Source organism: Cyclopterus lumpus, chromosome 4, assembly GCF_009769545.1.
Source record: "Cyclopterus lumpus isolate fCycLum1 chromosome 4, fCycLum1.pri, whole genome shotgun sequence".
NCBI lineage: Eukaryota > Metazoa > Chordata > Actinopteri > Perciformes > Cyclopteridae > Cyclopterus > Cyclopterus lumpus.
In genome coordinates this window covers 860,137-929,520 of record NC_046969.1, presented here as the reverse complement: position 1 = coordinate 929,520, position 69,384 = coordinate 860,137, and the positions used below count along the sequence as shown (strand labels likewise).

General features: G+C 43.6%; 7 protein-coding genes across 12 annotated transcripts in view; 2 read left to right on the top strand and 5 right to left on the bottom strand.

Moving 5' to 3' along the window:
* Positions 1 to 2,631: 2,631 nt before the first annotated feature.
* c4h19orf25 (chromosome 4 C19orf25 homolog) lies at positions 2,632 to 5,666 on the bottom strand. Of its 2 annotated transcripts, none has more exons than XM_034531709.1 (3): positions 5,546 to 5,666; positions 4,965 to 5,110; positions 2,632 to 3,560 (listed from the first exon to the last, which is right to left on the bottom strand). In XM_034531709.1, the coding sequence occupies exons 2-3, from the start codon at positions 5,104 to 5,106 to the stop codon at positions 3,379 to 3,381; spliced, it is 324 nt and encodes a 107-aa protein (XP_034387600.1). In that variant the 5' UTR covers positions 5,107 to 5,110; positions 5,546 to 5,666; the 3' UTR covers positions 2,632 to 3,378. The 2 variants fall into 2 exon arrangements, with proteins under 2 accessions (XP_034387600.1, XP_034387601.1); XM_034531710.1 differs by having other exon boundaries at positions 4,965 to 5,107.
* Positions 5,667 to 11,565: 5,899 nt separating this feature from the next.
* Positions 11,566 to 17,102, bottom strand: reep6 (receptor accessory protein 6). Its single transcript, XM_034530298.1, has 6 exons — positions 16,970 to 17,102; positions 14,202 to 14,295; positions 12,310 to 12,448; positions 11,949 to 12,117; positions 11,730 to 11,860; positions 11,566 to 11,574 (listed from the first exon to the last, which is right to left on the bottom strand). Exons 1-6 carry the CDS (start codon positions 17,100 to 17,102, stop codon positions 11,566 to 11,568), a joined length of 675 nt encoding a protein of 224 aa, XP_034386189.1.
* An 844-nt stretch (positions 17,103 to 17,946) lies between these two features.
* Positions 17,947 to 24,993, top strand: zgc:113223 (uncharacterized protein LOC541424 homolog). Its single transcript, XM_034531121.1, has 8 exons — positions 17,947 to 18,098; positions 20,374 to 20,431; positions 20,989 to 21,113; positions 21,223 to 21,297; positions 21,833 to 21,928; positions 22,023 to 22,151; positions 22,454 to 22,615; positions 24,383 to 24,993. The coding sequence occupies exons 1-8, from the start codon at positions 18,042 to 18,044 to the stop codon at positions 24,527 to 24,529; spliced, it is 849 nt and encodes a 282-aa protein (XP_034387012.1). The 5' UTR covers positions 17,947 to 18,041; the 3' UTR covers positions 24,530 to 24,993.
* A 5,479-nt stretch (positions 24,994 to 30,472) lies between these two features.
* LOC117729323 (excitatory amino acid transporter 5-like) lies at positions 30,473 to 47,061 on the bottom strand. Its single transcript, XM_034530297.1, has 12 exons — positions 47,030 to 47,061; positions 46,329 to 46,626; positions 41,535 to 41,614; positions 40,634 to 40,849; positions 39,663 to 39,705; positions 39,368 to 39,575; positions 38,728 to 38,827; positions 33,438 to 33,671; positions 33,151 to 33,345; positions 32,637 to 32,771; positions 31,888 to 31,990; positions 30,473 to 31,407 (listed from the first exon to the last, which is right to left on the bottom strand). Exons 1-12 carry the CDS (start codon positions 47,059 to 47,061, stop codon positions 31,237 to 31,239), a joined length of 1,815 nt encoding a protein of 604 aa, XP_034386188.1. The 3' UTR covers positions 30,473 to 31,236.
* A 3,602-nt stretch (positions 47,062 to 50,663) lies between these two features.
* Positions 50,664 to 55,735, bottom strand: LOC117730035 (zinc transporter ZIP3-like). Of its 2 annotated transcripts, none has more exons than XM_034531494.1 (3): positions 54,850 to 55,735; positions 53,153 to 53,453; positions 50,664 to 52,637 (listed from the first exon to the last, which is right to left on the bottom strand). In XM_034531494.1, the coding sequence occupies exons 2-3, from the start codon at positions 53,360 to 53,362 to the stop codon at positions 51,879 to 51,881; spliced, it is 969 nt and encodes a 322-aa protein (XP_034387385.1). In that variant the 5' UTR covers positions 53,363 to 53,453; positions 54,850 to 55,735; the 3' UTR covers positions 50,664 to 51,878. The 2 variants fall into 2 exon arrangements, with proteins under 2 accessions (XP_034387385.1, XP_034387386.1); XM_034531495.1 differs by lacking the exon at positions 54,850 to 55,735 and adding an exon at positions 54,138 to 54,840.
* Positions 55,736 to 55,851: 116 nt separating this feature from the next.
* On the bottom strand, positions 55,852 to 68,278 carry sgta (small glutamine-rich tetratricopeptide repeat (TPR)-containing, alpha). 4 transcript variants are annotated; one of them, XM_034531489.1, is made up of 12 exons: positions 68,110 to 68,278; positions 66,662 to 66,803; positions 66,352 to 66,455; positions 66,015 to 66,117; positions 65,803 to 65,902; positions 64,104 to 64,208; positions 63,614 to 63,749; positions 63,463 to 63,525; positions 57,388 to 57,425; positions 56,922 to 57,305; positions 56,681 to 56,804; positions 55,852 to 56,158 (listed from the first exon to the last, which is right to left on the bottom strand). In XM_034531489.1, the coding sequence occupies exons 2-11, from the start codon at positions 66,759 to 66,761 to the stop codon at positions 56,693 to 56,695; spliced, it is 1,245 nt and encodes a 414-aa protein (XP_034387380.1). In that variant the 5' UTR covers positions 66,762 to 66,803; positions 68,110 to 68,278; the 3' UTR covers positions 55,852 to 56,158; positions 56,681 to 56,692. The 4 variants fall into 4 exon arrangements, with proteins under 4 accessions (XP_034387380.1, XP_034387382.1, XP_034387381.1 ...); XM_034531491.1 differs by having other exon boundaries at positions 55,888 to 56,158; positions 66,662 to 66,787; positions 68,110 to 68,258; XM_034531490.1 differs by lacking the exon at positions 68,110 to 68,278 and adding an exon at positions 67,168 to 67,291 and having other exon boundaries at positions 55,890 to 56,158.
* thop1 (thimet oligopeptidase 1) overlaps positions 68,217 to 69,384 on the top strand; it is a 14,874-nt gene continuing 13,706 nt past the window's right edge. Inside the window, exons 1-2 of the mRNA XM_034531488.1 lie at positions 68,217 to 68,339; positions 68,902 to 68,991. Coding sequence (XP_034387379.1) covers positions 68,979 to 68,991 — 13 coding nt within the window. The 5' untranslated portion in view covers positions 68,217 to 68,339; positions 68,902 to 68,978. The remainder of the gene's footprint in view (positions 68,340 to 68,901; positions 68,992 to 69,384) is intronic.

The window sequence follows — 69,384 nt, the reverse complement described above, 5'->3', positions numbered from 1 at the left end:
GGTAAAACACGTTCTAAAGCCCGACAAGCGCATTACTAGCCATCTGTGTTCAAGTGCCACAAAGACCTATAATGCTATAAACTGTCCGTGTAGATGAACGAAGGGACTACATACCTCTGTTCATCTAATGTGATGACATATTTGTTTGCTCCTAGATTCAGGCGCTGTTTGCTGTTGAGTATTTCCTGTCAAGAAGCAGAACGATATCAGTCAGTGGTGGTTGGGCTTTGAATCAATGGACTTCTTAACGTGTTAATATCTGCTTAACTGTGTTGCTGTAAAAGTAGTAATAGGTCGAGATGAAATCAAGTATAAAGTCGCTGAATATTCTCTGTAGTAGTACATCACTCCTCCATGTGTGCTGGGAGAGTGAAGGCAGCAGTGTGCTGTGCAGAGCAAACATGAAGGCTCTTTATTCATAAAAACAAGGTTTTGTATTTACTGCCCTACTGTATTTTCAAAGCATGTTTTGAGAATATTTAAAGCCCAATTCAATTTTGAATGCTAACTTTTCAATTCCCACTGGCCATTTTAGGATAAGTGCAACACTAATGAAATCAACTGTATCTTCTCAGTGTCAACCCCTCACCTGGTGTATGTGGGTGGGAATAAGGTTTTGAGCTTGATAAAAGATGTTCAGAAACCATTATCTTTATCACCCTTAGTAAAAACTCTGCATTGAAATTCTAGTTTATAATTACATTTTGGCCATCATGTTTTCACAATTTATTTCAGACATGCTCAGCCTCGTTTGTAGCTAAACAAAAAGGTTGAGAAATGCATCAAAGTTCATTCGATTCATAACGTTGTTTGACTAAATGTGCAGGTGAAAATGTTAACCTGCACAAGTGCTTTCTTTAGGTCAAAAGCTCACGTAGATGAAAGCTTATTACATTAGCGGTCCCGAGTCACCATAGTTTGTGCACGTGTATGAATAATGATGTGAATAGTTTAAATATATATCTGGCTCTTTCCATGTCATAGTGAATCAATGATTGAATCTAGGAGAGGAATAGAAGCCATGGGAGTCAACGGAAATAGTGGAGGACTTCTTCGGTTCTGTTCTCTACTAGTTTACAAATGGGAATATAAAACCACAGAGTTTAAAAATACTTCTGAACATAATTTCACAAAGTCAAAATCTTCTTGTCCCTTATTTGAGCCTGTGGCCGCTGGCTTGAAATGGGGATTTGTAAACGTCCTGCGTTTGATATTTAAAAAGGTGGAGAACTTTAGCAGACCCTAACAGGAAAATCAGGATGAAAGGATGAGAATTGTGTGAAAGAGACGGACGGGAGGCTTGTCTCCATGTTTAAAAGCCAAGTGTGTCCATCATTACTGTCGGAGGCCTTGTTCATGTCTGGCTCGAGATGAGAATTTAGACAAGTTTACTCCCAAATGAATGCAGACTTTGAAATTCACAAACTAAATACCGGTATTTAAATTTTCTGGATGGCTTAAATGACCTAATCAACAAAAATGGGACTGCATTTGTATCCCTTATCACTCTGGAGCCTTTAGTTTTATGGACACGACATCGAGGTGATGTCTTGTGTCCTGATCGTGATGGTGGCAAGGACCCAGCCTGTCATGCATGAACAAGGCCAGAGGAGCTATGGAGCCATGTGAAATAGGCAAAGCAACTGAAGTGTGTCATATAAATGTCTTCATCCAATAAAAAGTAATGTGCTTCATTAAACCCGCTGTGATGACTTTCCTTCATACGGGTGCAGGTGAGGTGCTATTAACCACAACAGAAGAGAGATGTGACAGCAAACATGACATCAACGTTTCCGATCTCAGGGTCCACTCAGGCTCTCCGTGAGGGTTTAGTCCTGCCCCCGTCACATCGTGTTTGAGGGCATTTAAAGCACTTTATGAACCCTTTGCGTAAGTAGATGGATGCAGACTTTGCCCAAGGGAATTACCCACAATACATTGTAATGCGACATTAAACACAGGGTAACCATGGAGACATAACAAAGAAAAGGTAAACAAAAAGGACGTTGCGTGTGTTCAGCCTGGTACATTACATGTACTCAGAAACATGAAGGATTGAAGACGGAACATAAAAACACGTGAAATCAGAGGTTATTTATTTATTCATCAAATATTTCATTTTGTTATTGAAGCGGTTTAAAATAAATACTCAAAAATGTACATCATATTGTTTGACATTGTCATGGTAACATGATATGTTGTAGAAAAGGGCTGTCCCATTAGTATTTACACCATTTCAAGCCCCACAGCCTCTCACACTTACCAGTAAGTCCCTGAGGGTTCAGGCTTTGAGGCCTTAGGGGGACCCTGGGACCAGGCTAGTTAATAAAGACAGTTGTAGGAGGTGAAATATATATATATATTTTTAAACTCAATATGATTGACTAGCGATGTTACGCTCAAAGCAGGCAAGTCGATGCTTCAACATCATTGAAATGGTGTGCTGGTTTTTAATACTGGATGTTCTAGTTCATCGGTTTAAAAACAAAGCTTTACGAACAAATGCTCCTTATGAGGTATTAATTTTGAAGTCTATTAAAACAAACAAGCCCATACGAACACTGAAATAAGTTTTTATGACTGCAAGGATTTATTCCTAACAAAGCCAGGAAAAGAAGGCAGGAAAGAATATTTAGAGAAGAAGTATTTATTCAGATTTCAATTCCAGTTTAAGGAAAACCTGTTTCAATATTAGAATTGCAAAAGGGGCGGAAAGTTTCCACGGGAATTTTGAAAAACAAAAATTGTGCCTACGTTGTTTTGCAAAAGCATTTAACAGCATTTAAGCATTGAATCCGTGAGCCAGAACACTAATGTTAACAGATAAATCTGACAATGTACAAAAGAATCTGACAATGTACATAAGCAATGTAGTGATATCCCCACAGTTGTGATCATGAAATTGCTATCCAGAGTGCTCCTTCTCTGAGACCGATAACATTCAGTCGATTCCGAGACAAGAGCTTCTGAAAATGGTCTTGACCCCGTACGAGATGCAGAGGAGTACAAGAACAGCTTCAACTTCAGGAACTAACCAAAATAAGAAGGAAACTTCCCGTTCCGCCTGAACACATCAACACTTTACAGAGCAAGTGCTGAAAGGACTGCGATCCATGACCAACTGTGACATCCTTTGATCCTTAAACATGAGGATTAGTTTGCTTTCCTTCATTTCAAAACAAAAGAACTTGTATTTACTGACTATCCCGGAAAAATATGCAAATGTTACATCGCTTAACACTGGTAATTTGTCATTAGGTGTGAGGTGAGAGGTCAGGAGCAACACTGCGGAGGCCCCACCACTGTCAGAGTCAGCTGAATCACATTCCGACGATGGTCCGATAAAAAAAAAGAGGAAAGCCTCTAACAGGAGTGGAGTCAGAGTGTTTGACCTTTGACCTCTGCCATGTCCTTTTGCAGCTGCTCGCCTGCCAATCGCAGCTCTTCCCTCCATCGCAACAGTCGACCGCGCGCCTCCTGCAGCCGCTCGCTCAGCTCCAGATACTGTTGACACTGCTGGAACCGCAAGTCCACATCGCTGTCTGAGGACCGGTACGAATCTGATGAGGGGGCGGGAGAACCAGTCAGTTAAATACAGGAGAACCACACAGTAAACTACAGGAGAACCAGTCAGTTAAATACAGGAGAACCAGACAGTAAACTACAGGAGAACCAGTCAGTTAAATACAGGAGAACCACACAGTAAACTACAGGAGAACCAGTCAGTTAAATACAGGAGAACCAGACAGTAAACTACAGGAGAACCACACAGTAAACTACAGGAGAACCAGACAGTAAACTACAGGAGAACCACACAGTAAACTACAGGAGAACCACACAGTAAACTACAGGAGAACCAGTCAGTTAAATAAAGGAGAACCGGACAGTAAACTACAGGAGAACCAGTCAGTTAAATACAGGAGAACCACACAGTAAACTACAGGAGAACCAGTCAGTTAAATACAGGAGAACCGGACAGTAAACTACAGGAGAACCAGTCAGTTAAATAAAGGAGAACCAGTCAGTTAAATACAGGAGAACCACACAGTAAACTACAGGAGAACCACACAGTAAACTACAGGAGAACCAGTCAGTTAAATACAGGAGAACCACACAGTAAACTACAGGAGAACCACACAGTAAACTACAGGAGAACCAGTCAGTTAAATAAAGGAGAACCGGACAGTAAACTACAGGAGAAACGGACAGTAAACTACAGGAGAACCACACAGTAAACTACAGGAGAACCAGTCAGTTAAATACAGGAGAACCGGACAGTAAACTACAGGAGAACCACACAGTAAACTACAGGAGAACCAGTCAGTTAAATACAGGAGAACCACACAGTAAACTACAGGAGAACCAGTCAGTAAACTACAGGAGAACCACACAGTAAACTACAGGAGAACCAGTCAGTTAAATAAAGGAGAACTGGACAGTAAACTACAGGAGAACCACACAGTAAACTACAGGAGAACCAGTCAGTTAAATACAGGAGAACCGGACAGTAAACTACAGGAGAACCAGTCAGTTAAATACAGGAGAACCGGACAGTAAACTACAGGAGAACCACACAGTAAACTACAGGAGAACCAGTCAGTTAAATACAGGAGAACCGGACAGTAAACTACAGGAGAACCAGACAGTAAACTACAGGAGAACCACACAGTAAACTACAGGAGAACCAGACATAAATTAGAGAAGGATTATATCTAATACTTTATTTGTTTACGTGTTCTGAAAATACTTCTGCAAAGGATACACCTGTGTTTCCGTGCTCGTAGCTCCTCCAGCAAGCCTCCTCGCTCCTCGATATAATCCTACTCAGATATAATCCTACTCAGATATAATTCAGATATAATCCTACTCAGATATAATCCAGTAAACAATGTATGCTTCAGAGTGTTGCCCACAGAGTGTAAATAAGAGGTGTTGTCTGACTCTGCAGGTCTCAGTGGACTCACCTTGTCCGGTCTTCTCCAGGATGCTGAAGACCGGGTCGTTGGGAGCGGTTCTGTTGATGTCCTCCAGGATCTGGTCCACAGTCGGGGGCTCGGGACGACTGGGCAGAACCACCCTCTTCTTATTTTTAGAACCGATATTCATTCTGCTGCAGACAAACGTGTTTGGGTCAAGACTTGTCTTAATGACAAAAGAACATGCTAGCTGATGTTGGTGTATACCAATGCACGGTAACGTGAGGTGCACTTATAACATGTTAACAAACGGAGTCGGCAGACCAGCCACGTCGTTCAGCTCACGGCTTCACTCGTTATCTATTTGTTCCCCCCAAGTCCAGTTACTTTTCCTCTCTACGGCAACCCGGAAGGGACATATCACGACGCCGTTTGTTACAGCACTAAGCCCATTACCAATGCAGCCCACAGACCTACACGTCCCCATGTCAATGTATTCAATAGGACTACATTGTGAGTCAGGCTACGTACAGTTATGTGCCGTAGCGTTACTTTATGTACGTAGCTAACGCCAGATAGCTAACGTTAGAGAGACCTGAGAGAGCTTCCGCGGCGGTGTCGGTGCTTACCGGTGTTTCGTCGTCTTCTTGGGAGACAGCGCGAGGCCCAGGACCGATCGACTGCGATCCTGCAACCTACAGACAGAGATTGTTGTGAGGACACGTGCCAAGCCCGACCCCCGGATGGACGTACTGCACGTCAACGTCACACGTCAGCACGTCGACACCGCTACATAGGCCACGCCCTCGCAACGCGTCACTAGACGGTGGATTCGTGTTTGGTTGAAAGCTATTACTGATAATTTACTATAATTTAAGTATTTGATGCGTTTCTCTAATGCCCAGAACATATACGACACATTTGAAAATATATCTTTTTTATGGCCATGAATCTAATTTAAATAAAAGTATAGTAACGCTGTATAAAGGCATTCCCAGCAGCCTCAGGGGCTCCTGCTCATGTGTAACAGTAAGCATTTAGCTCAAAGAACCAAGAGGTCGTGTGTTGCACTACTTCATGCGACAGAGTGGGCAAACATTTAGTTTTATTCCATTTATTTCTTATCATAATGTCATTGTCACATCAAAGTCAGAATCTCATGTATGTGTATAAATAATACAAACACTAATGAAAAAAGGACACACAGTGTGACTGATGCAAAGCACCCAAAGAGCACCCTTCAGATGTTGAAGTGCACCATCTCTCCATGAAAAGGAAACTAGAGTTTCAAATGGGGTTGAAAATAAATCCTAAAAAACACACAAATAAACCCTATGGCAAGGGAAAAACCCACTTCCCGTCTGCAGGTGTTCAAATCTCAGCAGCAGTGTCCACACCTGCAGGTCTAAAGTGCTGTTACTGCAGGTTGGAAGGTGAAGAACTGCTCCCCCTGGTGGAGAATCTGCAGCCTGCTAAACGAGAGCTCATGTGTTTGTGAGTTATGAGCCAGTTTCAGGTTCTTTGCATTATTCATCAATAAATTAAAAAAGATCTGAGTCGATCTGAGTTTTTGACGTTTCAAACTCGTATATAAATATAACATATTTGATGTAAAAAGAAGAGAATCAGTCCCTCAGACATGTGCTATTCTTCTCAGTGGGATCTGTGAGGATGCAGCTCCTCTTCTTCACTGAGGGTCCTCTTCCACTGCTGATATCTGAAGGGCTGAAAAAAAGAACGGTAAAGCTGCTGCTGGAGTAAGTACAAAAACACTGCATTATTTATTGGGTTCATGATTTGATAATTATTTCCTGATATTTCTTATAATTTCCAAGGAAGTCTCCTAAAGAACACTAATTATCAGTAAAATGGAGACACTTAATGCACCTCTAAAGCATTATCTCCTATTCATTATTAGTGTAACCAAGCAGGTCGAAGTGTGAAATTGATCAAATTTACTGCTGTTTAATTTATAAAAACAAGCTTGTTTCCCCGTGATTCAAAAGAACGTATTCTGTGATCTTAACATACATTATGTTGTGAAAAACACACACTTGTTAGCTTAACAAATCAAACTGATTATAAACAACAAATTACAGCCAAATATTTCAACAATCTCTTTTTTTTATTTTTTGTATGTGATCATGAAAAAACAAGCATAAGTGTTTTTTGTTTGTCTCCATCAAAGACTTACCATCAGTCTACACTGAGCTCCTGTCGCGCAGACATAGAACAACACGCAGCCAACAATTAAAAACAATTAATACTTCACATTAAAGAAAACACCTCCGCTACGACTTGAGACATTTCTATTCTGTTAAAACTACACGACCCAATAACACTCAAGATGAGAATACATCAATGACCTACTACTACCTGATAACACATGCACTACTGGAATACCTACAATAATCACTACATTAAAACTGGCATTTTATTAACACACTGCATCTAAAATTATCCTCTGAACTCCAAGTCTTCAAATTAGCCGCTCAGCTAACTTTAGAACGTTAGAACTGTGAAAACACACAACTACACAATAATATTACAACTAAATGACACTAAATGACACTTTACATTTTACATATAGACTTGTGTAATTTGATCAATAAAATGAATGAGACATTTTAGAAAGTAAAAAAATGATACAGCTAAAATGTAGGAAAGTCACCTCTCACCCTATTTATAAAAAAAATTAAATAATCAGCTATAAAAGGCTTTTGTATTTAGGTAAATAACAGATTATTTTCCAGGTTACAATCTCTCAAGCTCTTTTTGTCCGTCTCATGTTATTTTTTTATATTTCATGAACCAATAAACACATTTGTAAGAATATCAATCAGGGAAGTTGATGACCCTCCGTGCTGCTAGTCTACTTAAGAGCAGCAGCTTGGGAGAGGGTCTGTTCAGGTTCAGGTCTGTTCAGGTCTGTCTGTTCAGGTCTGTTCAGGTTCAGGTCTGTTCAGGTTCAGGTCTGTTCAGGTCTGTTCAGGTTCAGGTCTGTTCAGGTCTGTTCTGGTCTGTTCATGTCTGTTCAGGTCTGTTCAGGTCTGTTCATGTCTGTTCAGGTTCAGGTCTGTTCAGGTCTGTTCAGGTTCAGGTCTGTTCAGGTCTGTTCAGGTCTGTTCAGGTTCAGGTCTGTTCAGGTCTGTCTGTTCAGGTCTGTTCAGGTTCAGGTCTGTTCAGGTTCAGGTCTGTTCAGGTCTGTTCAGGTTCAGGTCTGTTCAGGTCTGTCTGTTCATGTCTGTTCAGGTTCAGGTCTGTTCATGTCTGTTCAGGTCTGTTCAGGTTCAGGTCTGTTCAGGTCTGTTCAGGTCTGTTCAGGTCTGTTCAGGTTCAGGTCTGTTCAGGTCTGTCTGTTCATGTCTGTTCAGGTTCAGGTCTGTTCATGTCTGTTCAGGTCTGTTCAGGTTCAGGTCTGTTCATGTCTGTTCAGGTCTGTTCAGGTCTGTTCAGGTCTGTTCAGGTCTGTTCAGGTTCAGGTCTGTTCAGGTCTGTTCAGGTCTGTTCATGTCTGTTCAGGTTCAGGTCTGTTCAGGTCTGTTCAGGTCTGTTCAGGTTCAGGTCTGTTCAGGTCTGTTCAGGTCTGTTCATGTCTGTTCAGGTTCAGGTCTGTTCAGGTCTGTTCAGGTTCAGGTCTGTTCAGGTCTGTTCTGGTCTGTTCAGGTTCAGGTCTGTTCAGGTCTGTTCAGGTTCAGGTCTGTTCAGGTCTGTTCAGGTTCAGGTCTGTTCAGGTCTGTTCAGGTTCAGGTCTGTTCAGGTCTGTTCAGGTCTGTTCAGGTCTGTTCATGTCTGTTCAGGTTCAGGTCTGTTCTGGTCTGTTCAGGTTCAGGTCTGTTCAGGTCTGTTCAGGTTCAGGTCTGTTCAGGTCTGTTCTGGTCTGTTCATGTCTGTTCAGGTCTGTTCAGGTCTGTTCATGTCTGTTCAGGTTCAGGTCTGTTCAGGTCTGTTCAGGTTCAGGTCTGTTCAGGTCTGTTCAGGTCTGTTCAGGTCTGTTCATGTCTGTTCAGGTTCAGGTCTGTTCATGTCTGTTCAGGTCTGTTCATGTCTGTTCAGGTCTGTCTGTTCATGTCTGTTCAGGTTCAGGTCTGTTCAGGTCTGTTCAGGTCTGTTCATGTCTGTTCAGGTTCAGGTCTGTTCAGGTCTGTTCAGGTCTGTTCAGGTCTGTTCATGTCTGTTCAGGTCTGTTCAGGTCTGTTCAGGTCTGTTCAGGTCTGTTCAGGTTCAGGTCTGTTCATGTCTGTTCAGGTCTGTTCATGTCTGTTCAGGTCTGTCTGTTCATGTCTGTTCAGGTTCAGGTCTGTTCAGGTCTGTTCAGGTCTGTTCATGTCTGTTCAGGTTCAGGTCTGTTCAGGTCTGTTCAGGTCTGTTCAGGTCTGTTCATGTCTGTTCAGGTCTGTTCATGTCTGTTCAGGTCTGTTCATGTCTGTTCAGGTTCAGGTCTGTTCAGGTCTGTTCAGGTCTGTTCATGTCTGTTCAGGTCTGTTCAGGTCTGTTCAGGTTCAGGTCTGTTCAGGTCTGTTCAGGTCTGTTCAGGTCTGTTCAGGTTCAGGTCTGTTCAGGTCTGTTCAGGTCTGTTCATGTCTGTTCAGGTTCAGGTCTGTTCAGGTCTGTTCAGGTTCAGGTCTGTTCAGGTCTGTTCAGGTCTGTTCATGTCTGTTCAGGTCTGTTCAGGTCTGTTCAGGTCTGTTCAGGTCTGTTCATGTCTGTTCAGGTCTGTTCATGTCTGTTCAGGTCTGTTCATGTCTGTTCAGGTCTGTTCAGGTCTGTTCAGGTCTGTTCAGGTTCAGGTCTGTTCAGGTCTGTTCAGGTCTGTTCAGGTCTGTTCAGGTTCAGGTCTGTTCAGGTCTGTTCAGGTCTGTTCATGTCTGTTCAGGTTCAGGTCTGTTCAGGTCTGTTCAGGTCTGTTCAGGTTCAGGTCTGTTCAGGTCTGTTCAGGTTCAGGTCTGTTCAGGTCTGTTCAGGTCTGTTCAGGTTCAGGTCTGTTCAGGTCTGTTCAGGTCTGTTCAGGTCTGTTCAGGTCTGTTCAGGTTCAGGTCTGTTCAGGTCTGTTCTGGTCTGTTCATGTCTGTTCAGGTCTGTTCAGGTCTGTTCAGGTTCAGGTCTGTTCAGGTCTGTTCAGGTTCAGGTCTGTTCAGGTCTGTTCAGGTTCAGGTCTGTTCAGGTTCAGGTCTGTTCAGGTCTGTTCAGGTCTGTTCAGGTTCAGGTCTGTTCAGGTCTGTTCAGGTTCAGGTCTGTTCAGGTCTGTTCAGGTTCAGGTCTGTTCAGGTCTGTTCAGGTCTGTTCAGGTTCAGGTCTGTTCAGGTCTGTTCATGTCTGTTCATGTCTGTTCAGGTTCAGGTCTGTTCAGGTCTGTTCAGGTCTGTTCATGTCTGTTCAGGTCTGTCTGTTCATGTCTGTTCAGGTTCAGGTCTGTTCAGGTCTGTTCAGGTCTGTTCATGTCTGTTCAGGTTCAGGTCTGTTCAGGTCTGTTCAGGTCTGTTCAGGTCTGTTCATGTCTGTTCAGGTCTGTTCAGGTCTGTTCAGGTCTGTTCAGGTCTGTTCATGTCTGTTCAGGTCTGTTCAGGTCTGTTCAGGTCTGTTCAGGTCTGTTCAGGTCTGTTCATGTCTGTTCAGGTCTGTTCAGGTTCAGGTCTGTTCAGGTCTGTTCATGTCTGTTCAGGTCTGTTCAGGTCTGTTCAGGTTCAGGTCTGTTCAGGTCTGTTCAGGTCTGTTCAGGTCTGTTCAGGTTCAGGTCTGTTCAGGTCTGTTCAGGTCTGTTCATGTCTGTTCAGGTTCAGGTCTGTTCAGGTCTGTTCAGGTCTGTTCAGGTTCAGGTCTGTTCAGGTCTGTTCAGGTTCAGGTCTGTTCAGGTCTGTTCAGGTCTGTTCAGGTTCAGGTCTGTTCAGGTCTGTTCAGGTCTGTTCAGGTCTGTTCAGGTTCAGGTCTGTTCAGGTCTGTTCAGGTCTGTTCAGGTTCAGGTCTGTTCAGGTCTGTTCAGGTTCAGGTCTGTTCAGGGCTGCTAGTTCTCTTCCACCACACACCACAGTCACTCCTAACAGCAAACCAGTTGACTCACCATACTGGTTAACCCAGGAAAGGCTGGAACAACAACAGGACAGCTGGGTTAGAACGTGTAGTCCTCAGCTCTCAATACAAACAGTTCCTACGGTCTAAACCAGCATGTTCTCCCTTCAGGACTCTGAAGGTACATAGAGATGGAACTATGAACTGCATTTATACTAACAGTGTCCAGACTTGCTTTAAGGTCCCCAGATGTAGCCACAATATGAACGTGTTGGACACAACAGCTGGCCTGTTTCTATAATCTATAATATTAATAATAATAATATATTTGATATATACAGCGCTTCTCATAATACTCCAAGACACTTTACAAAGGTTTTAAAAACATCATATAAGAGCGATACAATAAGCCGGCTTGTTATCTGACAGTTAGCAAGAGAGCTAGCTTTGGGGTCACCAGGTCATTACACGTTCACCCTGGGGATCAGGATCTTGATCATTTCATCACAATCTGGTTTGAAGTTCTTGACATGTTGTGTTGGATGGAAAAAGCATTCGACATCTCATGAAAATAGCTTTTTTGTTTCAAACAACAGGAAACGGCAGCTTAGAATCTGAGAACACTCAGAATGACGCTGTATATCTACAGGCTCTGGCGGCACAACGGGCAAAATTAAACTGACACACTGGTGATACTGCGCTGGAGCCAGAGGGCAAGGTTAGCTTAGCATAAAAGCTGGAAGCAAGTGAGGCCTTTAAGGTGGACTAACTGTCGGGAGGCGGGGCAACCAGCTATGGTTTACGTACTGGTTGTTCTTCGCTCGACTCGGATGGAGCAACATTTGCTGCGGATGGAGCTGGTAAACTTTTGGTTTCGGGCTGAGCGGCCGACGGCCCCGGAGTCACCACATTTTTATTCCTCATCAGCGTGGTGAGTACTGAAAAGAAGGAAAGAAGGACCATTCAATCTAATATCCTTTTGCAATGCTTGATACTGGTGTGAAACCACAACGCACTGGTCCGTACCTTCCCTGGTGAGGTTCTCCGCGGCGCTCATGGCCCTGCTGCCGAGGTCGCTCACCAAGCTGTCCACCGCGGCCTCGTGGCGGAGGAAGGCGGGCCGCACCACTCTGTTGTAGATGAACTGGGAGCCGTTCCACGACATCGGAGCCATGCACCACAACAGGAAGAGACACTGGAACCACAGAGGACCATTTGGATTTGCTTGGTTTACTAGTCAAATACCTTGATCCACATTAACCATAGCCTGGTTCCAGACGTCACATATAAGGATGGTTTGGAGATAAACTTGAGTCTTCAGCCTGTTTGGAAGATAACAGGTGGAAACACTTTGCCCATGACCATTGGTTCTTCAGTGTTTCCCCACCTTAAAAGCGTAGTAGAAAGGGAACCAGTAGAGGAAAATATCGGAGAAGAACTCGCCCAGGCTGAAGACACCATACACCACCCAGTAAGTCAGCCATTTTGTGTCGTCTTCTTTGCTCAGACTTTCGATGGCTTTGACTCTGCAGAGATGAGTGGAAACAGAAGGTTGAAAGAAGAGCTGAAAAATACGTTTAGAACCTTTAGAATTCTTGAAGTGTTGAAGTTTAGAAGAGAAATGTCTCTTTAGTGCAACTGCTATCATAGTCGCACACCAAACAAGTTGAAAAACATTGGTTTAATTTTTAACAATTGATTATAATAAGCTTATACATCTCTTTTATGTAAAAAACCCCAACAACTCTAAATCCTATCCTTCAGATATGAATCAGTAATAGGTCTTAATAGCTATCTGGTATCCTTTGATAAGTAAACAAAACAAAGGAAAATTGTAAATAAACTAAAATATATTATCATTCCAGAGAAAAGGAATAAAGGAAGTTTCCCCCTCGCCTAGTATAAAAGATCACCATTATAACCATTATAACCATTATAACCATTATAACCAAGATCCCACAGATAATGATGCAGCTGAATGTTCTCCTACCAATTACAACTGTAAGTATGATGAAAATACACTAAAATACAATATGTTGCATACAATTTATAAAGATATACTCAGTCTCAATGTTTTGGCCATGCATACTGTTCATATGTACTATTTGTATGTACTATTTATTTCCATATAGCCATGTAGCAAATAACATATATCTCCCAAAAACATTGAAATAGTGATAAACACAATGAATATTGAATAATATTCATATTAATATGATTATATGAACTTCCTTTTCCCCAACAGAGTCTGCAGCTCTCTGATTGGATGAGGTGCTCTCTGATTGTTTGTGTCTTACTGAGGTTCTCTCTGATTGGATGAGGTGCTCTCTGATTGTTTGTGTCTTACTGAGGTGCTCTCTGATTGTTTGTGTCTTACTGAGGTTCTCTCTGATTGTTTGTGTCTTACTGAGGTGCTCTCTGATTGGATGTGTCTTACTGAGGTGCTCTCTGATTGGATGAGGTGCTCTCTGATTGTTTGTGTCTTACTGAGGTGCTCTCTGATTGTTTGTGTCTTACTGAGGTGCTCTCTGATTGGGTGAGGTGCTCTCTGATTGGATGTGTCTTACTGAGGTGCTCTCTGATTGGATGTGTCTTACTGAGGTGCTCTCTGATTGGATGTGTCTTACTGAGGTGCTCTTTGATTGGATGTGTCTTACTGAGGTTCTCTCTGATTGGATGTGTCTTACTGAGGTGCTCTCTGATTGGATGTGTCTTACTGAGGTGCTCTCTGATTGGATGTGTCTTACTGAGGTTCTCTCTGATTGGATGTGTCTTACTGAGGTTCTCTCTGATTGGATGTGTCTTACTGAGGTGCTCTCTGATTGGATGTGTCTTACTGAGGTGCTCTCTGATTGGATGTGTCTTACTGAGGTTCTCTCTGATTGGATGTGTCTTACTGAGGTGCTCTTTGATTGGATGTGTCTTACTGAGGTGCTCTCTGATTGGATGTGTCTTACTGAGGTGCTCTTTGATTGGATGTGTCTTACTGAGGTTCTCTCTGATTGGATGTGTCTTACTGAGGTGCTCTCTGATTGGATGTGTCTTACTGAGGTGCTCTCTGATTGGATGTGTCTTACTGAGGTTCTCTCTGATTGGATGTGTCTTACTGAGGTGCTCTCTGATTGGATGAGGTGCTCTCTGGGACTCCTCATTGGTTCCTCTGTTCAAGTGTTTTTTCAGGTTAAACTAGGAGAGTTTCAGGATTGGTCCGTGTCGGTGGGAGTGAAAGAAACACAACAAGCAGATATGTAACTTAATAGAAAGAAAATAAATACTCACGAATAATATGCTGGATAGGCAAAACCAATCAGGTTGCAGAGGAGGGCGGCACCATATCCATAAACCAGGTAGAGTCCGGTCAGTGAGACGGCACCTGGACGAGACACGCAGGAGACACGTGGATGAAGATGCATTTAAAAAACACTTTACTGAAAGGTGAATGTTTGGTGACTGTGTTTCTTTATATACTTTTGCATTTCTAAATATATGACTTCACCATCCAGTGCCTGTTGTTTACACTCATAATATTAATTTGAGTGGAGTGGCTTTGGAGGGCTGTCAGTGGACTGCAAGCTGCTTTCATGAGGCTGGGTTTTCAGTTGAGTCATTTCTTTAAATCTAGCGTGCTCTTGGTTGTTTCTTAAGATTACCTACCCTATCTTTAACATATAATAATATACCAAATACACACAGACATATCAACACCGAAAATATATGGACATTGAATATACACATACATTTGTGCACACGTATGCATTACCCTACATATCTCCATACATACACTTAGTTACATAGTTATTTGTTTGAATATACAGACAAAAGAATAATGTATTTACATCCATTTAATTGATCGTTATCAACTTCCAAGGTCTGACTCTCCTGTCTCCCCCTTTTCCTGTCTACCTCTTCACTGTCAAACTGTCCAACAAAGGCGAAACAACATTTCAATCTACAACAAGTGGCCAATTTAAGGGCTAAAATCTGTCAGAAGCGGCTGCCCGGCTTTAGAGGGTTATCAGAGCACCAAGCGTGGATGTTAAAATGTCTAGGAATCATAAATGCATTGAATCTGTTCATCCGTCAACTCACTGATGGCTCTGAGGTCTACAGTCACAAACAGACCGCTATGTTTCCCTTAATAAGGAAGGAAGTGACTGACTACCTCTGCAGATACTCAAGCTGACCGCCTCACTGAGCGCAGCCGGCAGACAGGAAGTTGTTTGAGCAGTGTCCTACCTCTGATCAGCTTATGTGGCGGTTCGCACATGGAGGCCGGTCTGCTCTGCTCTCCGTCTCCCTGGATAATCTCTTTTAAGGACCCAGCAGGCGGACGCAGAGAGCGTGGGGGCCACTGTGCACCAGGCACTACGCTGACGTCATGCCAGTGTTACTGATCCACTGTATGAGCATCACGGTGGTATGAATGCACTGCTGTTCCCCGCTCACTGAGTGTGCTCTGCTTCGAACTTTACGGAACAAGAGCTACAGCACCTAACTGTCCCCATTAAATCATGAGCGGGGTTAATACTTTTAGATCCTAGTTATTAACAGTTGAATGTGCCACACATCTTAAACAAACTCTCGGCTCTATTAAATCAGAGCTTAAAGCTTTAAACAATTTGCCACTGCATTTTATTAAATTAAAAATGGGACTTTTTATTTAAATCTCACACTATTCTATTTTATTTAGTTGAATTATTACAATCCTATATATGTGTTTCTTTGAGGCAACATAGTTTTTAATGCATTTGTCTTTTCTGAATCACTTGGAATTGCCTTGTTACTATACAAACGCACTTATCTTGCCTTAGCGTTAGCAACTAACTAACTAACTAACCAACTAACTACGAGCTGAAAGTATTAGTTTGCTGTGGAGAGAGCGACTACCCTGTACCTCTAAGTGTGTCATTATCCCTTCAATTGGTCATTTACTAGAGATCCTGGCCCTTTAGGATATGAGTCTATAGTTGTTAAGATTGATCTTGTCACCTCCCTTAGGCCACAACCCTCAGGGTACAACATAACACACACTATGGGAGCTACCCCAGAGGAAATAGAAAGATTAGAAAGTTATTTTTAGATATTTTGGGGCCAGACCCTAAGATTAAGGGGATCCAAATTGTCCTCTCCAGGGCACCTCCTGGGTTCAAAGGAAAGGAAAGCATCTTAAGGTACACTAGAAGAGGCAGGATACAGGTTTAACAGAGCGCTGCGTGAAACACGGGATGTTTCTGAAGAACAGCTGAATTTCAAGGATGGTAGTCTTCCACTGAAGGACTGCTCCAACGTCAAGGACCCTTTGAATTTGACCACGGACTGAGTTCTTCCTTCAGAGGATTTTCAAGGATGCATAGATGTATCCTCTGCGCTCCAAAAAACACCCACAATTTGGAAGAAGAGCCGTTTTTAGCTGTTTTATATTCCAAACTGTGTAAATCAAGTTCATTTTGAAGAAGACACTTTTATGAAGTCTAGGCCTGAAACAAAACAAAATATCTTAATCATGGTTTATTAAATCTGAATGCTATCACCCCCCCATGTTTGGATTATCAAAAGCTTAATCCTATATTTGTTTTATACTAATGAATCTCCTATTGAAGTGACCAAAAGCATTTTCTACGTCACAAAGGTTATTTTATAAAACAGTTACCTCAAAATCAGCTGCTTTGTCAAACAGAAGCAAATAAAGATGTGCATTTACAGATGGTCGCCCAAACTGGATATGGACATGCTATTTATTTCATTATGTCTTCTCACATTTGACCCTACAACGTGTTGCATACTCTAAATCATCGGAGCCATCAATAAAATATTGATAAGAGCAAAATTGTTCCAGAAAAGTTCCATAACATTGACCGGTTAATGTTTACAGAGAGCAGCTGTTAGCCTCGTGGTCACTGGAGGATTAACTGAATCCTCTTCAGTTATCCAGAAGCAACAGGAAGGCATAAATGTACTAAATATAAACTGAACAGTGGAATCGTCAGTAAAGGACTTATGATGAACCGATGAGCGTGAACAAAACCAGACAACCTGACATCACTTACCCACTGCAAGGATCTTCTTCCTTATCCCAGTTTTCTCCTCCAACTTCCCCAGAAAATCAGTCACCACGTTCTTCTCATTCAGGAACTTGTCAGCTCGGTCTTTGATGGACGATAAGATGGTGAGCAGGCCCATGGTCCTCAATCAGGTCCTCAAGTAACAGAGCAGTCGGAGGAAGAGGACCTGCAATGGCGAGGAAAACACAGCCTATGTAATCCTCCACCAGCAACCATCTGCTTTAGAGAGGTGAGCAGGGGGGAGGGGGAGGGGGGAGGAAACAAAGTTAGATATAAAGATGTAAAGGAATGGTTCACATTCATACGTAGGTGATATCCCAGTTTATTTTTATTTTTTCATAACCAAGTGAAATTAAAAACCGGTTCAAAGCATTTATCATTTTTAAATGGTTTAAGTAGAAGCTTTCTGATCATAAGATAAGAAAGGTAATGAGAATATAAGTCCTGCTCCCGAGAGGATGAACCCTATAGAACCCCCTTAGCTTTCCTCAACCGCCACCCTCAGGATACACTGTCCATATGACTTATAGGCAATAGAGTAGGGGGTGACAAGAGGGCGTTACTTTGATTTCTAATTAGATTATTCCCAATCGGTCAACTCAATCTCAGCTTTGGCCTCGCATCAGATTGGGTCTGATTTTAAACTAAATTTGAACCATGAAATGCTGATAAATTTGGTACGAAATGCCAATATTAACACCAGCATTGATGTGTTACCTCAAAGTCATTATTTAGTTTAAGGCCTAAACATATTTAAGTGTACAGTTACTCTTTAATACGAATACACATGCAGAGGATACAGTCTCTAGGGGACGCTGTCAGGACTGAGGACTGTTAATCTGCACACTGTATGAGTGGAGTGTTGTTGACAGTGACTCCACCTCCTCCGCCCTCACACCTACCCCCCCTCAGTGGGATGACAGGACGACATCCAGCAGCAGAGGGGTGAGCCTGACAGCAGGAATGCATCCTGCAGGCCAACACACGTCTGCAGCCGGCAGAAAGCAGAACCTCCACAGACTTCCACTGCAGTCTGACAGTGATCTGCTGAGAGGAGATGAGAGGGTACCGAGGCATCAAGTACACTTTATTCATCTGCTGCTACGTCTTCTGGGTGAGTGGCTCTGTTTGGGATACAAACTTTACAGATCATCAGCGTGATCGCTTTCTTATGAACGTGTTGCACAATATGGTTTTACAGCACGTGATTTCAACACCCTAACCCACCAATTCATAGGAAAGAGGACGGTCGGGATTCTTTTTATTACTGTGACAAATGACAATTAAGTGAACAAAAATATATATTCTTTTTGTTTGAAAAAATTGATCCAAACATTTACCGTGCATTAATCTAAGGCCAGAAATATAATTACCTGGACATTAAGTGACCAAAAGTATGTGGACGCTACTTAGTTACATTAGTATAGAAGACCATGTTTGCAAGCTAAAGAAAAACTAAAGCAGAAGTTATGAATCAGTCAAGACTATAAATTGATAAGTCAAAACTATGTGATATAATGTCAAGTTTCCATTCCAATGTCGTACAAATTCTAACAACATTTCGAGAAAATTGTCGAAGGAAATGCGATTTAATGTTTTTTGTTTTCATGGACATTTTTCAAGAGAAAGTAGACCTAAAAAAGGTCAGAGGCTATTTGTCATTTAAGTCACATGTTTTGGGTACGTCATCATATATTCATGAAGTCTATTTTCATTGAACATTGTCACATTTTGTTTTTATTGAAGCACCAACTTTCCACTGCGGCTATGCATATTTCCAGTGTTTTAAAGAGTTTTATGTGCACATTTAAAATTTAAATTAAATTAAAATATTTGACAGTGTGGGTGCGTCAGGGATGCGTCCTAGCACCCACACTGTTCAACGCGTGCATGGACTGGATACTTGGGAGGATGTCGGTGGCAAGTGGCTGCGGGGTTTCGTTTGGTAATGACAGATTTTCAGATCAGGACTTTGCCGACGATGCAGTCATCTTCGCGGAGTCATTGGATGTTCTCACTGGGGCCCTCGTGTCGCTGGGTGAGGAGTCGGAACCGCTGGGACTGCGTATCTCCTGGATCAAGACCAAGGTTCAGGCATTCAATGTCTTGGATGCGGCTGTCGAATCTGTTCCTGTGTGTGGCGAGAATGTTGAGGTCACGGAGACATTCACTTACCTAGGCAGTGTTGTCCATGTCTCTGCCGGATGCGGTCAGGAAGTCAATCAACGGCTGGGGAGTGATGGACTCACTGGATGAGGGTGTGTGGCGTTCAAAGGTCAAAGTCTTAGGTCGCTGGTCTTACTCTATGGGTGTGAGACTTGGACACTAATCAGTGACCTGAGGCGAAGACTGAACTCCTTTGGTACCATGTCTCTCTGAAGGATCCACGGGTATCGCTGGTTGGATTTTGTACCTAATGAGCGATTACTCCGGGAGACTCGGATGAGGTATGTTACCTGCATTATACGAGAGCGCCAGCTGCGGCACTACAGGCATGTGGCACGATTCCCTGAGGCTGACCCGGCCCACAGGATTCTCTCTTTGAGAGACCCTGTTGGGTGGAGGAGACCTAGGGGTCGCCCATGTGCCTCGTGGCTTCGTCAGGTTGATCGTTACTTCGGTGGGACGGGGCTGGGACGAGTGTCCGCCTGGGGGACGGCCATACGGAGACCCCCGGAGTACCGTCGGAAGGTGGACGCAGCAACGCGCTGCCTTGGCGCATGCCCCCATACCTGACCTGACCTGACACAACTCTGTTTTTCCAACTGCATGGAAACAGTTATCTCCTGTTTTTATTTCCAAGAAAGAAGATCTTATATGACTATTCATTCTTATAGGTTTTCCTTGGAAAGGACTCTGTGATTGATTGTTCTGCCAAAATGCAGTTTCATAAGAATGAACTCCCAGACTCCGTATTTCATCTCCTCACTTGTCCTCACTTGTCTCCGCCAAAGCAAATACTTGGTTTTGATGAACACTGCGTTGTCGTCAGCAGAAATAGCCCCAAGATGTGTTTAGCCTAGCTTAGCACAACGACTGGAAGCAGGGGGAAACTGCTAGCCTAGCTCCATCATAAGGCGGAAAATAAATCCTCTTTCCAATAACTCCAAAGTAGTCTGATGGTGAGGACACAAATCTGTAATAAAATATAAGAATCAGCTTAGAATATTTTGTAAGAAAAATTAGTTATTAGCTAACATAGTGGTTAGCTGTCTATCCTGTAGTAAACTGGGTTTAGTTGACAGTGGAGTCAATACAGAATGCAATCCCAGAATGGTCTGTAATATATTAATTTGTATTAATAGGTTATTGTGCTTTGATATTAACATATCTGTGTGTCATGTGGGTCCGATTCTGATAAAACAATCTGTTTCTCTTTGACTCTGCAGGTTGTGAGCGCCGTCCTCGCAGCAGTCGGGATCTATGCCAAGATTGCAAAAGAGAAAGGTTGGTCATGAAAAAAGGCTGAATTATGGATGTGTCACTGCCCCTTAGTGCAAGAGTTCTTCTGTACGTTTTCACTGTAGTTTAAGAAAACTTTGTTTTTCCAAACGTTTGTCGCGTGGGAATTGCTGTTTTTATTGGTGTAATCTGTCAATATGAGCAAGATGGAAGAAGTGGAGGTTCCTTTCAGAAGGTGCACAACGTCTTATACTACAAAATCTGCAAAGTTTCAGGAAAAGGGAATCAATTGATATATATTTTTTATATCATTCAAGTGTCATACATAGGAATCTAACTACATTTCATACAAAAGCAATAGGGCTTTAATGGTGTGTGTGTGTGTGTGTGTGTGTGTGTGTGTGTGTGTGTGTGTGTGTGTGTGTGTGTGTGTGTGTGTCAGGTTATAAAAGCCATGCTGCTGATAACATTCCTGAGGATGAACCAGACAAAGTGAATCAGACATGTTTCAACTTTGACTTGCTCTTACGTGTGATGTGTGCAATTGAACCGTGTGTGTGTGTGTGCGTGTGTGTTTTTTGTATGTGTGCATGCATGCGTAGATGTGGTTGACACCCTGATGTTAGATCCAGCTCTGCTCCTGATCGTCGTTGGCTCCACAATGTTTCTAATCACGTTCCTCGGATGTTTCGGGGCGCTGCGTAACGCCACCTGCCTGCTGAAGACGGTACGACCGATCACGTCGCAGTTTGATTGGTGCGATGTTTGTGTTGCATGTCGCCGATGGCGATGGCGACATGGTGATGGCGAGTTCTTACTGTTGTTTGCTCCTACAGTTTCTGGGGATCCTGACCGCCGTCCTCCTCCTGCAGATCGCGGCTGGGATCGTTGGATACCTCTTCACTGACATGGTAATGTCCCGCTGCTCTCAAGAGACAGGAAATATAAAAACGTCACCATTTTCTCAATAACATTCTGACAACAATCAAAGACTCGAATGCTCCAACAAAAAAAAAGTAAGAAATGTAGTATCGGTGGCTGTTGCAGGACTGTGATACGCCCGTCCTATCGTTCCATCCGGCCCAAACGGCCACCTCCCTTGTCATCCTTGTATCTTTTGCTCGCCAATGGTGTCTTCCAAAAGCTGTTAGCGTGACAGCTGTAAAGACTAACAATAGCGGTATTGGTCGATTACGTTCATAATGATACATTTGGGGGAGTGTCTTTTGGAGGGAGGCCTGAAGGCTGTCAAGTGTTGCGGACTTGGCGATCAACTTGCTAGATGTAGCAACTTCAGGAGCTAATGCTGCTAGCTACCGTTATTGTAAAAACGTTCCACAGACATATAAACACCTCGCAAAGTGTCGCCATGATGACTCGCGTAAACAACCACAAGGTGAAAACAATACCAGCCTTTGATCAACAAAACTTAATGTTGTTGATCAGGTGATGGAGAGGACAGAGAGGCTGATGATGAAGGCCATCGTCCGCTACAGGGAGGACCGGGACCTGGAGAACGCCATTGACTTCATCCAGAAGAAGGTAAAGAACGATTTGTGTCCTTGGCGCTTCACGAGCCAATGTCCGGCCTTTCATAATCCACTTTGCTGCGAGTGAGAGCTTGTCGTGTTTGCAGTTTCAGTGCTGCGGAGTCGAGAGCTTTAAGGACTGGTCCCAAAACGTCTACTTTGAGTGTTTGGACACCAACCCCAGTCTGGAGGCCTGTGGAGTTCCCTTCTCCTGCTGCATTCGCCCACAGAACCAGGTCAGGCTGCCTGTGTGTCGCCAACAGGTTTATGAAGGGACGTTTGCATGGAGCGTTTGGCTCATTTCAGTCAGTTCCTGGATCTAAAGAATCATCATGAAATTAAAACATTTCCACTGGTTGTTGAGATATCCACATTCTTGTACTGAAGAGGGTCTTTTAACTTAAAGAAATGGTATTTTGCTTGATATTTTTTGAGGTTTCCCTCAGACTCAGTTCAGGAGATGGACAGAACGTAAAACAAAAGGACAACGACCTGAAATACCTCTCACATCCAAGGTGTGTGTATTCTTCCTCTGCAGACGGTGCTGAACACCATGTGTGGGTACGGGATGCAGCAGCTGGACGAGCATACGGCCGGTCTGGACGTCTTCACCGTTGGCTGCCTGGAGAAGATCGCCTGGTGGGCCAAACACAACCTGCTGCTGGTGGCCGGTCTGACCGCCGGCCTGCTGCTGCTCGAGGTAAACACGGCAGTTTTTTCCCACAAGTGGCAACAAGGAGCCACAAGGAGCCACAAGGGGCCACAAGGATCCACAAGGGGCCACAATGAGCCACAAGGATCCACAAGTGGCCACAAGGATCCACAAGGGGCCACAAGGGGCCACAAGGATCCACAAGTGGCCACAAGGATCCACAAGGGGCCACAAGGATCCACAAGTGGCCACAATGAGCCACAAGGGGCCACAATGAGCCACAAGGGGCCACAAGGATCCACAAGGGGCCACAATGAGCCACAAGGGGCCACAAGGAGCCACAAGGGGCCACACGGATCCACAAGGGGCCACAATGAGCCACAAGGGGCCACAAGGGGCCACAAGGATCCACAAGGGGCCACAATGAGCCACAAGGGGCCACAAGGAGCCACAAGGGGCCACAAGGGGCCACAAGGAGCCACAAGGGGCCACAAGGATCCACAAGGGGCCACAAGGGGCCACAATGAGCCACAAGGGGCCACAAGGAGCCACAAGGGGCCACAATGAGCCACAAGGGGCCACAAGGGGCCACAAGGATCCACAAGGGGCCACAATGAGCCACAAGGGGCCACAAGGAGCCACAAGGGGCCACAAGGATCCACAAGGGGCCACAATGAGCCACAAGGGGCCACAAGGATCCACAAGGGGCCACAATGAGCCACAAGGGGCCACAATGAGCCACAAGGGGCCACAAGGATCCACAAGGGGCCACAAGGGGCCACAAGGGGCCACAATGAGCCACAAGGGGCCACAATGAGCCACAAGGGGCCACAAGGAGCCACAAGGAGCCACAAGGGGCCACAAGGAGCCACAAGGAGCCACAAGGGGCCACACGGATCCACAAGGGGCCACAATGAGCCACAAGGGGCCACAAGGGGCCACAAGGATCCACAAGGAGCCACAAGGGGCCACAAGGAGCCACAAGGGGCCACAAGGGGCCACAAGGAGCCACAAGGGGCCACAAGGGGCCACAATGAGCCACAAGGGGCCACAATGAGCCACAAGGGGCCACAAGGGGCCACAAGGATCCACAAGGGGCCACAATGAGCCACAAGGGGCCACAAGGAGCCACAAGGGGCCACAAGGGGCCACAAGGAGCCACAAGGGGCCACAAGGATCCACAAGGGGCCACAAGGGGCCACAATGAGCCACAAGGGGCCACAAGGAGCCACAAGGGGCCACAATGAGCCACAAGGGGCCACAAGGGGCCACAAGGATCCACAAGGGGCCACAATGAGCCACAAGGGGCCACAAGGATCCACAAGGGGCCACAATGAGCCACAAGGGGCCACAAGGATCCACAAGGGGCCACAATGAGCCACAAGGGGCCACAAGGATCCACAAGGGGCCACAAGGGGCCACAAGGGGCCACAAGGGGCCACAAGGATCCACAAGGGGCCACAATGAATTTTCAAAGTGTATTTTCTTCGCTAATATGCTGTATGTCTGATTAACTCCCCCAGTTCTGCTAAAGTGCAGTGCACAGCTGTTTGCCTGAGCTTTTCTTCCCCAAACAGGGATACTTATTTTATATGATATGCATCACTGTTGAACTAGGAAATGCAGACTCCTGAAACTTGAGCCATGCAATCTGCTGGACATGTTAGTGCAAAAGTCCCATCAGTCTGGTTCTGAATGTTACAAAATGGTATTGCTCAACTGCAAATACAAAAGGTGTGTGTTGTACTACGTAAACGAGTCAGGTTAGTGAATCGCGATCACTTTCAGTTTCTAATCTGTTTGTTTCCTCTGCAGGTCTGCATGATCGGCCTGGCTGCGGCTCAAATCTCCAGGATAAAGAAAGTCCTGCACCTTAAGAGCGCTCCCGGGAGCCGGTCTGGAAAAAAGGAAAACGACTGGTATCCTGCTTTTGCAGACTTTGATGACCGTGGAGACGAATAATCTCTGACCGATTTCTCTAATCAGGGTCTTTCATTCATTCTGGGTCAGATAAAAATGACAACAGCTGAATGTTGATCAAATGGAGCAAAAGATGCTCTGTTCATTGAAATATTAGCAGAGTGAACAGGTTTAACGTCTTGTGAACAGGTTTAACGCCTCAGAGGTGTGGGCGGTTGAACTACTACCTCATGTAAAACCATCTTTATCATATTTACTTCTTTTTTTGTCATCAACGTTATGTGAAAGATATATTTTTCTATAAAAAGCTGTTACTTGTAAATTCATTTAAATTGAACAACATTTGTTGTGTTTCATGCTGGTTTGTAGCTATAACATACGCAAAATGTGCCATAATTTAAAGGGATCACACAAAGTAATGTTGCATAATGTATATGAACCAAGTAATCATGAACGAGCGATGAATTTAAAAAAATGCCAAAGCCCACACAGGGTGGACAGGAGGTGTGAATAAAGCTTCATATATATATTTCTCAAACTCTCCTCTACTGAACTTCTTGACACGGTTGGATGTACCACGCTGAGGTCCTCAACCGAGAAGAATCCACCCAATCCCGACCTTCTTATGCTATTTAAATTGTGGCTTACTGTGTATTCTGTTATGTAAGTCCTACAAGTTTAGATTGAAGATATTGAAATATTTGACTTCCATGAAGCGTGCAGACTCAAGAGACAACTTAAAGGTGTAACTTTGTTCATACAAAGCAGTCCTACAGGGGCTTGTGTGCTGCTTTGTCTTGTGGCCCTGACAGTAACTTTATATAATCCCCCGTAAAATGTTGAGCAGCACAGAGGTGCCGATGGATCCATTTTGTTACTGCATGCTGGAAAGAGTCCCCATTTCCACTTGTTATGCTAAGCTAAGCTAACTAGTTGCGTTTTTATAATTAACGGACATAGATGAGTGTGTTATTAATGTTCTTATTTAACTTGAGTCAAGGTAGAGTATGTGTGTATTCTCCAAAATGTGAAACATACACTTTAAGTGAAGTACCTGAATACTTCCACCGCTGTCGAAAGGCCTTTACGCAACAAAGAAGTACTTTAGCACGGAACATTCTTCCTCCTTCTGTTTCATGGATTGTGGAGGTCTGGATCGTGGTCCATGTCTACTACTCATTATTCATAATTTCTGTCATATTCATGTAATGTGTTTATGTAACTTTGTAACTCTGTTCATCTGGTCACATGACATCTATTCTTCTGTCCATCCGGGGAGAGGGATCCTCCTCTGTTGCTGTTTCCCTGCACTTCCTGTCCCTGATTGTTCATTCCCTTCACCTGTGTCTCATTCCCCTGGCCTGTATATGTAGTATATTTAGCCTCTGTGTTCACCTGCACTGTTCTGTGCCTGATCGTTTGTGTCCTCTTCCTCGTCCTCGACCTCGTCCTCGTCCTCATCCTCATCCTCATCCTCTTCCTCATCCTCTTCCTCGTCCTCATCCTCGTCCTCATCCTCGTCCTCTTCCTCGTCCTCTTCCTCTTCCTCTTCCTCGTCCTCTTCCTCGTCCTCTTCCTCTTCCTCTTCCTCGTCCTCTTCCTCGTCCTCTTCCTCTTCCTCTTCCTCGTCCTCTTCCTCTTCCTCTTCCTCGTCCTCTTCCTCTTCCTCGTCCTCTTCCTCGTCCTCTTCCTCGTCCTCATCCTCATCCTCGTCCTCTTCCTCTTCCTCGTCCTCTTCCTCTTCCTCTTCCTCTTCCTCTTCCTCGTCCTCTTCCTCTTCCTCGTCCTCTTCCTCGTCCTCTTCCTCTTCCTCTTCCTCGTCCTCTTCCTCTTCCTCTTCCTCTTCCTCGTCCTCGTCCTCGTCCTCTTCCTCGTCCTCTTCCTCTTCCTCTTCCTCTTCCTCTTCCTCGTCCTCTTCCTCTTCCTCTTCCTCTTCCTCTTCCTCTTCCTCTTCCTCTTCCTCTTCCTCGTCCTCGTCCTCGTCCTCGTCCTCATCCTCGTCCTCGTCCTCGTCCTCGTCCTCTTCCTCTTCCTCTTCCTCGTCCTCTTCCTCGTCCTCTTCCTCTTCCTCGTCCTCATCCTCGTCCTCGTCCTCTTCCTCTTCCTCGTCCTCTTCCTCGTCCTCGTCCTCTTCCTCTTCCTCTTCCTCTTCCTCTTCCTCTTCCTCTGCCTCGTTTGGCTTTTTGTAGTAAAAGAGAGTTTTTCGACTCCTGCGTATTCCTCCTGAGTCTTTGCCACTGCCCTCGGAAACATTACAGAACGTGACAAAGATAAACTTGTAAAACATAAATAAAGGAGATGAAATACATTAGTTAGATTATAATTATATACATATAATTTCTTTTTGTTATAAAGTAGGATTGGAGGTAAAGTGGAAAAAAACTGCCAAACCAACTGATTGGAAACGTATAAAGGTTTCTATTCCTTTTTAGATGTCAATGACTTGACAGGCAGCATTATGTGTTGATGGATTTACTTATGTCAGTTTTAGGGTTTTGTGCTACACAAGGGAATTAACACAAGGGAATCCATACAAGAAGCCATCAAAATCCTGTGCAAATATTAATTTCTATTTTGAACCTGCAGTGACTCTGCTTCGCTTTAGTGGACTGCCAGTCTAATGCTCTGCTTGTGACTAGAGGCTGCAGAGTTAATTACACCCCACAATAAGACCTCATGGATACTGATGATACATGCTACCTTGCAGCTTAGCTTTAAGTGCACTTAAAGCACTTCATGGTGCCCCAGTTACAATGTTGAGTTCAAAGCTCCAGACTTACAAGCTGCAACCATTGTTTGTTTATCTCATTAATGCCAAACTAAAGAATGTCATACTTATTTTAAAGGGAAATAAAGTGACTCAATCTTCCCGTACACGTCCTTGAAGAGAGACATTTGCAGAGCCAGGGGCCCCTTCAGTAAACCCGATTAATCCCCCTTGGTCCTCCCTCACTGGTTCAGTCTTCATTGTGACTTTAATCTGTGGTGGAGGATTAGCCATCGAAACACTCGGCCCGGTGCGCCCTCATGTCTGTTCATTACATTATATTTAACAGCGGCAGGGCAGCAGTGTAGTGACGATGTACTTGTGTGCGTCCATTTGTCCCCTCTTCACTTTTCTATTGAGGTCTGTGTGCCCAATGTGGGATAGATTAAAGGATATTCAGTTTTTTATTGTTGTTGCTAATCAGCAATAATAACAGTGCTGTACCCAAGTTAACTACTAAAGTCTGGGAACACGATGAAGCGGTCGAGAAATGAGCAGTCAGAGTCCCAGCCCATCAAGCGAATGAGCTACAAAGAGGCTGTGGAGGTTTTGCTAGCATGGATCCATAAAGAGAACTGAATACAGCATTGGAGGCGGGCCACGAGAGTGGCTGATTGGCCTACTACCACCTGAAGAATATATCAAGGATTAGAGGACTTATGTCTCAACTGGGACTGGTCTACTTCCTGTTCCCAGAGTGCTGAGACCCTCTGAGACCTTCTGAGACCCTCTGAGACCCTCAGAGACCCTCAGCTCCTTTACATACAGATTGAAGACTTCTATGTTGCCTTTAATTGAACAAGATTCAAGGATATCAATCAATTTCTGTTTCTCACTACTGCATTTTATTTATTTTACTGCATTGCAACTTTTACTCTATTTCTTGCTTTTTAACTGTTTTAAATGTTTTAATGTTCTTAATTGTTTTTAAATCTTGTTTTCTTTTGCATTATGTTTTGATGCTTTTAATGGTTTTATGTTGAATTGCCTTGTTGTTGAAATGTGCGTTACAAATAAACTTGCCTTGCACAAAAGCAAAATTAATTTTGATAAAATTACTCGGATTGTCATTCAAGCGCCCCTGGATTCAGCTATGAGGGAATTTTACAACTTTTAGGACAATAACTTAAATAAGGCACTGTTTCTCAAACTGTTTCAGACCAAAGACCATTTACACAATAAATAAATAAAACATATACCCCAAAACAATAGGCCTCCTACTTCAACAGTACATTACAAATTAAATCTAAATTAAACAGGCTGCAGCCTACCAAATAGTTCAACTAACACTTTGGTTGACATTCAAATTATTATTATTAACTTAGTATCCATACAACGTTATAATATCCAGTCGCATTGCCTTTTTAAATAACAAAACATGTTAATATTGAAGTATATACTGCTCCACAAAATATGGCAAAAGAAAATATATGGCATGTTCTACAGTTACAGTTATTACAGGATGTTCTCTTTTGATGGAGGTATAGGCTAGCAGTTAGTAGTCATGGTGATGTCACCAATTGGTTTGTGGACTGCAGTCTTGAAGCCTCGAGTTCCACAATTGCGCCGTCGCCATCTTGGATTACAGCCGTCGACAGGTTGTTTATTTTGCAACCAATGACTGGAGGTTATCGCATTTGGAATGCGGAGGAGTGACGTAGAGATGCCGTGAATGGCCGTCAGTGACCTGTCAATCACCTTGTAGCCCCGCCTTAAAGCATCCTCTGTTTTATGGTCTGTTTGACTCTAAATGACCATCATTTACTAAATGAACATCATGCTGTATTAAAGAAGACTTGAAACTAGAGATTGAGACCAAAAACTAATGTTTACAATGTTTACTGAGGAAATAAATCAAGTAAGCTTAGGGTCATTTTCTCAAAGACTTCTATACAACCAGACTTGTTTTGCCCCCTGATGGTCAGTAGAGAGAATGCAGGTTCTAAGTCACATTGGCTTCACTCGGCAGAACCAGAGGATTCCGCCTGGTTCTGTCCCTACAAGTCGCCTACACTAACATTTCACTATCACTGTATGGAAGAGACTATTAAGTATATTAGTATTAGCATATTTATTTGTAAAATACAAATTAATATAAATTACACAAAGTCCAAAAACACTTGCATATTTCATATTAAAAAAACACCAACAAATGAAGTATGTAGGCTACATATTGGTTTGATGAGATATAATGGTTTGATTTGGTAACAGTTGAAAATGCTGCAGTTTGTTGGTGTGCGTTGGCAGATGAACATTGAGGTTTGTAGATTAAAACGACGGGTCAACGGTCAAATTAAGGCAACTCTATGTTTTCACAAAAAAAATCTCAAGTCATTTTAAAGGAATGTGTCTTCCATGTTTTAGCCACTTAACTAAAAAAATCCTTTACATGTATTTAGTTTATCCTGACTATCTTCTGAACCATCAGCTTTTTTACTTCATGGTTTCAGTTTTTAAACGCTAGTAAATCCAATTTTACATCAATTAAATAATCTGTGAACATTTAGTTACCTCAATGTCTCTCGATCTCAGACGTAGGTATATCACGTGTATACAACTCAAGGTAACACAAGTAAGTGGTTGAGTAGTAACTAAACCCAAACGAGCATCTGTTCGCTGCAGCTGACTCGGGTAAAATTCCCTTAATCCCTTTAGCACTTTGTACAATACTTTGCAACAACAACAGGAGAAAATAATGCGGCTTCAAGTGAAGCCAGTTAGAACGCATGCCAGCATGCTATCAAATACAAACAAGACTGAAGAAGAGGTTGAGTCAGCATGATGAAGAGCACTTGGTTTGATTGAGCCGTCGGATTGGACGGATTCCCCTTTAACATTTCAACCAAGTCTGAGCGCAGGCAGCAGTGACCACCCGACAATCAAATACACAGTTCAGCCAAAGGTTCGTTGAAATTCCTGAGAGTTGTGAACATAAGGAAAAAATAGCAGCACGAAGACGTTCGTCACTTTGGAGGGTCCCAGATGAAAGAGCGATCCAAGCTTATCAGCTTTGTTCTTAGGTCAATCGCAGTGTATTTCAAATTGCCAATCCAAAGTGATCCAACGTGGTTTCTTAAGATATCTTCATCTCAACCTAGAAGTGGATTTGTTCTGGTAAATCCAAGAAAAGATGACAAGCAGTTAAAAAGCTCTGACAATTAATCCAGGTACTAATCCACCTCTCCACCTAAAATATAGGATCAGGACCTTTTGTTCAGGGTACAGTCGAGCAAATAAACAGCAAGGGTCTGGGTCACGGTAGTCCAGATGTCTCACAGCTCCTGTTGGAGAATCCCAAGAAGTGCCTAGGTCTGACGGGATGTAAAAGCCATCCGCCGTGTTCTAGGCCTCCCCGGAGCCTCCTCCCAGTTGGACGTGCTTGAAATAATCTAAAAGCAACAAACTCAACTGGCTCCCCCGAGCTCTCCGTCTGGTTTCGAACAGGGCTTTCGTGACCCTATGATGGGAACACGTTTTGGCTGCTAGTGTCAGCAATCTCATTCTATCGGTCACTACCCAAAGCACATGGTCAAGCTAATGAAACGTAGCGTTCCGTCTTCCACCCCCCATATTCCATTTTCGGTCAGTACCCAAGAGGTATTACGGTGTGATACCCAACTTGTCATGTACCCATAATCCTCTGGTGCAGATTAGACTGCTCAATATTAAGCAACCTTTCCACTTTTTAAATTCAGGCCAACTTGATGGCTAGTTTCCATTAAATGGAGCCATGTTCCTTTTATCCATTGAGATATTGTTTTCTCTTTCATCAGTGAGCATGAGAACAAAGCTCCAAATTTAGCTCCAATCCACTTTTGGCCAATTAAACCACTGTTCCTGTCACCTAAAGTGAACTAAAAGCAGCTTCTGCTGCTCAAAACAAGAAGAATCGTGCTTTGTTACGACGGTCTTCCTTTCACATGAGGTGAGATCTTCACCAGACTCTGTGGCGTCTTGAGGCGAGCTGCACAGGCCGGTCCAATCACACCTGACAGATGTTGTAGTAAACGGTGTGTGCATGGCTGCCGGCCGCTGGCTCGCCCATCGTCTCGAACATACAGTCTGTGTGTGTGTGGAACTCTGTCATTGGCACGTCCACGCTGTGAGAGTTGTTGTGAACGTGAGGAGTCTGCGTCCCGTACGACGGTCCGGGCTGGAGAGGAATCACAAACAAAAACACACATTAGATTCCCATATGGATATTTTGGAATATCTAATATTTTCCTTTTAAGTTCGGCAACTCTGTTTAAGGTCACCAAACTGAGATGTTTGAAAAAGCCTTTTAAAAAGGTGCAGATGTTTGAAAACTTCAGTTTCTGAACATCCGTGTATAACAGCCTTTGGGTATCCATCACCTCGAATAGGACATTGTTTGTTTCTTTGTATAGAAAGCATGCACCTGAAATAACGATTAGTAAACAAAAAATAATTATTGTTTTTAATAAATGTTCTCATATATTTATATTTTATGTTGGGTTTAGTCAAGTCGGGGAATACAACAAGTTATCAATGACAAATATATGAATGGGGATTCGGAGAAATTTGATGTCAAAGTTTGACAACGTAAGGTCAAAACTAAATTACCAATTACAATTTGCGTCTAAATTGCAGATAATGTTTTAGTTTTTTGTACCTTTCCTGCTCCACTAAGGGGGAAATCTTTCTGACAGAGGTGGGCGATGATTCCGGCTGCCAGAGCGTCCCCCAGAACGTTGATCATGGTCCGAAACCTGTCGCTGCAGAAACAATGAGGAGGAAACGCCATGAAACCGAGTCTCTGGGCAGTATCGGAAGTGTTTTAGACTTTATTCACATCCTTTGTTTTGTTGACTGGGATGATTGGCAGCTGTCGAAAGTAAAGAAATATAATGAGAGAGTCCCACCCGCTTATTAGTTTAGATTCCCCCACTTTTATTATGTATTTACTATGTTGAAAATCAGTACATTGGTATATCCATTCATTTTAAAGCTTTCCTCTGCCTCTTTCCTGGTATGAAGCAATGGAACTCCAGCAAATACTTGCTGGAAACACAGATATGAAGGATAAATTACCATCTAAGTACCAATAAATTATTTTATTCTTACTTATTTATTTATATATATAATATAAGTTAAAAATAAGATTATCCTTAAAGCAATTATTTCATACAGTGGACTTAAAGTCAATGTTTTATTATATATATATATATATATATATATATATATATATATATATATATATATATATAAATTGAAAAATGAGAAGGGAAACTTTGAATACAGTTGTCCTTTCTAATTTACTCATTGATTTGATCAAATTTATGAGATTCAGTTAACGGAAATTGAAAATGAATGCATGCAAGCATAAATACATCTACACTAAATGTAAATCTGTAAACTTACAGAATCCAGTCGATGGCCACGATGAGTGTGATGTCATCTGGCGGCAGGCCCACTGATGTCAGTACGATCACCATGGTAACCAGACCGGCCTGAGGGATACCCGCCGCACCGATGCTGGCGGCTGTAGCCGTGATGCTGCGTGAGGAAAACAGAAGAAAGAGTAGAATTTACCATCAGAGATTAATCCAATCAAAACTTAAAGGCCTAGTGAGTTAAACAGAGTGGTTTTGTAAAATCAATTACAAGCATGACTGTATCATCAGCATATGGCTACATTCTACCAGCAGGCGTGTTTTCCCCAACATACTTTTGTTAGGACAAAATTGAAATTGTTACCATGCAAAAAAACTAAATGTATAAGCTCTTGCGGGATGCCTGCAAAAGTAGATACATTATAATAAACATTTACATATTGTGTCCATTTGGAAAGATAACGTTTAGGTCTTCTTGCCTTTCATATCTCTTTTCTCAAACCTCGTGAATTGACAGTTAAAACATGTCTTTGTTGGTTTACCTGATGGTGACCAACTGGCCAAAGTCCAGCTCATAGTCATTAACCTGAGCAATAAAAATGGCCGCCACGGCCTCATACAGCGCTGTGCCGTCCATGTTGATGGTGGCGCCCACAGGGAGGACGAAGCGGGCGATCTGCCGGTCAACATTGCAGTTTTCCAACAAACACTTCATGGTGATGGGCAGCGTGGCAGAGCTAAGAAAAGACAGCATTCAAATAAAACTTTAATAAAAATGAAAGCATCCACAGACTGGCGGGTTAGAAGCATGACTGTCCTGGACTCTGACCTGGAAGAGGTAGCCAGGGCGATCACCATGGCCTGGAGCAGCCCACGGATGTAGGTGAAGGGGTTCTTCTTGGTCAGGACGAAGTAAAAGAAAGGGAGGAGGATGAGTCCATGGACGAAGAGGCCAGCGAGCACGGTGATGCCGTACCAGCCCAGCTTCTTCCCCAGCGTGCTCGGATCATGCATGTCCAGGATCTTCCCTGCCACCAGGAAGATGATCCCAAACGGAAAGTACCTGAGAGGGCATGGCAAACATTATTACTATTCTTAGAGTCTTAGTAGAAGTGTCCTTAGGGTGACACGAGAGGAAAGGTCCAGGAGTCATTACAATCGATAAAGTTCATCCTCTGGGCATCCGGAATATGTTCTGTGAATTTCATGGTAATCATCCTCTGGGGATCATGAGTATACAACTCAGATTTCAAGGTAATCCAGTCCCTAGTTTTCCATTTGTCACGGGATCCCAGGGATTATTTTAGTATTTATTGGTCATGAGGTTTACTTCGCTAAGACATCGCCTTGGGGACCACGGGTATCAAGAACCACACAGTCTTATCATGATTCTGCAGAGAAAATAAATGAACCACAATGAAGAAATGGCATGGAACTAGGGCTGGGTGGTGATATGTCCTCCGGAAGAGATACCGTTTCCACCGGGGTAGTTATTCTCTTATTATCTGTCAGATCCAGCTGCTTTAGTAGGCAACGGCATTTAAGCAGACATGGAAGAGGAGAGTGAAGTTGTAAATACAAAGCCGGAGGAGGCATGACAACCAACCCGAGATTATATCTGGTTTCATGATAACCACACATTTGCAGACTGTAGTTTTTTTACAGTGTTTTGGCAGCTTCTTGAAATGAAAGATGAGCTGGAAATCCGGTGCAGGAAAAGGTTCTAATTTAGTTAGTATATATATATATATATATATATATATATGTGTGTGTGTATGTATGTTCTGTGTGTGTGTAGCGTGAAGGGTCTACAACTTAAACTTAAATCTTAAAATGTATAATTTACTTTTACATATTTACATAACAGTTAAACATCTATTAAACTAAACTGATGAGAGGGTTAAACACCTGAGATTCTTCTCAGGAATCTGTGATTTCTAGCATGTGTATGCTAGTCTCATCTAAGCTTCTCTAAACTCCTCTAAGCTGTCATTATTACAATAACGTGTTTTAGCGACTTAAGAGCTGAAGTAGTTTCTCCGAATCAGCTCCTGAATGTTCAACAGGTGGTGCTTCAAACACGAATGATTGCTATAACTAAACACCCATGAACAAAGCTTGTGAAATATTGCATAATGTGAGTACTGTTGTGTGTTAAGAGTCTGCTGGTCTAAACCCTGAAGGACTCAGACGTCAGAACTGTATCCGTATCTGGTCAATAATCCTGGTGTGGGCTCTGCTGCCGTCTTTAATCTGGGCATGTGCTGCAGCAGCAGGAGGTTTCAGCCATGTTCTCCCAACCTGACCACCTGACAGGTCATCAGGTCAGATCCACAAAATCTTTCACCGAAATCAGGATGTGTTCAAAATAACGTTGTATACTTCATGTTGAGTTTGAATGTTTCTTATTTATAGGGCGCTTTCATATCTGCATATTGGTTCATCCATCCATCCATCCATCCATTATCACCCGCTTATCCGGGGTCGGGTCGCGGTGGCAGCAGGTTCAGCAGGCCGACCCAGGCTTCCCTCTCACCCGCAGCACTTTCCAGCTCATTCTGGGGGATCCCGAGGCGTTCCAAGGCCAGCCGGGAGATATAATCCCTCCAGCGTGTCCTCGGTCTTCCCCGGGGCCTCCTACCAGTTGGACGTGCCCGGAAAACCTCTAATGGGAGGCGTCCAGGAGGCATCCTGACTAGATGCCCGAACCACCTCAGCTGACTCCTTTCGACACGAAGGAGCAGCGACTCGACTCCAAGCTCCCCCCTGATGTCCGAGCTCCTTACCCTATCTCTAAGGCTGAGCCCGGCCACCCTACGGAGGAAGCTCATTTCGGCCGCTTGTATCCGAGATCCCCCACCTGGAGGGAGCAATCCGCCGGTTTCCGGCAGAGCACCATGGCCTCAGATTTGGAGGTGCTAACTCTCATCCCTGCCGCTTCGCACTCGGCTGCAAAATGCCCCAGTGAATGCTGGAGTTCACGGTCCGAGGAGGCAAACAGGACCACATCATCCGCAAACAGCAGAGAGGCGATCCCGAGACTCCCGAACCGGATCCTCTCCGCCCCCTGGCTGCGCCTAGATATCCTGTCCATGAAGGTCACGAACAGGACCGGTGATAAAGGGCAGCCCTGGCGGAGGCCAACACCCACCGGGAACGTGTCTGACTTACTACCGAGGAGACGAACACAGCTCCTACTGCAGGCGTACAGAGACCGGATGGCCCGTGCCAACGGGTCCGGCACCCCATACTCCCGCAGCACCCCCCACAAAAACCCCAGAGGGACCCGGTCAAAAGCCTTCTCCAGGTCTGCAAAGCACATGTAAACTGGTTGGGCAAACTCCCAGGACCCCTCCAGTAATCTTGCGAGGGTAAAGAGCTGGTCCACTGGTCCACGACCGGGACGGAATCCGCACTGTTCGTCCTGAATCTGAGGTTCAACAAGCGGTCGGAGCCTCCTCTCCAGCACCCTGGCATAAGCTTTTCCCGGGAGGCTGAGCAGTGTGATACCACGATAGTTCGAGCACACTCTCCGGTCCCCCTTCTTGAAGATGGGAACCACCACCCCGGTCTGCCAGTCCATGGGCACTGTTCCCGACCCCCATGCGACACAGAAAAGGCGTGTCAACCAAGACAGCCCAACAATGTCCAGCGCTTTCAGCATCTCAGGGCGGATCTCATCCACCCCTGGCGCCTTGCCACCAAGGAGCTTTTTGACTACCTTAGCGACCTCTGCCAGGGATATGGGTGAATCCACCCCAAAGTCTTCCGGCGCTGCCCCCTCTCCGGGGGAAATGTTGGCCGGGTTTAGGAGTTCCTCAAAGTGCTCTTTCCACCGCCCGACGATGTCCCCAGTCCGGGTCAGCAGTTTCCCCCCCCTGCTGAGAACAGCCTGGGGTAGACCCTGCTTTCCCTTCCTGAGCCGTCGGATGGTTTGCCAGAACTTCCTTGAGGCCAACCGAAAGTCCTTCTCCATGGCCTCCCCGAACTCCTCCCATGCCCGAGTTTTAGCCTCCGCGACCATCGTCGCTGCAGCCCTTTTGGCCCGCCGGTACCCGTCAGCTGCTTCAGGAGACCCCTGGGCCAGCCAGGCCCGAAAGGCCTCCTTCTTCAGTTTGACGGCTACCCTCACCCCCGGTGTCCACCACCGGGTTCTAGGGTTGCCGCCACGACAGGCACCGATGACCTTCCGGCCACAGCCCCGAGCAGCCGCGTCCACAATAGAGGCTTTGAACAAGGTCCACTCGGATTCCATGTCCCCAGCCTCCCTCGGGATTTGTGAGAAGTTCTTCCGGAGGTGGGAGTTGAAGACCTCCCGGACAGGATCCTCTGCCAGACGTTCCCAGTTCACCCTCACTACACGTTTGGGCTTGCCAGGTCTCTCTAGCCGAGTCCCCCGCCATCTGATCCAACTCACCACCAGGTGGTGATCAGTTGACAGCTCTGCTCCTCTCTTCACCCGAGTGTCCAAGACATACGGCCGCAGATCAGATGATACGATTACAAAGTCGATCATTGATCTCCGGCCTAAGGTGTTCTGGTACCAGGTACACTTATGAGCCACCTTATGTTCGAACATGGTGTTCGTTATGGACAAACTGTGGCTAGCACAGAAGTCCAACAACAAAACACCATTCGGGTTCAGATCGGGCAAGCCGTTCCTCCCAATCACGCCCCGCCAGGTTTCTCTGTCATTGCCCACGTGAGCGTTGAAGTCTCTCAGGAGAACTATGGAGTCGGCAGGCGGCGCCCTTTCCAGGACCCCTCCCACCGACTCCAAGAAGGCCGGATACTCCGAAATGCTGTTCGGTGCATAAGCACAAACAACAGTCAGAGCCTTACTCCCCGCAACCCATAGGCGCAGGGAGGCGACCCTCTCGTTCCCCGGGGAAAACTCCAACACAGCGGCGCTCAGCCGGGGCCTCGTGAGTATCCCCACTCCCGCCCGGCGCCTCTCACCCTGGGCAACTCCAGAAAAGGACAAGGTCCAACCCTTCTCCAGGAGCTTGGTTCCAGAGCCCATGCTGTGCGTGGAGGTGAGCCCAACTATATCTAGCTGGTACCGCTCCACCTCCTGCACCAGCTCCGGCTCTTTCCCCGCTAGTGAGGTGACGTTCCACGTCCCTAGAGCTAGTCTATGCTGCCGGCGATCGGCCCGCCCAGGTCTCCCGCCTGGCCCGCCGCCCGGTCTACATAGCACCCGACCCCGATAATTCTCCCTGCGGGTGGTGGGTCCACAGGGTGACTGCTGCTCCATGTTGTTCTTTCGGGCTGAGCCCGACCGGGCCCCATGGGCGAAAGCCCGGCCACCAGACGCTCGCCGACGAGCTCCCCTCCTGGGTCTGGCTCCGGGAGGGTGCCCCGGTTTCCCTTGTCCGGGCAAGGTAGCTTCAGTCCGTGGGCTGCTTATCATCAGGGTTTGTTGAACCGCTCTTAGTCTGGGCTCTCCCCCGAGACCTGTTTGCCTTGGGAGACCCTACCAGGGGCTGACGCCCCGGACAACATAGCTCCCAGGATCACTGAGCCACTCAAACTCCTCCACCACGTTAAGGTGGCGATTCATAGGAGGATATTGGTTCATGTGGTATTTATTATGGGCATTAATAGTATAAACTGCCTCTGGACGTCGTACATAGTAAATAGTGACGACCAGGCGTAAGGGCAATATGAAAAAACAATTAAGAAATCAGATATCACAATATTGTTTATCAAATACAGCTACATTGATAATTATGACAACATTGTAAGCTTGACTTGCAGATGCTTTCACGATATATTTAGACCCTGATATTGTTGCTGAATAATCATCAGTAATGTGGATATAATGACTAAGTGGGTAAAGGCAAATAATAAAAAAGAAAATGACATCACTTTCCTGTAAAGCAGACTTTAAAACCAGGAAAAGACAACGCTTCCTCTCAAGGCTCTCTGTGAGGCTGCTTTGCCCAAAATAACCTTTTAAAGGAGGAAAACCAACCAGAGAATGTAGCAGCGTTAGCGACTGACTTCTGACAATGAAACCAGACAACATTGCTTTTCTGTGTTTTCTGCTGTCACATTTGAAAGCGGACCAGTGTCGTCTCAACATATGTGCTGTACATTCAGAGTCTTCTTCTCACCAGACAGCAGCATTGATAATCTTCATGACGCACTCGTTGATGCACTGGCACACACTGATCAGGGGAGCTCCTCGCTCTCCCATCCTGCCTAGCAACAAGCCTGCAACGAAACAGTGTGCACATTATTATGAGCAGCAACAGAAACGTCTCCTGCCACTGAAGCTCCATTGTGTCCAGTGAAATGTCTGAGAAGAAGACTCTATAAGTCTGAATAGTGTTTTATGCTTTTGAGTTTGTAGAAAGTCCTCTTTGCTAACAGATATTATTGAGTTTAGTACAACCAGACTGACAACTGAAAGACACAAAGACCAGCAGATGAGTAACAGAAGCAATCAGCAGTCATTATTTAATCATTTCAAAAGTCAATAAAACATTTGTTGTCTGGAGTATACACTTTTCGTCATCTCTATCAGAGTAGCCACTATTGAAGGGAAGAAGAACCACCTCTGTATAACAGCTGATCCCAAACTGTCCAACAGTAGTGAGGCCAAACAAGGACATTCCCCCTCTGATCTGTTTAACATCCATAAAAGTACAGCAAGCAGAAAACAGAAGAAGCAATTGGAACGCCATAAAAACGTCAGCGCGGCGAACATCAGGACTTAACGGAGTGTCGACCCGTGGACTTCGTCCTGCTCACCCATGGTGGCGGAGAAGATGACGATGCCCAGGACGTTCATCTGTTGGCTGCTGCCCGGACTTGTCTTGTACGTGATATCCGGAGGCGGAGTCAGCTCCAGGTACACCGTCCGACCTTTGGGGTCGCTCTCGTCGGGGAAGACGTAGACAAAGTTGGGTCGGACGGTTCTGGCCGGGACTTTGAGGATGGGAATCAGGTCCGTTTTGTACTGGGGGGGGGGGGGAGGAGAGGGGACAGTGTTACAAGAAGTTTCATCTTAAGTTCAGAAAGGTTATTTATTCTGGCTGTGGGTTACCTGCTGAAATGTGGCCTCGATCAGATTAGAGGGAACCATGTTTCTGTGGAGGAACAAAGAGTCAAACAGGAAACGGCTGCGTAGACCACTTGACCTTCAATGGGAGGTCAGAGACAGAGGTCAACGTGAGGAGTCCACCAACGTGCCGCAGCAGAGATCATTGCTATGCATCGCCGCTGACTGTGCTAATCTGTCACTCATCCCCAGCAGGATTACTAAAAATATACTAATCAGCCCCATCTGTAATTGGATTGATGCGTGTGTGTTTGTTATGTTTTCTACGATTTGTTGCGCAGCTGACTGGCAGCGGACTGTTGGACACAGTGATTCTGTCAACTGATCGATTATTTTCAATAAGGTGTCAGAAAATAATGAAACATGTGGTCAAGAAAGTCTCTCAAGAGTCCAAAAAGATCGAAAGAGTCTTTAAATGTCTTGTTTTGTTCGAGCGACTGTAAAACACACAGAGATTCAGTTCACTGAGATGTAAAAACACAAAATCTGAAGCACTGGAGAGTGATCGTCAGCTTGTTGTTGATAATTGACTTAAATGATCAACTAATTGACTTGAACTGCACCTCCTCTCCAGCCTTGCAATGAGCCGCAGCAGACACACCATCAAAGACTGACGTCAGGTTAAACCCACTAGATTATTATTCATTATCACCCATGTTTGGCAGTCCTGCTTTCTAAATCTGAATGTGTGCTTTCACTTGACAAAAGAGTGAAAGAGTTGTCAGTGCTAAGGGTGGGATGGTTGCAGTAGTTCTTGTGCTGACCCGTTTCCTCAGAATAGGCTAGCAAGGGCTGCAAAAAGCCACATAAACCACACGTCCCTCATATTTTCTTCTGTCAAAATGACTAAACGAAATATATGAAGAAGAAAACCAGCATCTGGTCCACTGAGACACACATAACTGGACCTAGAGAGTCCGGGGTCTGACCCTTTATGGCCTCTACACATCCCTCACCTGATGAGGTCGAGCAGGGCGTCGGCCGAGGTCATGACGGGCCCCCCTCCCAGCCGGTGGCTCTCCATATCCGTCCCCACGCCGGGTTTGATGATGAGGACGAGTACGATGCCGACCACCACGGCGATGAAGGTGGTCCACAGGTAGTAGGTGACGGTCAGGACGCCGATCCGACAGCACGCCTTCGACTCCATCGACGACAGACCTGACATCAAACTGCACCAACAGACAGACGGGGGGGTTTAAACAACGGTTTAAAAGGGACATTTAGTTGTGTTTGTGTTAGTCAGTTTCATCTGTGTGCTCGGGACATGTTTGGCCTAGCTTAGCATAACCAGCGGAAGCAGGGGGAAACTGCTAGCCTAGCTCTAAGAAAGAATAAATCCATCATCCAAGTCTATTGGATGCACATGTTGTATCTTGTTAGATGACATCAGTTCAAAAAAATGCTGCAGGAAGATGAAGCGTCACTTTCTGAACTATCGTAACAACAGCTTTCATTGTGCTGAAAAGGGGTTCAGACTGGGGGCGTCAGCAGACATCAACAACAGCAGAACAAAAATACATTAGTATATATATATATATATATATATATATATATATATATATATATATATATATATATATAACAGCTAATATGTTTAAATCAGCCTGCATAGATCTTTATATTGTTTAACTTTTTCCTTTAGTTCATTAAATATCTGCGGACATGTGAAGGCAGCAGCTTGAAAACAACACCAAGCTCATACAGAATAACCCCTATACTCACACACACACACACACACACACACACACACACACACACACACACACACACACACACACAGAAGACTGAGGAAAGTAAGCCTGACTATTTTAATATATCTGCTGGTGTGTGACGAGCACAAAAGCGTCAACCTACCTGGACGTGATGAGAGGAAGGATGAGCATCTTCAGCATCCTCATCAGCAGCTCTCCGGGAAAGGAGAAGTAGATCTTTGCCTGCAATGAACATTTCAAAATAAAAGCGGGGCCTTTGTCATTGTTTGATTAGTCGCATGCTTTGTGGTCTTTGTAGAACTAATCATGTGTAGTCTTCATAAACAAACTTTAAATGGAGGAGGAAATGAAGTTTACGGTTGTTGTTACAGGTCGGGCCTATTATTAAAAAAGCAGCCACACAGTAACAGATGTTGTGGAAATATTATAAACACATGTGGCTCTTTCATCAACGAGAGCAAAGTGAAAGTAACACCTGCAGATACGTCTATTCGTGAGCTGTAAAGCTGGTACTGAGAACCTTCAGTGGAGAACAAAGACGTTCTTCAAAGATCCTTTACAGCACACGGGAGAACAGGGACGTCAATGTATTATCCACTCGTAATATAATATAAGAACAATGGCTTTGAGACATAAAAGAGAAGATAACGTACACACATATAACGGTCCATCAGGACAAAGACACACCAAAAGTTTGTTCCCGTCGGCTGTCGGGCTCATCAATGGAGCCCGGGCCCCCACTGACTGACTCTGTCACCCCCAGGACTACCTCCTCTTCCTCCTCCTTCCTCTCTCCTCCTTCTTCCCCTCCTTCCTCTTCCTCCTCCTCCTCCTCCTCCTCCTCCTCCTCCTCCTCCTCCTCCTCCTTCTTCTTCCCTCCTCAGGCTCCTCCTCCTCCTTCCTCTCTCCTCCTCCTCTTCCTCATCCTCCACACACATGTCACTTTAACATGCACTTAAACACACATGTCACTTGAAACACACACCTAAACACTTTAACGTTATTTGTTGTCCGAGCACTTTTTCTTATACTTAAGTTAATACACACATTGCCCTGTTGCTGTCGCGTTGATTGTTGTTTGTCATGTCTAATGTTGCACCTTCCGCCAAAAAAAATGTCCTTGTTTGTGTAAACATTCCTGATTCTGATTCTGATATAATACGTTACACATTATAGAAGACATAAACGAATTCATCTGATTTTGGGAATTACAACTCTTTATTACATGGGAATGACTGGCCTGACCAATTGTCAACATCGTTATTGTTAAATAACGCTTTCATTGATGTCTTTTTTCTTTTTGTTTGTTATCAACCTAAAGAGAAAACCCTGAGCTGTAGACGGTCCGTCTGCTCAGGGTGTGTGCAGGTGTGTGCAGGTGTGTGCAGCGGACCGCTGCACACACCTGCACACACCTGCAGGAGAGCAGCGAATGTCACCTGATTGCAGACAGCCAATAAGACGTGAGGTGTTTCTCACTCATTAATAATAATTAAAAAGTCCAGCTATGTTCAGTATATTTTCTGATTATTGTATGCGTCTACAAATATGAAGAACATTTGAAACACAGATTGTGATGCAGTTTCACAACTCGTTACAGAAAACTGCACAATGAACTTCTCATTCATGTGGAGACAATTGCAGTTGAGCATCAAGAAGACGGCTGTGAGGACGGTGGAGGTTTTGGAGTTGTGGCCTAACAGAACATTAAAATAACCTCTTCTCTGGTACCTCACTAGAGGAGCTGTCAGCTGTCACTGTCAGAAAATCATTTAACCTGGTCAAACTTTCAGGCATATTAAGCTCCTTTTGGTGTAAAGTTATTTAATTACCTCAGATTTGGAGGTACTTGTACTTCACTTGAATATTTCTATTTTATGATATTAAGTTATCTTGCTAATTCATATGATTACAACATGTTAAACAAATAAATGATCATGTATTCTTATAATTAAAGCTAACCAGCAGTATACAAAGTTACTAAAATGAGCTCCACTATTATCCGTTGGTACATTAAAGTGATGAACACACTGACGCATCAATAATTATAATCCAATTCCATAAATGTTGCTAATACTTTTGTACTTTTACTTGAGTCAAATTCCCAAAGCAATACATTTACTTGTAAAGTATTTCTACTCTGAGTATAACTACTTTTACTTAAGTAAGAGATCTGAGTACTTCTTCCACCTCTGAAATACACCAATTAACTAATTAAATCCACGTTTAGAACATGACAACAAACAAGAGATGAATAAAAAAGGAAAACAAAGAAACCACAGATTCGGTGCCTGGTTTAAACTGTTCATCTGAGCTCGTGACGTCTCCAAAACCTTCGAACTGGAAGCTTTTAATTCCAGGAAGTCCCGCCTCTACATTTTAAAGTTTAAGGGCCCCGGACAGCAGAGACCTCCACCCATGCAGATTCCATCAGTGAAAAGAAGCGAGTATCCGCCCCGTGATTGGGATCCGCTCTCATATTTAATGGGCCCATGAAGAACCCTTCCACCAATATAAGACAAATAAAAGCTGGTAAATCCACACATTTGGCATTTTTGCATGTAAAATGACATTAATTGATCACAGCATAGTTAAGCGATGTACTGATGGATCGTTTTAGGTCTCATATAGTTGTTGAATGACTTTCATTACGAAGGTCTAAACAACCTGAATCCTTCATTGGCTTTTCTTTTTGTTGGCCTTTAGGTCGTCAGATGTAAATATGTTAAAACCTTCCAAGTTTAATGTTACTTAAAGTTCCCACAATAAGCCCAGAGGACATGAGCTCAGTTATTTTATCGTTAACCTCGTTCAGTTCCAGTCCTCGGCCCTCATTTGGCTCTAACTCACAAGAAGAACTACCGAGAGGCTGACGGACACTTTAATTGAAAGGAGGGATTAGTGTGTGTGGATTTGGACTCTGTGGCTGTTAATGCTCCCTGACATTGTTGTCGACCAGAACATGGTGCTGCAGAGAATCGATTTAAAAAGGAAAACCTCAACATTGTATCTTTAAATTAAATTATCATTATTTTCTTGTAAGCAAACTTTTACAGTTAATCTTTCTAACAAACCTGTTTGTATGGAAGCTCATTTCTGACACTGTGAGAAAAAAATAGGATCCTAATGGATCCTTATTGCCTTCTATAGTTGAGACACTTTTCCTTTTTTTTTAAAAGATTTGCAATGCTGACTAAATATTTCAATTCTGCATTGTTTACATGCATGTTCAAGACCCTCTCGAAGAAAAAGAAACGTTACAAATGGTCAAAACTTCTGACCAACTGGAAATTCGAAGAACCTTTTTGACACGGTAGCTCGACTAAAGATGTAAACCAGTCATAAGTTATTTGTTGTCCACTTGGGGGCAGCAGAACAAGCTGTTCACACATCATCTTATAGAGTTAGCATGTGAGCAAACAACTGCCTTCTCAAACGTAAACGTATCCGTTTTAACTGCCGACGTTAACCACACTGGACATTTAGTCACTAAGCTGGCAGAAATAAGACTTTGAAGCATCCGCTCCTGGAGTAGTTGTAGCTAACATGTTAGCAAACAGTTGCCACGTCCAGCAGACAGACGTTAGCGTCCAAACCTGGCCCACAATTAAGCTAGTAAGGTTAAACTGAACTGTTAACCTGAACTTAACCGTTTTACTGAATACAATAAAACAGCTAACTGTGTTAACTGCTTAACTGACTTGTTAGTTAACCTGAACTACAGTGTTTGAGCTCATAAGCAAACCTAAACTATTTTAGCTGCTACGGTCAACCACGCTGTTTCATTAGCTCAAGATGTACACATGACATCTATTGTTCATCTGGTCACATGACATCTATTGTTCATCTGGTCACATGACATCTATTGTTCATCTGGTCACATGACATCTATTGTTCATCTGGTCTCATGACATCTATTGTTCATCTGGTCACATGACATCTATTGTTCATCTGGTCTCATGACATCTAGTGTTCATCTGGTCACATGACATCTATTGTTCATCTGGTCACATGACATCTATTGTTCATCTGGTCACATGACATCTATTGTTCATCTGGTCACATGACATCTATTGTTCATCTGGTCACATGACATCTAGTGTTCATCTGATCACATGACATCTATTGTTCATCTGGTCACATGACATCTAGTGTTCATCTGATCACATGACATCTATTGTTCATCTGGTCACATGACATCTAGTGTTCATCTGGTCACATGACATCTAGTGTTCATCTGGTCACATGACATCTATTGTTCATCTGGTCACATGACATCTATTGTTCATCTAGTCACATGACATCTATTGTTCATCTGGTCACATGACATCTATTGTTCATCTAGTCACATGACATCTATTGTTCATCTGGTCACATGACATCTGTTGCTTCTGTCCATCCGGAGAGGGATCCTCCTCTGTTGCTCTGTTTCTCATTACATTACATTACATGTCATTTAGCTGACGCTTTTATCCAAAGCGACTTACAATCATGTTACATTCATACACTGTAGAACAGCTACAGGGAACAATGCACGTTAAAGGTTTTTTGGGGGAGTTTTTCCGGTCTGGGACAGAGGGTGTAGGGTGTGTACCGATTGGAAAGCCCTCTGAATTTGTGATTTTGGGCTACACAAAATAAACTGAATTAATTAAAACTGTTTTTATTATTATCTTAATGATAATGAATCCTAATAATGAGAATAATAATTATGATGACGATGGGGATGATGAAAATAACATTTGATATCAAATAAATTGAGAATAAAATGTTTGAAAACATTCGACATTTTGAGTTTCCCTTGTTTCTTTTATTAAGTTCCATCTGAGAATATTGGACAGCATTAACGAAATATTTAAAACAAGTTTTGTGGGACCTTGAATTTGAAGGCCTAGCGGGTGAGTCCTTATTTATACATTTAAAGACGTGACACTACCTGTGTGGACAGGTGAGTTCCCCTCAGCAGGAAGCCCAGCATGCAGCCGGTGACCACGGCGATGATGGACAGCGTCAGCAGCCCGTTGCTCTTCAAGTAACTCCTCACGTTACTCCCCAGGTTCCCCTTCCCCTGGAAGATAGTCTTCACCCGGTCCCCCATCTTCCTCTCTGCTTCTCCCGGAGCATGCGAGCTTTGGTCAGAGCGCTCTTCCTCCTCGCCGCTCGGTAAAAGAAGCTTGTCCATGCCTTCCAAGTTTCCTGTTGGTCTCCTGCGTGCGGCTGGCAGGATGACAAACCTGTAAGATCCAAAGACGACCTAACCTTTTCCACGAGGGATTAAATCATCGTGATCAGAGCCAACGGCAGCGCTGCAGACCGGCTGCAGGCAGACTTACAGACAGACTTACAGCCACTGTAAGAGGCTTAAAGAGGAGGAACAGCCTCACACGCCTTTTGTTTTGGCATCTGGTCCTGCTGCTGGACCGACCTGGACCCGGTCCTGTTGTTGTTTCTGGTTTTCTGGCTGAGCTCACAGGGTGAAAAGGTCTTCTGAGAAGTCAGAGGATCCTGCACTCGGCGGAGGTTTTAACTCAATGAGCTCAAATTAGGGCAGACAAGATTTTTGCTGCTAAACTAAAAAAGATATTAAAGGTTTTCCTGATAAATTATGAAGAATGCATTGTGACTCCCATAACTCACGAGGTTTGGGCAGTTTGGGAACAGCCATTCATGTTCATTAATTCCAGGTTTGTGTATTTGGGGGAACATGTCTGGTAAACAATTGAATAAGGTTAGTGACTTTGGTGTTTAGTGATGACTGATCACAAGTATTGTATATGTATCAAAGACTGTTATCTTCTCATGAAAGTAGATTATCTGAGTCTTCACTCTGATGACAGCAGGTAACTAGGTAACTAGTGCAATGGGCCCTATGGGTGTAAATGTGTGAAGGGAAGGACGCAAACCTTTTATTAAACCCAAGAACGAGTTGTAATATTAATATTTATGGTAGAATATAAATGTATATATCTTTCTTCATCATTTTAAGGACAGCCTTTCTTTATATTTGATGTCATCTTTGAATAACCCATCTGATGATGCTTTGAGCCTACATGCTGCATGTCACAATATTTTCACATGATTGAATTAAAAACTTTAATTGGAACATTCAAAAATTTATCATAAATTGAAATATAAATACAGTACAGTATCTAGACATGCACTGTACTATATATATTATAGTATATAAAGAAGACATTTATCTTTCTATTTATCATTCCTACTTTTAAGATGTACCGACTATGTCAGTAGGAGACTGACATAAATAAAGTCATATTCTTTATCCTATCTTGTATCTGTCAGGATGTGGTGTTGTGTGTCGTGTTTCCTGTTTTATTTTGAAGTTCCCTGCACTTCCTGTCCCTGTGATTGTCTGCCGTGTCCCTGATTGGTTCCTCCTGTGTCCAATCACCTTCCCTGTGTATTAAACCCTGTTTGTCTCATTCCCCAGTGTTGGTCCGTCCTGGTCAGATCCCTGGTGATCGACCCCTGGTGATCGACCCCTGGTGATCGACCCCTGGTGATCGACCCCTGGTCCCTGGTGATCGATCCCTGGTGATCGACCCCTGGTGATCGATCCCTGGTGATCGACCCCTGGTGATCGACCCCTGGTGATCGATCCCTGGTGATCGACCCCTGGTGATCGATCCCTGGTGATCGATCCCTGGTGATCGACCCCTGGTGATCGATGTAGACCTGTCGGTTTGTGATTCACGATTTAAGTGAAGAATAAAGTTTCTTTTGAGCGTTGTCGTTGTTTGGGTGCTGTCTGTTGGTGGTACATGACTCACTGCGTCCCTTCTGACAGCAAACAGTGAAACACTGTCGTAGGCTGCATTGTAAACATCTCTGATGATGAGCTTTATTGTATGTTACTAATCAGGGAAACATCAATCATTTAACATTCTAACCTTTGATCAATTCACCCAGTCACCTCTTTTGTTTCCATCAATGTTAGCAAAGTGTTAGTGTTCTAGTTGACAGTTTATCTTTGAAATGTATCATGATATCTTTCATCTTAAGATGTAGTGACCATAAACTGTATGGAGGAGACACATCCTTCAGCCTCTGAAAGGGTTTCTTTGGACCCTCGAGGCCAGGTTTCCTTCCTGGATCCTCGGCAGGCCATGCAGGCATGTATCCCGTGGACTTGAGAAGCCCAAGCGGAGAAGTTCACTGCAATGTGGTGAACATTGTTTATGGCTGAGGGGAGGGCCAAAAGGGGCGCGGTTTTTCTGCTAATCATACTCACAGCCACAACATATTCGGCACCATTGTCCTTTGTGCTTACTGAATATATATCGGCTTCTCATAAGAAATGTTATCAGACTCATGACTTTAAATCACAAACCTATTTCTTAATATTCAAAGTTACAGTTTATTTTGTATAGCCCAATATCACAAATTACAAACTCCCCTCAGAGGGCTTTATAATCTGTACACATACGACATCCCTGACCTTTGACCTCACATCGGATCAGGAAAAACTCCCCAAAAATAAACTTTGACAGGGAAAAAAGGGAAGAAACCTTCAGGAGAGCAACAGAGGAGGATCCCTCTCCCCGGATGGACAGATGAATAGATGTCATGTGACCAGATGAACAGAGTTACAGAGTTACATAAACACATTACATGAATATGACAATGTATGAATGGAACTCCAATCCATGAAACAGAAGGAGGTAGAGAGGAGGGGGCGGGGCATCAGCAGGGCCAATGGGAGGCCGGCTCACCAGCATCAGACACCTCCAGGTCCAATGGACCCTATGAGACGTGAAGTCACAACGACTCCGGGGAGGAAGCAGAGTTAATAAGGTGCAATGGAGAGATGTACATTTATCCATAAGGAGAGAGAGAAGATGAGATAGGTGCTCAGTGTATCCTAAAACATCCCCCAGCAGCCTATAAGCCTATAGCAGCATATCAAGGGGCTGGACCAGGGCAAACCTGATTCAGCCCTAACTATAAGTACTATCAAACAGGAAAGTCTTAAGTCTATTCTTGAATGAGGTGACTGTGTCTGCCTCCCGGACTGAAAGTGGAAGCTGGTTCCATAAAAGAGGAGCTTGATAACTGAAGGCTCTTGCTCCCATCCTACTTTTTAGGACTCTAGGAACCACAAGTAGCCCCGCATTTAGTGAGCGCAGCTCTCTAGTGGGGCAATATGGTACTACAAGCTCCTTAAGATATGATGGTGCATCACCAATTAAGGCTTTGTAGGTGAGGAGAAGAATTTTAAATGTAATTCTTGATTTTACAGGGAGCCAGTGCAGAGCAGCTAATACAGGAGTCATGTGATCTCTTTTCTTAGTTTTTGTGAGTACACGAGCTGCAGCATTCTGGATCAACTGGAGGGATTTAAGAGACTTATTAGAGCAGCCTGATAATAAGGAGTTGCAGTAATCTAGTCTGGAAGTAACAAACGCGTGAACCAGCTTTTCTGCATCTTTTTGAGACAAGATGTGCCTGATTTTTTAAATGTTACGTAGATGAAAAAATGCAATCCTTGAGATTTGCGATTCAATATCCTGTTTAAGGGTTGAGTTCAGTGTCAGCTCGTCTTTGATCCCGTTGTTCACGGAAACCTCCAAATAATGTGTTTCAAATGCCACGCCAGAGCAGCAACTTCTGGCGAAAAACTTCTCATGAAATGCAATATGGAGTTGATAAGGTGATAAAATGGTGTCAGGATAATGATCTCTCACTGAATGCAGGCAAGACCAAGGAGATGATTATTGACCCAAGGAGGGAGAGGGTGCAGCACACACTACTTTACAAAGGTGAGACAGAGGAAGAAAGGGTGAAAGCCTTTGAACTCTGGGGAAACTCACACCATTGAGGACCTCAACTGGTCGAACATTAAAAAGGCCCAGCAGCGACTGGATTTCTTCCTAAAACGCTGAGGATATTTGGCATGCCACCCAAAATTCTCAGCAACTTCTACAGATGCAGAGCGTCCTTACCAGCTCGATCCCAGTATGGTATGGAAAGTGCACAGTTTCTCTCAGGAGCAGACTCCACCAGGGCCACCCCCCCAGCAGACTCTTCTGGCTCGTGCCATCAGGCAGACGCTGCAGGAGCCAGAAGAGTCCAGAACCACGAGAATGACAGTTTCTACCTGCAGGCCATCAGGCTGCTGAATATTCACGGTTAACTGTCTGTTAACTGTGAATGTGACAATAAATATCTTGAATAAGACTCAGAACAGAGTGAATATTGGCCTTCCATTCATCATCATCACACACACAATCAAGCTCTTCTCTCAAACAACAAGTATGATCATAATGTGTTTAATCTCAACTAACACATGAAACCCGAGACAACGATAACTTGTCACAAACCATCATCATAAATACAAAACGGTTATAAGAACACGTTCAACGATGAAAAGTATAAAGATTACATGAACATGGATGTTGATAATCTTTGAAAGGCTGCAGTGTGATTACTTCATATCGAGACCGAGGAGGTTTAATACAAAACGTAACCAAGTACATTTACACAAGTACTGTACCAACGTTGCATACAGTATGCTTTACTTAGATATTTATATTTTCTGCCACTACATCTCAGAGGGTAATATTGTAATTTTTAGTCCACTACATTTAACTAACAGCTGTAGTTACTTTTCAAATTCAAATTAATACAACATATGATCAACTAATAAATGTTGTATTATTATAGATTAAACTACCCAGTAGTATATTGAGTTATTAAAATTAGGTCCAACTTTACCAGCCGCAAAATTAAAGTGATGAATATATCAAGGCATCGATAATTATAATCCGGTATTATATTAAATACACTTTAAAGTCCAATGCAAATACTTTGGAACTTTTAAATGGGTTTAAATTTTGCTTGTAATATTATATGTATTAGTACTTTTAGTTTACAACAGTTAATCGACATGAGGGGAAAAAGTATTTAGGAAATGAAAAAGTGCAAAAGAAATCTGTAAGTAAAATATATTATTTTATGTTTATTTGTTACCGACATTGGTTCACTTGTCTTTACAGTGTTGAAGTCGGAACGTGTTTTCTCTTCACTGGTCAGATTCCCCTTTCAGCAAAATCTCACATTCTTAATTGAATATTGCAGTATATTTAGCTTAATTTAGCCTGAATTTTAAGAACTTAAAATGATTTTAGAATTCTGAATTAAGTTTCTACTAATCTTTGGGGGGGCACACAGTGAGATGTGGCCAGAGGTTTTGCTGCCCTCTCTGGTGTAAAGTTGAACTGCAACCACACACAACAGTGACGTCGGTGTCCTGGAGTACAGCTGTGCATCACTGCTGCAAGGTGACAAGTTAAACCACTGGAGGAACTTTCTGGAAGGGTTACATTACTCGTTCAGTTTAATCTGTTTTCATCACAGACACAGCTGAGGAGAATACATGTGTTCATCCCGATGTTTCTCACAGCTGCCTCTATGGGGTCATGAGTCTTCCTTTGGTATTGCCGTATTGAGTTAAAGCACCTCCCGTGTGTCACCACTTGATGAAGACGAGAACGGCGAGCACCGTGTAGCCAAGGATGAGGAAGAGCACTTTTAACAGGCGGTCCCGTTTGTCGTCCAGCTCTCGGGACAGAATCTCAAAGAAGGTGATGAACAGGAAGGTGCCGGCCGCGAGTCCCTGCAGCACCACTGACACCACGCTGCCCGCCAGCGTCCGAGTCGACTCGATGGCCATCCCCACCACTATCCCCACCGGGATCATTAGGCTGACCGTGACGCCCATCTTGGCGGCGTCCTTCATGCCGAGCGACGCCTTGGCCACGCTCACGCCGAGCGCCACGCCGGCCAACGTCTCGTGCACGGCCACTCCCAGAAAGAGGCTGCCCAACTTGGCTCCGTCCTCCTGCAGGCCAAGCGCCAGGCCCTCGAACACGGAGTGAGCCGACAGAGCCAGGACCAGGCTGGCCAGCCGCAGAGGCCCCGCTCCCACCAGCTCGGCGGGGCTGAAGTGTCCGTGATTTTGTACGTGGGCGCGTTGAGCGCGTTGACCGCCGGTGTCTCTCGGTGAGTCCCGCGCAGAGGAAATGAAAGGTGTGTCGTACTCCGAGTCACTTCCAGCCTCAGAGCCGCCGGCGTTAAACGTCTCCAGGTCGATGAAAGACGGCTTCTCCTTCCTGAAAGTGAGAATGGTCTGCTCCACGAACACGGTGAGGAAGAAGCCAAGCATCATCATCGTCTCTGCCAGTGGATAGTCGCTGCTGATCTTCAGCTGCTGGAACACGTCGGCCACCTGAGGAGTGTCAACACACACTGAAGGTCAACTCAAAACTCACCCAGCTAATCGATCAGACGGCATTCTATTGGTTTCAAATCACAATTCTGTTGAATCTCTTACTGATTTCTTATCACTGTTATTTCATTTGTTGTGTAGTTTCGTTGCTCTCAATTTTCAAATCAGTATATGAAGAAGGAGGCCACTGATGCTGTGGCTCAGCAACAAAAATGTCATTCACAATGATGCCATTCTTTATTTCTCCCGTTTCTGCGGGACATTGAAATACACATAGACACACACTGTGTGTCTGTCTCTGTGTCTGTCTGTCTGTGTGTCTGTGTGTCTGTGTGTCTGTCCGTCTGTCTGTGTGTCTGTCTGTGTGTCTGTGTGTCTGTCTGTCTGTCTGTGTGTCTGTCTGTCTGTCTGTGTGTCTGTCTGTCTGTCTCTGTGTCTGTCTGTCTGTCTCTGTGTCTGTCTGTGTGTCTGTCTGTCTGTCTCTGTGTCTGTCTGTGTGTCTGTCTGTCTGTCACCTTGTCTCTGATGGCTGGCAGCAAAGTGTTGAAGCATGTTGCCAGGAACACGCCTCCTCCGAAGGAGTTACACAGAGACAGAGATCTCCTGTATCTGTGTGCTTTGTCGTGGTCGGCGGCCAGCAAGAGGCGCACCGGCACCAGTACACCCGCCAGCACGAGGCCGAACAAGCCCAGCAGGCCAAGCAGCTTGGCCACCAGGATCTTCATCCTTCAGCTCAAACACTACAGCATCCTCACAAACACCTTCACCCTGCTGCTGCTCGACTCTACTGGTGCTACTGGGACTTCCCTGCTGGTTCTATTGGGACAAAAAAAAAGGGAGACGTTAGTGGACAAGGAAGTGCAGAATAAACCAGTCAACCCAGTTTTGACAAACCAAATTTCCATCGACAGACAAATGAACTGTGTAGTGGTGTAAAGCAATGAGATCTGTTTACTCACATAATTTAATTAGTAACATCCTGCAGGATTTTAGCTGCAGTGGTGAAAAGTAACTGAGTACATTTACTCAAATACTGGACTTAAGGTCAAAAGGTACTTGTACTTTAGTTGAGTATTTATTTTTTTATTTATTTGTACTTCTTTTTGCACTGCAATTATCCGACAGCTTTACTTAGTAGTTGAACATTAAGATTTCTGCACATAAAACATATGAATGTCCATGTACAAGCTCAAAAAAAGTAAAGTTGATTAATCGAATTATCGATTAGTCAGTTGAAAGCAAATGAATTGCAATGTTGAAGGTTTACTTGTTTCACTATAGGTGAAGATTAGCTGCAAGGTCTGGACTGTTGAGTGGACACAACACACGTTGGTGACAGTGTGGCTTTGGGCTCTGCTTAATTGGCACAGCATGTCTCAATATTTATACAATCTAATGATTAATATAGAAAATAATCATTAACCCGTTAATAGATTAAAAGGAGCTCCACATTAATGTATCCTACATTATAAATGAATGATATAATAGGATAACACTCACATGGGAAGTGTGTCTACTTTATGCTTTAAGCACAGCCTCGTGTTTATTCGCACACACATTTCCAGGGCTTTTAACTCATTGTTGTCGTGTATTTTCATGGTGTCGTGTAAACACATCTTCAGAGCGCTCCATCTTCCACCGCAGCAGCCCGTTTACGTCAGCTACACGCCCTCTAAATGCTATACCAACGTGAAGCGACGTTAAAGGACGTCCCTGCCGAGATAAACCCACGAACCGGTTGAGTTTGACTGTTTCGGTCCTTTTATTCACCGTTTGGTTCGCGTCGCGACTGCAGGGGAGCGACGCCGTCAAGCGACCCGACATTAAGCCCGCTTCCGGTAGGGGACTTTGAGTGAAATGTTACCGCGCATCATAACTCTTGGCAATAGTAGTTCCCATACGTCTCCGACAGTTATAGCTTTACGCTTTTATAATACAATAACTTCACATGATTTGACCTCCTCCGTTTTTCCGATACAGTTGACCCCTTTACGTTGGAGACAGCCGAGAGCCTTTCCGCTAACAGCGGCTAGCTTGACGGAGTTGCTAACATTAGCTCGCTATCGTTATGCCACCCGGCAGCTAACGAAGCTAGCTTCCACCTGAACACTATGGTGATAGAAGAAAGACGCTGTTTGGCTCTGTGTGTTATTTCCCCAGCTCACCATACATTTTAAACTCTAGAAATGCGAGTCAGCGTCATCGCGTTTACCTGTAGGCCCGTCTCTTCTCCAGCAGGTGTATGGAAGTACTTCCGCATTGACGTCACGCGTCCTTTGGGCGCTGATTGGTGGAAATATGAACGGCGTAATTTAGGAACCGATTTTACATTCAGATTATTTACCAAAGTAATAGTACTAATACCACACTTTAGCAATACTATATAACAAGTACAAGTCCTCCATTTAAAATGCCCCTCAAGTAAAATCAGTATGTAAAAATCTTTAAACCAACAGAATAGGTGATAATTAATTTGATGTCAATCGAGTAATTGTTAGTTGTACTTAATTTAAAGTAACGAGCCCTCTTTAGAAGCAGAAAGTGACACGAAAAGTAAAATCTTTTGTTTTTGATGATCCATCCCATTCTGTTATAGAGATTAGTTCTAAATCCTGTAATAATAAGTCAAAAATGAACTTACAACTTTTCATATTCTATTTTATGTTATTCTACTTAACATACTATTCCTGTATTTAAACTTCTCTACCATTCAATGTTTGGTTCATTTTATCTAATACAAATTTGACAAAATACACAAGTTTGACACCTATGACAGCGTTGCGATCATCACATCTTCCATGGTGAATGATCTGTATCATTAAATAGTATTTTCATGTCAATTATCAATACATTTACATACATTCACAAGTTAAGTTCACTCGCCAGACAGGCATTGCTCCAGGCAAAAATAAACCGGGTGCATAAAAAGACTGATGGTAAACTGATCTTTATCACATTGAACGTGTGTGCGTGTGTGTGTGTGTGTGTGTGCACGCGCACACTTCAGGGTGGGTTTAAACCTCCTGAGTCGGCGAAGCAGGTTTTCTACTGATCGGAAAAACAGAACTGGTCCAAAGTGAATCACCAGACATCAGGAGTGGAAAATGTTCTTTTTAAATTGTCAAGACTGTTTTGAATAGCTCTCTGCTGCCTCCTCACAACTCAACCTGCCACACAGCTGCCACACTCACTCACCTCAGAAATGTCAAGCTTCTGCTTTTAAACTCTGTTGTTTTAATATACAAGATTCTATTAGAGCAGTATTTGTTTATTAGAATGAATCTGTGTTTGACACTTAAGTGTTAAATGTCAAAATCTTCTTCATAAAAACCACACAGAGCTGCGGGAAGTGGGTGTTTTTTGGTGACGTGGCTCCTGAACGAAGCGGTTGGAGATCCTCGTTCCCTCGTGCAGGAATTATTCAGTGATGGGGAAACAAAACAACAAAAAACTCCTTTTAGTCCTTCGAGTTCTAAATGATCCATATCAGCTCTTCTCATCCACACGCAAACCTGTCCAACCTGAAACAGAGACAGGAAGTCACACGTTAGTCACTAGCACAATAATAATAATAACAACAACAACAACCGTCATTAGTTCCATCAGTAAAAGTAAACAGAAAACCTCTGCAGTGAAATAAAAAGGATTAATTTGGGGACAACACAGGTTCAAGGTGCTGGTCTGATGGCGGTTAATATGATTTATTTCTATTAGACAATAATAAACACGTACCCCTTTTTATTTATGCAGCTAGATTATCTGCTGTCTTCCTCTTTACGTTCATTGACAGAAAGATTAACATTAATAACCTCTTTATTTATAACTAATACTGCTTCATCATGATAGTCTGAGATATTTAGAGCACAACAATCAATTACTCATTTATTATCCCTGGCTATTCCTGCCTATGTATCGTACACATTTTTTAAGGTAAAGTGGCCGGGCCTGTACTAAGAAAACGTCCCAACCAGCCGTCTGATGCATCACTGTTGATGTTCATGGTTTGTTCAACATAAAAAATTATTCAAAACAAATTAGATTACGGTATCCGAGTGTCACGGCTGCTCCTCGTTTCCAGCGCTGGGCGTTCGGTTGCGGATTTGACTCCTCAGCTGTTCGATGAGTTCGGGGTTCTGCTGCTGCATCTGCTGAGCAAACTGCTGACCTCTGCACAAAAAACGACAGCACAGGACATGATCAACCTCCCGATACTTTATTCACCCTGCAGCCCACCGGCCACGACACAGATGAATGTCGGTACGATCCCTCTGCTGAGGTACGTACGCCTGGATCAGTCCCGATAAATCTCCGGCTCCAGCAGCTGCTCCAGTGGCGGCTCCAGCGGGCGCCGCACTTCCTCCTAGTCCTCCACCTGGTCCACCTCCGCCTTGCCCTGCTCCTAGTCCTCCACCTAGTCCTGCTCCTTGCCCTCCACCTAGTCCTCCGCCTAGTCCTCCTCCTTGCCCTGCTCCTAGTCCTCCTCCTTGCCCTGCTCCTAGTCCGCCTAGTCCTGCTCCTAGTCCGCCTAGTCCTGCTCCTAGTCCGCCTAGTCCTGCTCCTAGTCCGCCGAGCCCTGCTCCTAGTCCGCCTAGTCCTGCTCCTTGCCCGCCTAGTCCTGCTCCTCCTCCGGGCATCCCGCCATATGCTCCCGACATCATCCCCGACATCCTAAGAGAGATTGGAGACAGGAAGTTACCCTCAACAAAACACCAGAGGAAGAAATTGGCCGAAAAACCTGAAATCAACTTACAGCTGCTGAACCTGTGGATTGGTCATCAGAGAGGAGGCCTGCAGGGAGACAGATGTTTAGATGTTCAAGAACACTTTGGAAGGGCTCAAACAGGATGGACAGTAAGACACTGGGAAGCAGTCCTCCATAAGCTTCTCTGACCTCTGACCTCACACTACTGAGTGTTGCTGTAGGACACTACATTATTAGATTTAATTAAATTAGAAAACTTTATTATTCCCCAGTGGGGAAACTCATTTGCCACCAAAGATTCATACAGATATATAACAATATACTCATAGACAACATACACAGACCACAGTGCACAGCAGACAAGAAACACACTACAAGGATCCAGATTTTATTTTAGCCCCCCCTTTCTTGGATCCAGGATTCCAAGAAAGGGGGGGCTAAGCCCCAAAGGGGAGTGTCACCCTGGTGAATGTGTGCTCATGTTTGTGTTTTTCGTGGGCCCCTGATGTCCATTGTTTCTGACAGTTCATAGATTGGTTCAATCAGAGTGTGAATTTGCTCTGTAGTTTTGCTTCATTCAGTATATGATAACACAAGAGACATAATTTGAGGGTCTTAGTGATATTTTATTTCATTTGGACACTATCACTGAGATAAAGATGAACTAGTTCAGTGTCAAATATATACCATTCAATAGAAAAATATATTATAATAATATATATTAATGCAAAGAATAGAGAGATGTCGATAGTTATTTCTCGTTCACACTCGCTCAATGGAGACAGTTTCTAACTTCCCTTTTATTTGCCTCAAGTAAACCTGAATGTAACCAGGTAACACTTGTTAACTACAGACAGACACATTCTGTAACTACCTGGACTTACAGGTAAACCTGAATGTAAGCAGGTAACACTCGTTAACAACTACCGACAGACACATTCTGTAACTACCTGGACTTACAGGTAAACCTGAATGTAAGCAGGTAACACTCGTTAACAACTACCGACAGACACATTCTGTAACTACCTGGACTTACAGGTAAACCTGAATGTAAGCAGGTAACACTCGTTAACTACAGACAGACACATTCTGTAACTACCTGGACTTACAGGTAAACCTGAATGTAAGCAGGTAACACTCGTTAACTACGGACAGACACATTCTGTAACTACCTGGACTTACAGGTAAACCTGAATGTAAACAGGTAACACTCGTTAACTACAGACAGACACATTCTGTAACTACCTGGACTTACAGGTAAACCTGAATGTAAGCAGGTAACACTCGTTAACAACTACAGACACATTCTGTAACTACCCGGACTTACAGGTAAACCTGAATGTAAGCAGGTAACACTCGTTAACAACTACAGACAGACACATTCTGTAACTACCTGGACTTACAGGTAAACCTGAATGCAAGCAGGTAACACTCGTTGACAACTACAGACAGACACATTCTGTAACTACCTGGACTTACAGGTAAATCTGAATGTAAGCAGGTAACACTCGTTAACAACTACAGACAGACACATTCTGTAACTACCCGGACTTACAGGTAAACCTGAATGTAACCAGGTAACACTCGTTAACAACTACAGACAGACACATTCTGTAACTACCTGGACTTACAGGTAAACCTGAATGTAAACAGGTAACACTCATTAACAACTACAGACAGACACATTCTGTAACTACCTGGACTTACAGGTAAACCTGAATGTAAACAGGTAACAATCGTTAACAACTACAGACACATTCTGTAACTACCTGGACTTACAGGTAAACCTGAATGTAAGCAGGTAACAATCGTTAACTACAGACAGACACATTCTGTAACTACCTGGACTTACAGGTAAACCTGAATGTAAGCAGGTAACACTCGTTAACAACTACAGACAGACACATTCTGTAACTACCTGGACTTACAGGTAAACCTGAATGTAAGCAGGTAACACTTGTTAACTACAGACAGACACATTCTGTAACTACCTGGACTTACAGGTAAACCTGAATGTAAGCAGGTAACACTCGTTAACAACTACCGACAGACACATTCTGTAACTACCTGGACTTACAGGTAAACCTGAATGTAAGCAGGTAACACTCGTTAACAACTACCGACAGACACATTCTGTAACTACCTGGACTTACAGGTAAACCTGAATGTAAGCAGGTAACACTCGTTAACTACAGACAGACACATTCTGTAACTACCTGGACTTACAGGTAAACCTGAATGTAAGCAGGTAACACTCGTTAACTACGGACAGACACATTCTGTAACTACCTGGACTTACAGGTAAACCTGAATGTAAACAGGTAACACTCGTTAACTACAGACAGACACATTCTGTAACTACCTGGACTTACAGGTAAACCTGAATGTAAGCAGGTAACACTCGTTAACAACTACAGACACATTCTGTAACTACCCGGACTTACAGGTAAACCTGAATGTAAGCAGGTAACACTCGTTAACAACTACAGACAGACACATTCTGTAACTACCTGGACTTACAGGTAAACCTGAATGCAAGCAGGTAACACTCGTTGACAACTACAGACAGACACATTCTGTAACTACCTGGACTTACAGGTAAACCTGAATGTAAGCAGGTAACACTCGTTAACAACTACAGACAGACACATTCTGTAACTACCCGGACTTACAGGAAAACCTGAATGCAAGCAGGTAACACTCGTTGACAACTACAGACAGACACATTCTGTAACTACCTGGACTTACAGGTAAACCTGAATGTAAGCAGGTAACACTCGTTAACAACTACAGACAGACACATTCTGTAACTACCCGGACTTACAGGTAAACCTGAATGTAACCAGGTAACACTCGTTAACAACTACAGACAGACACATTCTGTAACTACCTGGACTTACAGGTAAACCTGAATGTAAACAGGTAACACTCATTAACAACTACAGACAGACACATTCTGTAACTACCTGGACTTACAGGTAAACCTGAATGTAAACAGGTAACAATCGTTAACAACTACAGACACATTCTGTAACTACCTGGACTTACAGGTAAACCTGAATGTAAGCAGGTAACAATCGTTAACTACAGACAGACACATTCTGTAACTACCTGGACTTACAGGTAAACCTGAATGTAAGCAGGTAACACTTGTTAACTACAGACAGACACATTCTGTAACTACCTGGACTTACAAGTAAACCTGAATGTAAGCAGGTAACACTCGTTAATTACGGACAGACACATTCTGTAACTACCTGGACTTACAGGTAAACCTGAATGTAAACAGGTAACACTCGTTAACAACTACAGACAGACACATTCTGTAACTACCTGGACTTACAGGTAAACCTGAATGTAACCAGGTAACAATCGTTAACTACGGACAGACACATTCTGTAACTACCTGGACTTACAGGTAAACCTGAATGTAAACAGGTAACACTTGTCAACAACTACAGACACATTCTGTAACTACCTGGACTTACAGGTAAACCTGAATGTAAACAGGTAACACTCTTTAACAACTACAGACACATTCTGTATCTAACTGGACTTACAGGTAAACCTGAATGTAAGCAGGTAACACTTGTTAACTACAGACAGACACATTCTGTAACTACCTGGACTTACAGGTAAACCTGAATGTAAGCAGGTAACACTCGTTAACTACAGACACATTCTGTAACTACCTGGACTTACAGGTAAACCTGAATGTAAACAGGTAACACTCATTAACAACTACAGACACATTCTGTAACTACCTGGACTTACAGGTAAACCTGAATGCAAGCAGGTAACACTCGTTGACAACTACAGACAGACACATTCTGTAACTACCTGGACTTACAGGTAAACCTGAATGTAAGCAGGTAACAATCGTTAACAACTACAGACAGACACATTCTGTAACTACCTGGACTTACAGGTAAACCTGAATGTAACCAGGTAACACTTGTCAACAACTACAGACACATTCTGTAACTACCTGGACTTACAGGTAAACCTCAATGTAACCAGGTAACACTCGTTAACTACAGACAGACACATTCTGTAACTACCTGGACTTACAGGTAAACCTGAATGTAAGCAGGTAACACTCGTTAACAACTACAGACACATTCTGTAACTACCTGGACTTACAGGTAAACCTCAATGTAAGCAGGTAACACTCATTAACAACTACAGACACATTCTGTAACTACCTGGACTTACAGGTAAACCTCAATGTAACCAGGTAACACTCGTTAACTACAGACAGACACATTCTGTAACTACCTGGACTTACAGGTAAACCTGAATGTAAGCAGGTAACACTCGTTAACTACAGACAGACACATTCTGTAACTACCTGGACTTACAGGTAAACCTGAATGTAACCAGGTAACACTCGTTAACAACTACAGACAGACACATTCTGTAACTACCTGGACTTACAGGTAAACCTGAATGTAACCAGGTAACACTCGTCAACAACTACAGACACATTCTGTAACTACCTGGACTTACAGGTAAACCTGAATGTAACCAGGTAACACTTGTTAACTACAGACAGACACATTCTGTAACTACCTGGACTTACAGGTAAACCTGAATGTAACCAGGTAACACTCGTTAACAACTACAGACAGACACATTCTGTAACTACCTGGACTTACAGGTAAACCTGAATGTAAGCAGGTAACACTCGTTAACAACTACAGACACATTCTGTAACTACCTGGACTTACAGGTAAACCTGAATGTAAACAGGTAACACTCGTTAACAACTACAGACAGACACATTCTGTAACTACCTGGACTTACAGGTAAACCTGAATGTAACCAGGTAACACTCGTTAACAACTACAGACAGACACATTCTGTAACTACCTGGACTTACAGGTAAACCTGAATGTAAGCAGGTAACACTCCTTAACTACAGACAGACACATTCTGTAACTACCTGGACTTACAGGTTCACTCTGTGCATCATTTACTTTGAGCTAAACTCCTGTCTGTCGTTGAGAGGTCAGTGCAGCAGCCTCCCTAAGGTCCTAATGCCCGGGGATTATATAGTTAAGTATGATGATGGGCTATTTTATTTGATTGTAATTTGAAGGGGGAGAAAACATACAAACCAGAACGCACGCACGTAGCATGTTAGAGTTATAAATAATGTGTTCATGTGAGAAACAAGTTTAATTTAATTCATTACATTTTTTTTTTTTTTTTTAAATAGGCCTAACGACGGCCAAGGGACAAACATCAGAAAGATGCTAAATCTAAAAAACCATAACAAACGGTGTTCTTTAAAAAAAGCGAAATGCTACTGGAAGAAAAGAGCTTCTGAGTCGTTCAGTAGGACACTGAATCATCCTGAGTCGCTCACTGAATTAACTTCTGAGTCCATTAGAAACACCATCAAAAGAAACAATAGCTTTTAACTTGGCCCTTGTTCTCTTTTCTGTAGTAATAATAATAATAATACATTTAATTTATATAGCGCTTTTCATAATATTCAAAGACACTTCACATAATTAAAACATCCTAAAAACTAAAAATAAATAAATAAGAATAGCTAAAATACAGGTGAACCTCTATCATCCGCAGTAATGCCGCACCCCCCAGCAGAGCACAGAAGAGGACAAATAAAACATGAAAAAGCTTTCTGCTGATATAAATAGATCTAAGCTTCCTCAAGACGAAAAAAAGCCTTGACTGAGCTCTTTTTCCAGTTTAATTTACTGTCCAGATAGACCAAGATATTATGTCAATCTATCTGCTGACCCGCAATTATCATTGGGGAGACCTCCTCCTTCTTCCTCCTGAAATCAATATCCAACTGTTTCTTCTTTCCATCATTTAGTTTTGAGACATTTTCATTACACCAGGTTCAGAGAGACAACAACCCTCCACACAGGAGCCCCATCGCTGTATCAGCCCGTATTATTAATTTGACCTCCCTAAGTATTATTTTATTTCTGTCTTTGTGCTGCTGCAACAACCAAATGTCTGGTCTCGGGATCAATAGGTTTCTCTCATCTCATCTTACGCACTGAGCTCTCTTATAACGCCTCCCATCTGTGCTGAATATATTTTCAATGATGGTGACAGAAGAAGAGAAAGAGTATGAGCTCTCACCATGTTCATGAAGCCGGGGTTACTGAGCAGACCGGCCAGATCTACTCCACCCATCCCTGCTGTCTGAGAGATAGAAAGAGAGATAAGGACAGACTCATAACAGCATCACCGGTTTAGAAAAGCCGTCCTCCTCTTCTCCTTCTGTTCTTACTGGACTGGACGTTTCCATCTTCTCCTCCGCGATCTTCAGGTTGGTTTTGTACGTGTCGTTGTCGGGGTCGAGCTCCAGAGCTTTCTTGTAGTAAGTTGCTGCTTCTGTGTGTTTGTTAAGGCTGGCCAGAGCCAAACTGAAAAACAGTGACACATCAGGACACTCAACTCTTAAGAATCAATTCATGCTTTACTTCTGATGCTCTATATTGAATTGTGTTGTCTTCTGACTCATTTATATATTTCCAAAGCCGGGTTTATGGTCGCCATAGTGTCTCCAGCGCGAGGGTGCGTAACATCACCACTTATTGTGCGTGAAGGCTCTGCAATTTGTCACAGCAAGCCGAATCAAATTGTGTTTGGGACATTACACCCCTGAACCTTCCTTTCATTATGGTGCATTTAATATGGCTAGAGGACAGAAGGCAATTTAGAGCCAACGGAGGAAGCTGCTGCATTTCAGGAGAAGAGAGTTTATACAGAAGGCTTACCCCATCCTCCCGTAGGCTTTGCTGTAGTTTGGGTCGATGCCGATGGCCTGTTCACAGTCCTGTACCGCTCCGGCATAGTTCCCTAGTTTACTGTACGCTGCGGCCCTGCGACACATTTTATACAAAGACAAATGTCATATAGATCTGGAAAAAACGTAATTCAAGTGTTAATGCACATTAAAAGCACTTCAGTGTGATGATCTCATTCCTTTTTCTCTTCTTCCTCTTGACTCAAGTCCACCCACCGACACACAGTGAGGCAGCTGCTCTCTGAGGTCCAATGATCCTGAGTTGTAGTTCATATTTGCTTCCTTGGATTACAGCACAAACAGGTTGCTTTTAGAGTCAAGAATGTTGCCTGAAAACTAGGAATGACCTAAATACCTTCTTTCTTTTTCTTTAAAGAAGTAGGACTGGATGTATCTGTATACTGAGAAGTAACCCTCATTAACTGCGCACCTGTCTCACTCATGACTAACTTTATAACACAACAGTAACCAACAACTAATTATTTGACACCGTAGCACACATCAATTTGTGACACGCTATTTTCAAAACACCGGTAAATGACTTGTGTACAAGAGATTACCCGTGTCTGTTGTTTGTACGTTTTAAAGAGATCTATAACTTGCAAAAGAGAAGAAAGGGGACTCAAACTGTTGTTCAAGGTAAGACGGGGTGCAGGGGTTTGGTCTACACCAGGGGTCCGGGTCTGGACCCAGACACCGACAGATAATTGAGAATTATTTAATTTTCATGGATCATTTCTATTTAACCGGCGCAGCTTTTCTAGCTTCTACGGCTCTCTGTCCAGGAAACACACACGACCAATTGAGTTGAAAATCCTCTCACGTGATGCTACTCAGACAATCACATGTGTGTATTCCATTAAGCACCGCCCTCGAATCGAGTGCCAAGTTCACACACAAAGGAGAGGAGACCTGATAGTTGAAAAAAGTACATGAGTCAGAGAAGTTATTTCACTTGGCGCTCCAAAGAGAAACGTGGACATCTTAACCAGAGCCGTTAACCAAGAATGGACCGACTCTTGTATGTTTATTATTCCCACAACCAGTTCAAAAGCAGTATGCATCATACGTTCAGCAATATGCAAAGCAGCGATGTGAAGCGCCACGACGAGACACAGCACAGATCTTTTGATCAAACGTATGATCATTAATTACCTGCCAACAATGATGTTAACAGAGCATAAATGAGCTGAAACAAGTGGTTTAATAACCACAGATAAAGTCCCTGCACACACATTTCTCTTTTCAGATGACCAGAATATAAAATCTTGGCTCTTTTGATTGACTTTTTTTTTTTTTTTTTTTTTAAATCCAGCCTTTATTTTACTTGAAATAAGAGAAGATAATGTATTTATTATTAGAGTATGTATTATTTATAAATAAACCAGTTCAATTGGAAATCTGTAATAATAAACATTGTTTAGATATTATTCAATTGAACTTTCTGGGTCATTTGACAGTTGTTGTACATGAGGTTAATACAACGGTTGACTACTTCAATACATATGGCACAAAATCATATAGTGCACATTTTTAATTATTGTGATCTTCCAGACTTTTGCATGAGGAAATTCTCTCTAACTGGACCTCGCTGAGTTTTAGTTGACTACCCCTCCTGGTCGACACTTTTAAAGCTCTTGAACTGAAGCGTTTGATGACGGCACACTGACCTGTTGCAGTAATAGACGGCGTTCTGAGGGTTCATGGCAATGGCCTTTGAGTAAAACTCAACAGCAGCCGCAAAGTTCTCCACTTTCATTTGGTCGTTACCTGCGGATCAAAACACATCACTCATTACCGACGAATGAAATCCGGGACAGAAACCAAAAGTAGCCACTCTAAAGATAAGAGGAAGTTTCCTCCTCGTCGTTTGACGTCTCACCGTCGGTTTTGAGCGTCTCTGCCTCGTCTCTCTGTTCCTCGGTGAGGGAGTTCAGAGGTGGTGGAGAAGCAGAGTTGTTGTTGACCTGCGACTCGGTTGGAAGCTGACACACACACACACACACACACACACACACACGCACACACACACACACACGCACACACACGCGCACACACACACGCACACACACAGAGAGAGAATAAGTCAGACATCCCCGGTTTTAAATACTTCATTGTGTCCACAAAAACACATCCAGAAAGACCTCCACCTGTCACGATTTGTATCCTTGTATACATTTTAGATTTCCCATGTCCAAGTCACACCGGCTTATTATTACCTGGTCTGTGGCTGAGGCGAAGATCTCCGGTAACGTCATTGGGACGGCGAGGGTCTGGTCGTCAGTCGAGATTTCAAACGCCGTCTCCAAACACTGAACAGCAACTGCAGGACAACACACACACATACTTCAGTGTTTCCCCTACCATTATATCAGGGTGGCGGCCCGCCCCCTGAAATCACCCTCCGCCCCCCTGTAATATTTCTCTATAACGCCAGATAACGTAATTTAAGGTTCCCTTTCCTAAAGAACAGGTCTACACCTGGAACTGTCTACATCTGCCCCTTCCTGTTGCTGGCGGAGGACTCACCTTCCAGACTCTCCTGGGCGCCTGAGGTCAGATTCCCTGACTGGAGCTGGTCATGGAGGAACTGGAGGATGGAGAAGGCGAGGCGCTTGTTGTCTGTCATGGCGAGGGAGGCTCAGACTGTGGTCACTGAGGGAGAGAGACCCTGTAAAGTCAACGCAACAAGATGAAGGGAAAAACGGCTGGCTAACAAAGTTGTCATGTCATTGTCACGTAGATGAAAAAAACAAACATCAATACTTTTGGTATTCTTGAACTCTGTGTCAAGTTAGATGTACCTCCTTGAAATTGTGGAATGTAACTCAGTACAATTACTCTGAGGCACTTGTACTTGACTTTAGACATCTACTTCACTACATTTCTCTAACAGCTTTAGCTACTTTATAAATTACAGTTTACCACCCCCTCATGCCTTGCTTCTACTACAATGTACTAACTGCACAGTGAGTCATTTGTACTTTTAACACTTAAATTACATTGTGCGGATCCATATACTACATTCTCCCTACCAGTGTCTCACACAGAGAGAGAGAGAGAGACTATTGTTACTCCCAGTACAGCCAGCCTCCTTTAGCATTAGCTTGCAGAACATTCTAGAAACTCAAGCTAAATATTACTTGGCATGACTGTCTTAGTAATGCTAACGCCTGCCAGCTAACACTAGCCATCTTGGTTTTGAAAAGTCGTGACCGAACAAGCTGACAACAACTGATAGGAACCCCGTGTACGTACAAGGCCAGCTAGCTGTGGGACCTTTCATACCACAGACGAGAGGTCATTCTGAACTTGGACTCATCTTCAATTATCAAAGTTAGCGGGTTACTTTTTAGCTTAGCTTGCTAGCATGGCAGCAACCCCCTCCTTCCCTAAAGTAAACCTGTGTACGCTTGTGTATGGTTCGGTCCACTGTAGAGATTTATTATAAATAAAGTTTACACGAATCCCTTATCAACATTCTGGCAATTTAACGTGGCTTCGCGTATCAGCAGCAGGCATAGCAGTGTAGGTATGATATTAGGGACTGTGGCCGAAAGCCATTATCTTGTAAGTACATTCGGCAAACAGTTATCTTACAGCAGATGGGCACAACAGATTGCCACTACACGTCTCCTGTCTCGTGCGATAACAATGGTCAAACCCGCCATTAAAAGCAGTAACAGTAGTTATTTAAGCGTGAATTGGTGTATTTTAGCGGACGCCGAATTGGAGATCGGTTGGGAGCCCCTTACATGTCTCAAGGCGTGCAATGTTACCAAGAAGCAAAGCCATGTTGCACTGACGGACTTTTAAAAAGGGGCTTGGCCTGACGTGATCTCAAAACTACAACGGCACGATGCTAACGGCTAGCGAGCTAGCTGGTCACATTCTGTTGACTGCAACCTGGCTGCCGTATAAGAAACATATCATGTTGCCTCATCTGACACGCAGGCACAGCAATGCGCTTTTCCTACCAGCTGTCTCTGTGCTTCAGTTGTCGATTAGCCCGGTAACGGATAAGTTGACGTTAGCCCCGCTCCTTCGAGTAATCGTAGCCGTCATTCAGCTAGCTAATTAGCTTGACGCGGAGTTACGTCGTCATGGGTAGGCGCCGGTGTGGTGTCTCGCGTGGCTGGTTTCCGGCGTAAAGTTACCAGCAAAACCAACCGGAGAACACCAGAAGTTTGGCAAACAAGCCTTCAGAGTAAGCGCTCTCTCTCGCTCTCTTTATTGTATTGTAATTACTTTGCAGATTCTGATACAATACAAATAATAGTATGATGTGTGATTATATATTTAATTGACTTAAAACGGTATTGATCCCCAGGGGGAAGGGAATTAAAATGCTAATTGGCAGAATATGCAACTCAACATGCAATGTACATGTTAATTTATTCTAATCCGGTGATTTACTATGATGCATGATATATATGATGCAATACAAAATAATATAATATAACATAACACACATTATTCTGGGTCATTCTGCATATTGGCTACGTTTGGTACTTAAATACAGTCTTGATGCTAATATTTTGTACTTGTTTAATGCATAACTGTTACTTGTAAATTAATATGTTCGCAATGTGATAGTATTACTTTATAATATAATACTGTACATATGCTATAATACAATATATTTAAAAAAATGTCTGCTTTAAAAAAAAGGAAATCCGTTTGGTGGTGTTAGGTTTGCTTTAGAAACGCTCCTCGTGTCGGGTTTTATTTTGAAATGTCTGACCAGAAGTGTAACTCCTCTTCTGTAGCAGCCAGGTCGAGCTGCACACGGCTGCCTGACAGTTCACCACACGGACCGAGCGAACCTTCATTCAATACCTGAAATATGGGGCCGACAGGTGAGCTGTGTGCAACGTGTTTTTTTTTTATGTGACTGAATCATTTGAATGTAAAAGCTCCTTCGTATCCGCCATGTTTCCTCTCTGAGCGTGTCTGTGATCGTTTAGATTTAATTAGCTTTGATCACTGAGTCTGTCTGAGCTAGTTTTAGCCCTGACGTTTGCTAGCTTAGCTGTTGTGCTGTAACGTCAGGCTTTTACCAGTGAATTGATTAAAACGCACGAGACGCGTTAGCATTATTAGTATTTAGTCACCAAAATAAACCAGCTGAGTTATGATGGTGGCTCGTTCCTCTGCAGCTCTGCGTCGCTTCTCCCTGTTAGTGTATCGTTAGCATGTTAGCTCACTCTGCTTATTCACTGAGCTAACAAACTGTTGAGCAATGTTGACTG

Bases quoted from the DNA above. Each gene is read 5' to 3' on its own strand.
- c4h19orf25 (XM_034531709.1), bottom strand. From the start codon at position 5,106: ATGAATATCGGTTCTAAAAATAAGAAGAGGGTGGTTCTGCCCAGTCGT. The intron at 3,561-4,964 runs GTGAGTCCACTG...CCCCCTCATCAG, and splicing joins CCTGGAGAAGACCGGACAAG to ATTCGTACCGGTCCTCAGAC.
- reep6 (XM_034530298.1), bottom strand. From the start codon at position 17,102: ATGGGCCTGCTCACCATCTTATCGTCCATCAAAGACCGAGCTGACAAG. The intron at 12,449-14,201 runs GTGAGTATTTAT...TCATCTCTGCAG, and splicing joins GCCTATCCAGCATATTATTC to AGTCAAAGCCATCGAAAGTC. The intron at 12,118-12,309 runs GTGGGGAAACAC...CTGTGGTTCCAG, and splicing joins CTTTCTACTACGCTTTTAAG to TGTCTCTTCCTGTTGTGGTG.
- zgc:113223 (XM_034531121.1), top strand. From the start codon at position 18,042: ATGAGAGGGTACCGAGGCATCAAGTACACTTTATTCATCTGCTGCTAC. The intron at 21,114-21,222 runs GTACGACCGATC...TTGCTCCTACAG, and splicing joins CCACCTGCCTGCTGAAGACG to TTTCTGGGGATCCTGACCGC. The intron at 22,616-24,382 runs GTAAACACGGCA...TTTCCTCTGCAG, and splicing joins CCGGCCTGCTGCTGCTCGAG to GTCTGCATGATCGGCCTGGC.
- LOC117729323 (XM_034530297.1), bottom strand. From the start codon at position 47,061: ATGAATGGCTGTTCCCAAACTGCCCAAACCTC. The intron at 41,615-46,328 runs GTAGTGTCACGT...TGTTCATTGCAG, and splicing joins GAACTCACCTGTCCACACAG to GCAAAGATCTACTTCTCCTT. The intron at 38,828-39,367 runs GTGAGCAGGACG...GTTTCGTTGCAG, and splicing joins CATCTTCTCCGCCACCATGG to GCTTGTTGCTAGGCAGGATG.
- LOC117730035 (XM_034531494.1), bottom strand. From the start codon at position 53,362: ATGAAGATCCTGGTGGCCAAGCTGCTTGGCCTGCTGGGCTTGTTCGGC. The intron at 52,638-53,152 runs GTGACAGACAGA...GACACTCCTCAG, and splicing joins TGCCAGCCATCAGAGACAAG to GTGGCCGACGTGTTCCAGCA.
- sgta (XM_034531489.1), bottom strand. From the start codon at position 66,761: ATGACAGACAACAAGCGCCTCGCCTTCTCCATCCTCCAGTTCCTCCAT. The intron at 66,456-66,661 runs GTGAGTCCTCCG...GTTGTCCTGCAG, and splicing joins CGCCCAGGAGAGTCTGGAAG to TTGCTGTTCAGTGTTTGGAG. The intron at 57,306-57,387 runs GTAAGTTGATTT...AATCTCTCTTAG, and splicing joins AATCCACAGGTTCAGCAGCT to GATGTCGGGGATGATGTCGG.